The sequence below is a fragment of the Plodia interpunctella genome, chromosome 9 (genome assembly GCF_027563975.2).
Source record: "Plodia interpunctella isolate USDA-ARS_2022_Savannah chromosome 9, ilPloInte3.2, whole genome shotgun sequence".
Lineage (NCBI taxonomy): Eukaryota > Metazoa > Arthropoda > Insecta > Lepidoptera > Pyralidae > Plodia > Plodia interpunctella.
Genome location: NC_071302.1, coordinates 6,873,012 through 6,933,959, shown reverse-complemented (window position 1 = coordinate 6,933,959; position 60,948 = coordinate 6,873,012). Strand labels below are relative to the sequence as shown.

Below are 60,948 nucleotides of genomic sequence, written 5' to 3'. Positions count from 1 at the left end.
GTACCATTTCTGTATTTATAAAAATACTATTTTGTTTTATCAAGCTCTGGGTTTTATACGATCGGTCTTTGGTATCATAGATACTCAGGATCCTTCGTAAATATGTACAAGCACAGATTATATAATGGATATAGTAGGAGAAAAACAGTAAGTAAGAAGAGGAAATATGATACTAACCACTGAATATATATGAATTTTTTCTTCAATCTCATGGCTGATGATGGTCGTGGCCATTATGTGGAATGTAACACTCACAATGACTTCCGAGAGATAATACATGTCCTGCCATTGCCTTTTCCATTTCACACCATCATCATCAGCCTTTTAAACGTCCCCACTGCTGGGTCACATGCCTTCCTTTTAGATGGATAAGGTGTATGGGCCATGACCCATCGTGCGGATTTTTGGGTTTTCACGACTGCATTTCACAGACTAGCTGATAAATCGTCAACTAGATTGCAGGATTTCACACTATTGTTTTTATCACTGTAAGCAAGTACATAGTGATATATAATGAAACTGCTATATAAAGCATACATGATATAGTCTGGTATGCAAACGCATGTGGCATTTATAGTACGTTCTGGCCACGTGGTCCGACTTCCTTTGTCCGAGCGATCGGACAAGATTTTTTTCTGTGTGTTCGTATAGCACTGTAAGGAATTTTTTTCTCTATTATTCGAATATGGGACATTACGATTCACAGGCTCTCAACCACAAAACCACCACCGAAAACTTAGAAATATTTCCTTATTTTAATTCATAGGTAAATAAATGAACACCAAAAAATAATAATACAAAGATGGACATTATTTTATTAACTCTTTATTTCTCTTGAATTTTTGAAATTAATATTACAATATTCAATGCGGGCTTCATACAATCACCCAACTATTTGCTTATATACCACGACACAGTCACGTTGAATCGTACCATAGATCACACTTGACCATAAATGCCAGACGTAACCCGTCGTCCTAGCTGAGCTACAATTGCCAGTAAGCAGCGCGACGCAGCGTGACACGATGTATCATACGAGCATCGCGTCGTACAGTGCTTAGTCGCTGCAGTTAGGACGCTGGATGTGATCCGTATAAAACTGAAGTTATAACTTTTTCTTGATTGCACTTATCAATCATGGACAATTTTCTACAGAATACTTAGAAAGATCCATGAAATTACTGCCCACACAGGGTGTATAAGTAATTGAGTAGCTTTAATACAGCATGTTTATTACAACTTTAATTTTTTATGAACTGTTTTTTTTCTACTATACGCAGGCATTATGGCCAAGTATTTAAACACAAATCTCAATACATAAATACATAACATAAACAAAAAGAAATATAAACAAAAAAATAATGCGCCACATAAACATTCACAACTATGTACACTTAATTTTAAGACGATTTAATAACTATTTTCAAAAATATAGATATAGGTACATACATACATAGCTACATTTATGTTAAGATAAAATTGATCGTTTAACTAATAAGGGAAGTCTTGTTAACATCGAAATGAACGCAACGTTAATAACGCAACATTTAAAACTTAATATAAACGAAACTGAACATGTATAACGTAAGTTCTGAAATTAGAAAAAAGTTTTTTTTAACTCGAAGTTAAAAAAAGACGCTTTGCTATGCAAAGCATCGAGGACAATCGATTTTATAATATCCAAAATAACAAAAAATATAATCATATATAAATAAAATAATATATAAAAAAATACTAAAATCATATTATACCCAATGACCCGCAAATTTGTGTTACGATAGACAACATCGATATAAGTAGTCGATGTTGCATGCACGTACAAGATTCTAGAACGAAATATATTTACCGCAGTACCAAGTCACTTGCATAGCAAAGATACGCCATTCATTTACATATATTCAGTAAGGTTACAGTATAGGTAGCTACAGACTCTACTACAAAAATATTAGCAATATGGCAAGACAGCATTACGGATGGAGGTCGTATATAATCTATTTAACAAATTGCTCATTGTTTCTCTGAATTACAACTTTACGAGTAAGAAACAATAAAGAAAACCTGCAGTAAATCATGGACGAACATGTACGAGTATCATTACTATGTTACAAGCTTTGCCTATAGTTGGAACGAAACTTAACAGCCGATTAGGAGGAAACTACCAATTTAATACTTTAAAACGGTTTCTAATTTGCACAGTCCCATAAAACAAGATGTCAAGTTGAAAAACAACGGATCGTATGAAAAAAAAAAACAATTCAATTCGTATACACAAATTCTGTTAATTTTGAGTTCAAATTCAACATTGTGTAAACACGTCCCTCTTTGTTCAAAAATTCAAATTATTTACCAATTACAAACATACTAAATCTTTAAGCGTTTAATTCAATTCAATACTAATTATCGGATTACGCTTAAAATTTATTACAAGTGTCTACGATTAATAACTATGCATTATAATTTATAAAGCCTACTTATACCAAAGTTACTTAAGTACATTTTGTTCGATAATTCTCGATTTATAGTTAAAGTAAGATGGGGAAATTTAATACTAATGACAACCTTATTCTGTATGTTACTAACAAAGACATGAAAGTTAAGTAGTCAACAAATGCGGCCAATGAGTTTTTAATAAATTAGGTATTTACTTTATGACAATATTTAATAAATTATGTTTTTGTTTCACTTTTTCATCACCGATAATTTTGCATCGAGCTCATTGAATACAGAAATTTTCTTTTCGGTTTTGTGTATAAATTCATTATTCGAATTTTCAGGTATTTTAAAGAAAAATATAAGTCGTGCGATGATTGTGTGGTTTATCTTAATCTATCGACTTAAAATTTCTCTAATGATATCACGACATTGAAACTATTTACGAATAACACAGTGGACAGATATCGAGAGGAGATTTATCAAAATTAAGCGAAGATTCCAATTTTAATACAGATATCTATTTATTTTTTTAATTCTACCCTGACATTAATTTACGTATAATGGTGACTATCAACACTAATTTATTTCTAATTTTTGTTCAGATATTACGTATTTGAGTAAAAAACAAAAACAATTGGACGCGTTAGAAATGTAGTGGTGTATAGAAACTAGTATATTTTGGCACAATGTAGCACTGAAAGCAAGTAGGATAACGGGCTTGTATATGCAAAGTATGAGATTTTTATGTTTCAATAGAGCGCTTATTCCTTTTTTTTTAGGAAAACTCCGTATTATAGCCTATTCGTAAAGCTCTGTATGGGTACTCGCTCATCCGGCAAATTTATATGTGTACATGAAAAACGTAAAAAAAACACAAGCGCCGACTTTAAGGAAAGCAGTTTGTTTTTATACAAACAAGGTTAAGTATAAGCTGTTTTGGAACTGGAAATATGACTCAACGACGAATGTCTCGTCAACCACTGGGGAAAATATCTACCCATTATTCTTAGCAAATACTTCATACAAAGTCGAACCTATTTAATTATATATAATACACTTACACTACTCAACTTTAATATTACGTGTAAAATTTATATTTAGTCACATTATTGTAATTTATTATATGTATCATTGTTACGTATATAATTTTGAACATCAGATGACTCGGAAATCGTGGACACTGCAACGTTTGCATGTTCCCTTCCTTTTATATTCATTTTGTTCTCGATCTATTTCGATTTAATGGACATGGTATTAGTTAGAATTATCAAAAAATACCGTCTAATATCTTAATCATTCTGATAAACAGAAAGTATAAAACACAACGCTCGATGACGAAGACTTATTTGCAATTGTACTTCCATACGTATTTTGTTATAAATATACACTTTAAATTCTTACGGAATTATCTATGCAGGTAATAATTAATATTTGTCATAATCAATGATTAGAATCGGTACAGTAATTTCACCTACACTTGACGATACTTCGTTTTACAGAATTATTTATACGAGACATACTTCTTTTTTTACTGAAACTACTCTACCAATGTCCAATCACTGGTTATAAATATTTCTATCAAATTAAAAGCTCAAATCATACAACAATCTGCGGACTTAAACTACTGAAGTGAATCACAATCTGATCGAAAATAAAAGTAACTCTTTCGAAATCAACTGATAAAATACAACAAATTTCACAATCATAAAAAAATGTGACCGAAAAAACATAACCAGCCCGCTGACAGCGGGCAAATAATAAAATATACATCAAAATGTACATAATATAATATCTATTAATAAAAATATAACATAATGGATTAGAGTAAGTGGTAGCAATAAATACTATGAGATTCACAGATTTTAAATCTTAACTAACAATACCGAAGTTCACTCGGACATCATAACCTTATTCGAATCTAACGCGTTTGTAAATTTTAGTAAAATATTATTGCAATACAAGGTGTGGTTATGGCAACAAAATAAATGCTTAAAGCACATCACCAGCCTGTCCACCCAGCGAACACCTAGGCAAGTCCTTCGCACTAAAGGAACATTATACGAACAGAGTCTGAGGCCTCCACAACGAGGCCTTTCAGCCGCAAAACATAAAACTAGGATACGAGACGAATAACGCTGCACAGTCCGTCTGGACGCAACACTTCTGTTCATGTATTCACACTATATGATACAGGGTCAGTCAAGAGCGGTGTCATAGGCACCTTACGTAGGGACTTTGTTCACTTTGAGTAGGTCGTTGGAACCTTTATCGATGGGCATCTTCATAGGGTCGTGGTGGTGGGTGACGTGGTGCCCGTGGTGCTGCCCATCCAGCTTCGACTGCTTCTCCTGTTGTTGCTGTTTCATTCTCTCTTGTTCTTCTCTGTCTCTGCGAGCCTGCTCGTTTATTTCTTTAACAGCGCGTAACTCTTTCTTTAACTTCATGCGCCGGTTCTGGAACCAAATCTTAATTTGTCGCTCTGTGAGGCAGAGCGCGTGCGCAATCTCTATCCTGCGCCGACGAGTCAGGTAATGGTTGAAATGGAATTCCTTCTCTAGCTCTAGCGTTTGGAACCTCGTGTAAGTTTGCCGTCCCCGCCTTCGTGGACAACCATTTGGACCTGGAAACAAAGAAAACGAACATAAATTTATCGATCTGGATAGTTGATAGTTACAATAGCCCACAAGGCAATTAACTTAGCAATAACAATAAAATAAGTAAAACATAAATAAAGTTAATTGTTTTTAACAGTTATAATATGGATTTAAAACCGATTTATTGCTCCATATATCACCTTGCAGCATCTCGTGCACGGATTCGCAGCGCGAAACCTCCTCAACGTGGACATAAAATTTCACTTTTATACCATCTTAGATTTTAATGGCTCATTAATATTTTATTGCTGCACTAAAGTTAATTTTAGAGTCATCCGCTACTGGATCCGACCTTAATGTAGATTAATCGCCGGATTTACAAGTAAAAAGTACTAGTCGATATCACCAATAACAGTCATGAAGAAATTGTTAGAAAAAAGTAGCCATAGTGAAGGCAATAAAAATAAGTTGAAACAATCTTTTTCTGAGCAAAAAAGTAACGGAAAGGGTAAGGAGGAGCAAACGGTCCGCGAACTAACAATAGTGTTTATTCTATAAAGAAATCTCTACAAAAAGTCAGGGATGCGTAAAAAAGGGTTGCGCAACTTTCTAATGCTTTGTAAGGTGACTCTTTATGCGCAACCCAGTGAAGTCATTCTTGGAATTTGTGAAAGTCAACCCTTTGCTGATAATAAAATATTCTTTGGTGCGTCCTCATGATAAAACTAACAAAGCTAACTGATCAAACAACACGAAGTGTTTAAAATGAGCACATTTCTCACGTACGGTCTACATAAGTTCAGAAGGCCGGTGGAAGTGGTATTTACCTCGGATCGAGTTTCAAACTGGTTTCCGAGTCAGCTAATAAATAAGGCAAGATAAATGGCCGTCCCATCGTGTATTAAATTGATAGCGGACCAACTGAGCCTCGGAATGTCCGACCGTGTAGGCTGGCCTTTAGATATAGAGAGTTTGAATCGTATAGACATGGCTCATGGATTTATTTATTCCGTAATTAGCTGTGACTCGGAGTTTCACTCCCATGAAAAATTTGGGATAAAATGTAGAGTACATTAAGAGTGATGTGTACTCTAGCACATGTTCTACCCATCTGCCAAATTTCACCGAAATCCGCTTACCAGATTTTATGTGATTGAATAAATATTTTTCTTACATACATCCGAACTTGCATTTATAATATTAGTGGGATATTTTAATATACCTACATATGAAATAAACTTGTGACAATAAAACTTGTTCCAGACGTTCTAAGTTTGAGTACATAACAAAATCTCAAAAAGTATTTTTGGTATATATAATTCGACTTTTCCGTCGATAAAATCACACGTAAGTGACCCGTATTTTCATTAATAAAAATTAAACAATTACTAAACGAAGTTTCAAAATACTTATTTCTGAGATTTAAAAAATTCAGAAAAGTGTATGTAATATCTAAAAGTTTCGAGAACTTTTAGATATTATATACATTTTCAATCCGTTATCTTTTTACAAAGAACGTCTTATTTAGTCTAATAAATTACGAAAAAAATAAAATAAGTGAAAAAATGCAGTCATAAACCCAAAAACATTTTAATAAGGAAAAATATGCAAGAACGAATAAATCATTCGACTGCGCCCAGAGTCAGATATCGCATTTACATGAGCAATAAATTAACGTAACTGCGTTTTTACTGCCGTAATAACATTTACGGGCCATGCTTATTTCAACAAAAACTTAAAAACTGTTTAAAATGTCATAAATAGAGAATGGAATAATTATGCGAGTGCGGTTAGAGCAGACGGGATGAGCATTCCCACCGAGAGTGAAAAAGATAGACATAGCTATTCTAATTTTAAAAAGCAAAGATGGAACCCGAAACACAATACACGCATCCCAATAATGCCATTACGGAGAAAGGTCGTAAGCTGTGTTTGATGACGCGTGAAAGAGATCCTTCTGGTTTATGGGGTAGAGTCCAAAATCTGTGGAAGATGGGGTGCGCTTATCCGTTTTTTGTAGGGGTCGGTGATATGTTAGCGAGGCAGGTTGGCCACCCTTCGTCGTCGCCATGACAACGGACGTTAAGGCACCTCCCGTCAGCTGGCTTCCATTATTATCTGCATCATTGTAGTCGCGAGATACTTGTTATATTGTGTACCTGTAGATCTTTTTTTTAATGGGAACCTCGGTCGATTCCCATGGCTTGATAAAGATCAGATTGAAAATAATGCAGGATATCAGCTAATTAACTTTATCAATTCGGAATTACGTTACAAACAAAGAATGTAACTAAAGGTCTGAGTGAGTTATAGGACTATTTGAGATATGTCTTTGTGTGCACCAAATCGAACGTATATGACCTAAATAGTAACTAATGACGAGGTTTCTTTTGAACAACATATATAAAATTTAAATCTTATACATTATTTAAATGTTTAGGAGGAAAAACATATTTTATTTCTCAAATAGCACTTGAAAAACATTGTCACATGCTTTGAAGTAACTGTTAAGTGCTATTTGAATCGGTGCTATTCAAAATGGCGCGCAGAACGGCATATCTAATAATTCGTCGCCAACTTCGAGATGGAGCATTAGAAAAATAAAAGTGAGAGTTGAACGTGAGCGTAATATATCTCGGGAGGCGAAGCATTAATTAGAGCCATACATTGTGAGGCGACACCGACCGCCTATAAACAAACTGCGACAAGACCAAGCTCTTACCTTACCTCCCTTTTTTCCCCGAAATAAATCTCACGGAATGCCGTCTTATATATTTTATTTAACTTTGAATAAACCTGCTCGCCCTGTGTGGAAACCAGTTTGGTGTAGTATTTGATTAATATTCGCCGCCAGGATCGGAATATTAAGGGTCTGGATATGAATTATAACGCTTTTTGTAATGTAAGGAGGTTATTTATGCACGGAGCCGACGGCGACTGGTCAGATTTGTGGATAGGATGCAGCTATTAGCTCTCTCGACATGACTACGTATAAATTTTTTAGAAAGTCTTCTACTGAACGTACTCGATGGATGCAGCTTTTTAAGAAACATTTTATTCACATCATATAGTTATTTTTTTTTCTTAAAATTGATTTATTCATGTGCAAAGTTCTTAATTTAAATTTAATTCGCAAATACACTTCATCAAGTACCTTTGTGATATAAATTTTACTTATTGAGCACAGAGCTATAAAGCATTCAATGGAGTTGTTTAATACCAAGCTTATATCAATTAATTAAATTGACATGAAAATGCTGGCAAGGGTTACTAAGTCGCTCCAATTTATTGGTTCATAACTCTTTGTCGCCTGTGACTCATATAAAAAAAAACTATTCGAAATTCAAAATCTAGTTCTGTCATTTTTGTTCTTAATTTGAATACTTTTGATGTGCCTTGGTTTCCTTTGCATCTTATAAGAAATCTAACAAATTTGAATATATTGACGCTGACTGACGCACGTAATTAATGATAGAAGATAGAAAAGTGGATTAGGAAAAAGTATTTACGGAAGTCGTAAATATTAAATACGCGTTGGTAAGATGATATTTCGTCGCAAAGTATCGAATCAAAGTGGGTTCAATGCGACTAATTAGTATAAAGTGCGACCGTAAATGTCTTGATATACAAATTATGAGCTGGCACGCACTGATATAAACCAAATATCTATTAACTACTTACTGTCTATTAAAATAATGTGTCGTTGCAAATCGACACAATCTTTTTTTAATATTCTAATGTAGTAACGTAGTATTACGTTTAGTAGACAAAGCAAGTGGTTTCCGCCCTAGACTTTAGTACCATATCCATGGATGTCATGCAAAATAGCTTTGCCATCCGATAGATAACATCATGCCCTAAAAGGGTAGAAATCAATCAAAATTAGAGCCAAATCTTCGAAATTGAGATGCTTATTTTCTAAGCGGCCTTCGGTTTCGGGGCGCCACAGCCGAAAATGAGCTTTCTCAAATGAGAGAGAAGTATGTTTAATTGATAAGTGATCAATTATTAATTAGATTATTTGCATTATAATAAAAGATCGCAATATCCGTGCACACTAGACAAGAAACATTTGAAACCGCTTTGCTTGGGCTCCGTCGCTCCACGGCTAAGGCTCGATTCAGCGCGATAGACGGGTAAAGAAGCTTAACAAATCTAATATCAATTTAAAGATCAAAAGTAAATGACGTAACAAAGCTGTACCAGTACTCTTGTAGTCGCACGTAGTCAATATCTCGGCGGATGAGTGTCGGAAAAGACTATTTTTGTTCATTGCGAGTCAGTTAAATCATCACAATGTGGTTCTGTGCTGCGTTTGGTTAAAGGACATTGGCTCAGAATAGGGTTGCGGATGATCGAACTATTTACACGGAATTATTATTTACTACAGGTCCATCTAGGCTTTATTCATTTAAAAGCATAATAAAAAGTCTATGTCAAGCCTATGTTACTCCTGAAGATTTTGTCTGTCTCTGTGCCAAATTTCATCAAAATACGTCCAGTAGTTTTTGAGTTTATTCATTACAAACAAAAGTATAAATATTTTCTCTTTATTTTGTACTACATTCAATTCTTTGATTTTCGTAGCCAATATTGATAAATTGGTAAGTACCTAATTTCAATACGCAAAGTTAATTCAAATTTGAATGCTTTGACTTCATTTTCATAAATGAGACCTTCGCGGGCACTTTTCCATGTCAAATTTCAATTCTAAAAAGCAACAAACTACTAGCCGTGGCGAATCCCATTGTTTTAATTTTGTTTTTATTTTGATTTAAAAACCAATTTCAGTAAGTACTTTCTATATCAATATAGTTTAGAGCTAAAATAGTCCAATCGATAAAAAATAATTAAGCTTATACCTTAATTTATTATAATATAATTACAATTAATACTGGTGATAGATTTACTAAGATGATAAAAAAATATTAAGTACAAAGTATGAGTACTGGCCACCAATATTTTTTTTTCCTTGTAGATTTGTTTACGACATCCCTAACAGTCCCTGCGCCTGAGTCGAAACGATCTTTGATCCGGGACGGCGCGCCTGGCTGACGTCACGATTTATTCATCCGACTGTACATTCACTACACTGTGTATTTACACACGGCACAAGAGCATACGGCGCGGATACACAACTACAAGATACTGTGACATTTTATTTATTAAAGAAATTGTTTAAAGTAATTGAATCTTTTCTTCTGTATTTTGTAAGTTTTGTGCATATGGATTTGATAAAAAATCATTGAACATAAACTTTCTTTAATTTACCTTTTCTCAAACAAGTTCTCTAGAATCCTTATAGTTCCCTAGTTGATTAGATATTCCTATTTTTTTGTTATAATGCGTTAGTCGGACTGATCTGTGAGATACTATAACAAGGACTACAATTAACAAAAGCATACCTACAGTTACATTTGCATAGTATCTATCTATCAATGCAAAAATTCATCCACAAGGTTAGCAACCAGGCAATTGCATGAATGCGTTCGAGGACTATAGCACAAACAGAAACTGTAGTCAACTGCAGCCAACCTGATTTAAAGCAGGTCAACGCCCTGAGCTGCAATGCTTTATTATATTCTCCACACCCTCGGTTGTGGTACAGCATTTAAATCTTGTTTACTCCTTGCACTGACTTTGCTGATTGTAGCTCTGAATGATAATCTTGAAGGGCCGGGTTGAATTGAGTAAAGTTTTCTTAGTCGGATTATGTTATTGTATTCTGATTTTCTTTATTGAAAAGTACAACATGTATTTACCAATATTTTCGTCGATCGATATAGAATAATTCAGGACAAAGAAAGTTGGTGTAAACGTAAGAACTATACTCAGTGGGTTACAGAAGGCTAAAAATGATGATGATAATGAGAATTTTTTTACTAATAAAAAAAATCTAAGATCCCATACATTTTTAAATAACCACTAGAAAGGAAAAAATCCGGTCAAGTGCTGAACAAGACGTCGATTTTAGCTCAACGGGGCCAATTATGCGAAATATTTGATTTGTGAGTTGAAAGAGACTATATATCAGAGCATGTGTCAACAAATTTCAACTTCATAAATGAGCGTTTAATTTGACAGACGGACGGCAAAATGAACAGTGATACTATGGTAATGGTTCCGTTTTCACTTTTTAAGGAACGGAACCATAAAAAGCGATGATGCAATTTGTTACGTTAATGTGCAATAAATTGGGCGTCTCAATATAATTCTGTCATCGACATATCGATAGCTAGATATACAGTCGACCTATAAACATTTTTACGAGACGATATAATATTCATCGTAACAACACAAAGTGTTATAATAAAAATACAATAAACCGTTGTTACATGTCATGAACGATTCAATTATGCCTAACGTCAGATAGCATCTGAGAGACAGTTAAGAAGTCGCAGATTGCACGTTTATTACCATAATAACATTCTATTTATTACTAAAGCATAATTATACATTGTGCACATTATGACAACTATATTGATAGTGATGACTTTATCCAAGATAAATAGGTTATGCGTTATCGCACAAGGCATATAAAGATCGATTTAATTGAGACAGAATGTTTCTATTATTCTATGTTGCTTATTACATTAAAGATATAATGATATAAATAATAAACGATTCATTAAATACCTAATAATGACCATTTTAACGATGCATACCATTAAAAAATATATTATAAAATATATTATAAAATATATTTTTGGCTTTGTAAAACAGTGACATTTATCATTGAAAAATTAATTATAGTACAGTATAATATTCAGTATCTAACAATATTTCCTCAAGTGTAAAATTTTTTATTTCATAAAATGTTTATTTTATAGTTTTTGAACTTTTAGTTTTCACAATAGATGTGTTGTTATATATAGATAGTTGAATATGCGTATGCATTATTAATTTCTTTATTTACTTGTTATAAAGATACTTGATATATACCTACTTAAATAAAGCGAATGAGTAGGCTTTAACATATTATTGGAGTCTAATGACTAATTGATTAATGATAAAATCAATATTAAGACATTTTTCAAATTTAACAAGCGTTTTTGGTTTGAATATAATGAAGGTATGGAATCTATATTATTGTATATTTCAAAATGAATCATTATTCTTGATACGTTATTCCAAACTCTGGCTGGCAAAAAATTGTATAAAAAATAAAGTGTTTTTTTAATGTGTCGGTTATCTCAAAAACTGGCCATAAGGTTGCTCTCAACATTTCTCGGTAGCTGTACGAACGAGTTCGTATGCTGGGCACTGAGAGGACGTTAGTTGAATGCACAATGAACCCTGGGCACGACTAATATCTCGTAATTGAATGGCGCCAATGCACTGGTACATATTTCATGCACTATTCCACGTCAGCTTGCATGTACTTGACTTGGCATAAGATCCGTTCAAGAGATATTCGGAGTGTAGGATTGATTTCTAACAATGATAAGCTAAATATGCGTGAACTCATAACATTTTTAAAAAATCTAGAATTTTAAATTTGCTCAGTTTGATAGAATTTATATGTTTTTTTTTTGTATCGGTACTTAAATAAAACTTGTTTGTAGTTTTGCATGATTTTCTAAAAATGTTAGAACAAAATTAAGTTAAGGCATTCCAAAAACGAACATTGTTACACACGTGTGGGTAAGATATAATATAGTCGCGAGCGCCAAACGTAGCCAGCCAGTGTAATTACCAGTCTGCAGGATGCATTCACCTGCCTGCGTGTAAAACAACGACGTATCACCAAAATATAATTTTCCTAGCTCTTATCACCTAGGAATAAGGCTGCTTTTCCTAGAATTCCGTGACATTTTCAGGATTTCCCCTCTAAAGCTCCGTCTGAAATACAATGGAGGCAAAAATAAATGGCTGCACTCGGTCCGCCAGTGTAGGGATTAATCCACTTCGCCTCTGATGTTTTAATTAAGTTTTTTGCATTCAAAAATTATTTTGATCGCACAAATTAAATGTTTTGTTTTTGTTTCGTTTATATTTTTGAATTAATTAATAATAGTGACGTTATTTCTGCAATATTTTAAGTTTTATTATAGTCAAATGTGTATGTGTATTTGTATGTATAATATGGTAGCGTTCATTTCTTATAAAATATGTCAGTGCTTTATAAACGAATCCTTTGATATTTAATTCCAAAGCAATGTTTACAAATGCCGAATTTTTTTTCTTAGAACTAGTTCCTGTTATTCAAGTCCGGAAACAATTAGCTTACTCTTTACTTTCCAGCTTTATTTACATTACATCGCACGTGTTAATACTATGACAGGATGTTTAAAACTTCAAATCACCCCGCTAAGTACATACTTCATTTCCTATTAGATATTATTTGTATTTTTGTTTGAAGATAAGCCGTACATACGCCTTCAGCACAAAATATATAGAGAACAGAATGACAACTTCGATTCCAATACATGTTGATTTTATAGTTAAACTAACAAACTGTGCTTAGCAAAGAATGGTGCCAAATAATAAGTATATTTTTTTCCTTTTATTTTATATTTTACTTTTTTATATATTTATTGGATTCGACCACAACAATATATTTACGTAGTTAAATGAATTTGTTATACACACATGCTATGGTTTTTAACTTATTATTTTCAAAAATATACGTAATATCTTGAAAATAATAATGATATGATTTTTTTCCATATCTCTCTCTAATCTGGTGGTTTTCGTTTGTAAAGCCCTGAAGCCTAAAATATAAATATCAACGTTGAATCCAGCTTAACGTCGATTCTCCTTGGAAATATTGCCTTAGTAATCAATAATTTTTATATCTTAGTGATCTCGTATGATATTCACAGGAGGACCACATTATGGAGCGCTCATAATCTAGGTCTGAAGAAACATACCTAGCAATGTCTGTCGTTAAAACACCCACGAAGTTCCCTATCCGTTCGTATCTTTAGTTTGAGCATCCACACTCTTACGCCATGTTATTTTGATAATATATTAATGTGAAGTGGTCGTATATTCTCAAAGCAGGAGGAGAGGGTCGTTTTATTTTCGAGAATGACTCCATCAGTCACTGATAACGTTCTTGGGCGTCAGAAAAAAACTGTTATTTGGTATTATGTGTCGCGTACTATTCCTACGTAACTAAATATTGTGGAACTTTGTGGATATTTCATTGAAGTTATGGACTGTTAGTTACCTCGTTAGCCGAAAATAAATAATAATGAGTTGTTAATGATACATGGTTATTTGGATAATGATATAGAAAATACTTCATAGGTTGAAGAATGTACTACTTCTGTAGTTACCCTGAATTTAATAGGATAGTGTGTAAGAACATCGATAATAAATTTAGATTTGTAGAATTCACAACTAGTTAATACCATTATATAAAACGGTGAAAATGTTTCCAGCTGACAAAGCAGCGATTCACAACACAACCGGAGCAAGCGAAAGCGAGATTCATTGAAACGGTTTCCTCATCCTGAAGACTAAAGTCCAAAATCGCGCACCGACAGTTCCACAATGAGGTGTTGTTCCACCAGGCGTTCTACCTACATCAGTCGCACAATAAAAGAGCTTTAACAACATCATGCTATCTTAGCGGCCATTGAGCCTCGAGTTACGCGATGTTTTGAAAGCGCATAGACCTATTACGATTACGTTTCTTACGAACCGACTTCGGGTTACGTTTTATACCGTCATTTGAATCTCGCGCTCGGATGTTTGGTCCGAAACGCTCGTTCATTAGCATTTTATGACTGATACGACCGATAAAAGTGTAATAAGACGCATTCGACGGGTCATATCGTGTGATAGAGCCGCCCAGACCGTGTCGCGCTCCGAGGAAGTCTCCACCATGTTATTGGGCTATACTCGTTCAATCACAGCGGTCTGATTCACTCAATGCGAATTATTGTACGTAACTGATGCTAAAACGTCCGCTTTGTTTGTTTTATGAGCACGCGGTATTTTAGTCTAGTTGAGCGTGTTAAGCTTTATGAATCATAACTCGTTTTAGAATTTGCACGAGTCGTATCGTATCTTATCTTTGCTTTTTAATAAAATTGTTCTAATATGAGATAATATAAAATGAAAACTAAGAATTTGTTTTCTAAAATCAGTCAACGTAGTGGTGTATGCGCCGCTATAACTACTTCATCGTCGGCTTTCGCGAGACCTAATAAAACATTCACAAGTTCAAAATATGAGCTGATAGCAGCTCGAGTATGTTGAATCAGTATGTACATTGTACAGCTTGCAAACCATTTATCAAACCGCTATACGGCGTTTCAGCAACGGAGAAAGGACAAATGGGACGTCATAAAATTACTCGGGATGAAAATATTTTGAGCTACCTTTTTTAATAGATACGTTGGTAATAAAAAAGCCATAAAAATGCTTGAAATTAAAACGAAACGAATGATGGTAGTAAAAGAGCCCACGCTGGTGACAAATTATGAAAGTATTCAGAAAACATGTAAAATACTTTTTGTAAGTCATACAAAAGGACACGATGCTCGAAAAAAATAAGATATGATTTATTACACTAATGAGGCAGATATCACAATAAAACTAAGTTTGATTAGGTACCTATTTTTTCGGAATAAATTAAACATTTAAATTTCGTTTCTATTTTTAAAAATGTCAGGTCAAAAGTGTTAAGCTATATAAATATTCATATTTTTTTAACTGAATGTAATATTTGCGAGTAAGCAGGTGGAGGACTCGTGCAGCAGCTGTCTCCAATCCGATTGTCCATGGTCCACGAAAGTTCACACCCCTGACCATAAACCCATGCAGACCAGGGGAGAGGATCGTAAACTTTTTTTAGTCTGTCTCTTGACAAAACGCGAATCGTAAAAGTAATTGAAGCCCATTCATATTAATAGACGTTTACGAGGCCTCCTCCATAAAACAGAGATTGTAATCGACTTACGCAACGCCCGAGTCAATAGCCCATCGACTAATACTAATTCGCATTTTGTTAGTTGGATTTAACTATTCATAAATCATATTTATGCCGGATGTATCTCCATTCACAGGATTGTCTTTTAGAAATCTCGAATCTGGAATGGCATCAAGGATACTATAGAGTAAATCGAGTTGATTATGACATTAATCTGTTTAGTGTGTCAGCGCATCTGTTCTTATTTCCAGAGTGTACGATTTCATTCCGCCGTCGTATTGGGAATTTCACATCGCACGGGATATATTACAATATATACGCGGCATATTTCCTATCACAGATAAATAGAAAGAGCATTAGGCTTCGCAGCTGTCGCTCACCCACCTCCTTGGGGAATCTCGCAATTTTCCTACCCTCAGTTTAATTCGAATCCCGAAAGGTTTTCCCGGAATATTTATTATTATTTCTTTATTAACGTTCTCGTTTTCGTTCCGTATCGTTTATTGCGAACAAGATTTGTGTCGGTACGTAGTGATAGTTTTTATGTGTTATTTTTATGTTCGTAAGCTAATAAAATATGCACCTGTCTTATAAATATTAGTGCAAACGTGTTGCGATAACAGACCTCTGTGTAATAAATTAAGTTTGTAGGTGGGTATGTTTTAACGATCGTGATGGACCAAATTAGGTTTAAAGTCAAATATTATCTGATGTATTTAATAATAACTTATACTGTAAATGGGTAAGGAATTAACAGTCTAGTCTAGGTGATATTGCATTAAATCTCTGTGAGTCAAGTCGATATTATCCGTTCTGATCAATGCCGAATAAATTAGGATAAAGCTGACATATTTATGAAATTGTATCACTAGATAAATAACAACATTAATATTTAAACTTCACAATATAAACCGTGATAAAATGAGTATTAGGCATTATATAGAATTCTGTTCAATTACGCAAACATATTGTCTCTGTCATCAATTTTTAATTAAGAACAAATATTTCTCGTGCCTATTACATATTTTACAATCGTCAAAGAATTCGTCATAAATCCTGGAACGAGAGTGCGTATCTAATAGATAATCTAATTACGTGAACCTGAGTGCCTCCTAATATTTTATTCCAACCCTCTCTCTGTTTATATCAGCTATATTTCAGCTGCAAACGCAATATCGTAACGTAATTTAAAACGAATTAGTTTCCCCTGCTCTGAATTTGAATACGGTATGCTCACGCCCTATCCGATAGGTATACCTTTTTTTAAAAAAAACAACAGGGGCTATGGGCAATGTTATATTTTATAATTTCGCCTCTCGCTCCACCCTACTCACCCACCCTGGGCGGATGGAAGGATGTTTTTTTAAAATAGACCCCTAATGCACAAAAATGTCTAGGTGGAGAGATCAGCGGAGAAATGGATGCTTTTATCTTGCTTAATGACTGGTTGTTGTACTTGTGTAAAGAAATAAATTGTTTTCATTTGGTATTATATTGAGGTGGATAACTGGAAATTTAAATATCAAGTAAAACGTTGAAGATAATTCTTCACACGTCACGTGATACGATTTCCAAGAATTAAGTTTTCATTTCAATTCGTAACAAAGAACATAGAAACAAATTTTAAAAAAATACATACGAATTACGAATAAGTACGTATTGAATAGGTTAGTACGTACATGGAATTATTGTATACCTACGTAAGCAGCCTCTAAAAAAATGGACTAGCTGGAAGCATTTCAAAAACCTCATTGCCCTTACCATTTGATGAGATTGATAAGTAAATAATGCATACTGACCCGCATACCCGTTTAATATTTAACGCTAACCATGGCACCCCTGATGGTCAAGTCCAAAATGGCGGCCCGGCTGGGGGTATGGGGTTGCCACATGCAAATTTAATTTGTATGCAAGTCTGCATTGTGCGGTTATTAATTCAAGTCCATAATTTATGGCTCAGTGGCGACTCGCTCTTGGCTTAATTGTTTTAATTGAATCTTAATGCGGGCTGTAGTTATATATAATTTGTTGTGTGTGGTATTTGTATAGAAAAAATATGTATATAATAAATTATATAAATTTATTGTACTGTCACAATATATATGTGCTTTTTTAAAGTCAAATATAAATTAAAATACAAGAAATCAGTAAATTTTTTGAAACTATTGTTTTTATAAGCTTGCATTAACTTGCAATGTAACTACATAGTTACATTGTAAGGGATTCCCTTTGTCTATTCGGGTATAATCTTACAACTTAATTTTGAAGCAGATATCTTCAATCAATTGAGCTAAAATTTTGCACACACGTTTAGTTTGGATATGATATACAAGACCAGATGGTGCACCAGGAATGGCTTCAGACGTAGGAAATCCTCGGTTTACTGCTCGGATAAGTCTTTTTTGTCACAAATTGAATCTCTAGCCACATTATAAGTTTGTATTAAAATGTAATTTTTGTAAAAAAGTTAGTTTATTTATTTTCAAATTTATGTGATTTTATTAATAAATAATTTAAATCAAATATATTAAATCAATAAATGTTAAACGTCATAATAAAACAGACGTTAATATACATTTTACAACGTAATGGGTCGTTTACACCACCATTAAGGTAGGTATAAAATGTAGATAAATCTACAAGTTTAAAATGTATAACTAAGGGTTACAAAAAGTTGAAAGAATGACAAGAGTAAGAACTTTGTAAAACACTTCACCGAAAATTCTCATTTTCATATGAATAAATTAAACAGCAACTCTTTATTAATTCTACTCAACGACCGTAAAACGACTAAGCATGTATAAAATAGCTCTTATACAGCTAATTTGTAGCTCTTAACCAGCCATAACACTATCAATAACTCAGACCATACTGGACAGCATCACTTATTCAAACACCTGTACAAGTAGTTGAAAAGTCCTAAACTCCTCACGTCTCGCTTGGTAATTGCTGGTTTAGGGCGCTTAAATTACAAAGGCCCTATTTGGAGGGTGTTATGCGCCCTTAAGCGGCAAACTGCCATACAGTACTGGGTGAAGTATGAGCTGCGTTAGGGCTTGTAAGGCTGAGGGCATATTAGATGAAAAATAAATATAATAGAATTTAGGAATTTGATGATATTTCGCAGTCATCTTGTGGTACAGCCATCAGTACATCAACGTACCTGCTAAAAATATTACAAAATCGGCCGTATTACCACCGCATAAGGTTCCATACATGATATAAGGTATAGCAGTGCTCCGTTTTGATGTAAGGCGCACCGTTCTGCATAGAGTGACTTCTTGTGGCTTGTAATAATACAATTAATAAAAATAAAATGAATATTCCTTCTAAAATATTAAAAGTTCGTACATTAATGAGATAGGATAGAAAACACACGAAAAGAGCAGAAAAAGGCTAGATTATGAAGATCCAAATTAATACACATTTATGGAAGTAAATTAGAAAATATATTTGTTTTTCAAAATTGTAACTAGTCAGTGAATCCGCTACCTAATGACCAAGTTTAATATAGTACGCATTATTGTGTTAATAGTCAGTTTATTATGAGTAAGCGTTTTGGGTAAGTTGTCCATTTACATTAAGTTACATTGGTGGTTTAGACGCCCCTTAGCTCTAAACACGTTAGTGACATAGGTGATAGACAACAATAACAGTCCCAAAGAGCGTTCAAATATGGTGCCGGCCGTAAAACCGCAGCTAAATCTTCAAAATTGTAAGAGTGCTCACACCGGTCTCACAACCACGAATGTAAATATGCTATAGTACCTATTGTATAAAATTATAGTAAGTCATTATATGTATAAAAAAGGATACAAAACGTTTTAAGATTCTTCTAACCGATCGATTTGGAAAACCAATGACTGCATTATCAAAACATTTTAATTGTGAGGTTTCGGCGAAAAATTCTGCAATCGCTGTTCACGATTTACCTGTAGGTATATACTTATACGTACTTATATCTGCGGGAGAGATACAGAAGTTTGGGTGGTCCGCACGAGTTAACAATTAAACTTATTTTATTTTTATTTATCTCATGATTACACTTCAAAGAACTTCTTCGTTTAAATTCCCGTCACGCCACTTATTTTCATCCCTTCATTTTCATACAAATTGTTGGTATTAATATAGAATATCTGGCGTAATTAAGGGGCCCTTATAACTCAAGAATGCGTTTAATATGCCGCCCTCCAACCCTCGTTATATGGCTAGCGATTAAATTGCTTCGCAGAAGCCTAGTGGCTTGCTATGGATTGTTACGACAGTGTAATTATTACTAAAATTAAGTTATTTACTATTTTGTTCATAGTATAACACTACGTAAGAAAATAATTGTATAAAAATGTAATATAAAATATATCGCTAAGGAAAACCTGCAGCAAAATATTATGTGGTATACAAATTCATTTCCATGGGTTAAAAAAACATTCAGAACATATTACAGAGCGCGTACACATGGGGCTGATATTCATAAAGCAGGAGTAGAATCACCAACATACAGTTATGTTAATGCCTCCCTTACCGGGCGAAAAGATAGGATTGCAAATTTGCGGGCAGCAATTTATGATGGCCGCAGGAGCATGGAACTCCCCTCGACGTGGGGTAAAATAGGCCTATTGGCATTTGGGTGAGCTAGCCAGCCTCGTTGTCGGCCGGAATGACCCTAAACATTTTATTTGGTAGCATCGTTGTTCCCGTAACGTGGTGGAATTGCGCCGACTAATCTTAAGCCACCATTTAGAGGGTGTTTCGCACCCGTTTCGTATAAATATAGTCGGAGATTACAAGTTCGTATGTTTCGTACGCGTGAAGCAACGCCATTACAAAGGGCGTTCTATTATGGCCTTTAAACGCACGCAATATTGGTCATAATTGCTTAAATCGTTAATCGCAGTGTTAAACTAAAGCCTGTGACATATTAGTGATTATGGTGGCGGTATCCGCAGGGAGCATTGTATTACTTTGACAATAAGTCGGACTACAATTTATTACCTAACACTTAGTTACTGAAGGCCTTCTGTTTGATTAAATTTCGCTGATGTCTTTGGACCTAGAATAATCAATAGAGTAGTGAACATAAAACGTCTAATAAATGAATGAAAAGGTAAACAACCTTGCGCATTTCGCGTCTTAACCCGAGCGTGCCACTGTGGCCTTTTTATACCCCTAGCCACTTTTTCTATGTAGATTAGATACACCTAGAGTTGTGTAGATAGAACTCAACAAATTCGGACGGAAAAGAATATAAGCATATTGTATCCAACACACTAAAATAAGTACTTATCTGTATTCCCACATCGATATCTTCCCGAATGTAAATATGACACCCCATAAACTGAATGTTTTATCTCCTGCCACTACCATTCCAATTTATTTTGGTCATTTTTGTCTACTTCGAGGGTGACCAATTTTGGGGGAGAATTTATTACTTTTATTATGTCTTTTTTGGTGCTAATACCTTTGATCTACATGGGCCATACGTAACTAGGTGTAATTTAGTATCTTGATCCGTGTTTTGTGTACCCAGATCAAGTAACGAGTCAAGTTAAATGTTCAACTAATAAATTCAATAGTGTACAATTGTACAATTATTATTTTTGAAGTTATGTAATTCACCAGATCAATTGAATGTGAACTTACTGTCTTACTTATACTTCAATAATTTACGTTAAAACAGCAAAGTTATCTTTGTAAGATTATGGGGTAAAATATACCAAGTATATACAAATATCAGAGTTTACTTTACCAAATATATCAAATTTAGTCAAAACCTGAAAGAGATTACATATACAATACAATCCTAAACTTACAGATTAACTTTTAGCAATAACTTTAATAATATTTTTTTGTAATGTGCATAATAGAATTCCCTATATTTCGACTTTCAAAGACGTAGGATGAAGCCAATACGCACGTTGCTCGTAAATTCGTAACAAGTTTACAATTTATCAAGCAGGCGCAGACCGGTATCGTTCCGAAGTCGCGTTCCCGCATTGTAATCCGTTACTTAGGCGGATACAGCAAAATATTCCGATCTCGTAGTACTGTAACGCCCCTACCGCTGCCCCCGCTATTTATACCCCTGTTATTGGCACTTCTTCAATGTCAGTCGCACCCTGCTTCTGTCCCCCTGATCCTCCGAGCCCCAAGGAACCCTCGCATCCAACATACATTACGAAACAACGCTCGAATACTAAGGGCTCGAGTAGCTATATAAAATTATATCAATTGCATGGATTTTATTGTCGAATTACAATTTCAGATTTGGCACCTCATTTGTTATCTGTCCGTAGCGGCGGAAGGGTTATCTTTTTACGTGAAGCATGAATCATCGGAGTTTAAAGGAAATTGTAATGAATTATTAGAAATGTACATGCCAATTTCAATACATGAAGTCATCTAAATCATGATGATATAAGTCAATCTTTAAAAGTGTTTTAGTCATAAAAATGCATTTGGTTTGTGTGTTAACTTCCGTTAAAAGTAGTTCATATATTCTTCTGCTAAGAGCCACATATAGCTATTTCCCTAATTCCCTAATTTAAAGCACCTACATACGTTTCAATTTTATCAAAAGACAAGATTATTTATTGCCCAGTTTTTAATCAATAAAAGCCCAAACCCCGCCCTTCATTAATATTAATAGCGACCACAACACACAAATCTTTCCAACGAAAAACAATCTGCCTCGCTGTCGACAGCACATCGTTCGTAAGCTTAGATACCGATCGTAAATTATGCAAATATGGTCTTTATCACTATCCGGTCGGTAAATACTAAGAAACATGCCATATACTAGAAAAAAAACCGGCCAAGTGCATCAATATATGCAGTGTTCCGTAACGTGATATACTACAAATGCACCGCTGGGAAAATTATTTTGTTTTTCTGATTATTTTTTCACATTTTTCAATGAAAGCTAAATCAATTTAATCAGTTTTCGTCATAAAATATGCAATAAAATTATTTTTTTACCTCTTTTATGGACGATTAAACTCTTGAGAAAATGAAACATAAATTTCACAAACGGTAATTTTATCACCACTTATACATGACTACAATAGTAATTGACTATTGTAATCACGTTCAAGTGGTTTTGTGTACAATTAGAACTTTGTAAAAATGGTATTACGGATCACTAAGATGAAGACACTAATTTGAATGTTATTTTAATTACAAGCATGCAAGGGCTCTGCGCGTAGGCAGGACGGCTTCATTGAAGCGAAACTACCTACCTACATTATTTACTTTATCTTCATTGAAGTAAAACAATTTACATTATCGATAGTTTTTCTAGATTACAGATGTAAGCATCACTATTTATATCGAAGATAGAGCCGTAAAATGCCTCTTATATTGAAGAGAGAAAATAGTTTAATGAAAAATCAAAGAGCGTTGGAACATTTTGAGATATTAATCTCATGACGTATTTCTATCATTTGAATAAGAAATTAAGTGAGGATTGTAAACGACCGTCTATAAATTTATCTTTGCATTAAGATATATGTAGGAGTTTCGACTACATTTTTAGTTATCTCATGTTTAATTTACGGGGACCAAATTCATTAAGGGAATCCCGTAGCACCGTCTAATAAAATACTATGTAACCGTAGGTAGCATCACATCGTCGTCTGTCGATCCAGCCATAGTTATGAAATCCTAGCACTATAAACTTTAGTACATTAAAAAAATTGATAGTATCTTTATTTTTATAAAAAATATTCAAAGATCGTGGGTGGTGGCTAAGTAATTAACAACTGCCGCTCACATTTTCCACGCCCGTTTCCATAAAACCCAGGCTATACGAGTCGAGTCTAGATTATAACTATAACTCTCTTATGCGACATGAAAACGTCGCCTGCTATACAGCGTAGATAGAGCCATTAAGTTACCTTAATTATTAAATCTGACTCAGAAGTTGAACGTTCTATATTAAGCGGTCGAATTCAAAAGGAATTCTGTCAAAAATGCTGCCAGTACAATTACATATCTATATAATAAAGTAGCAATTTAATGTCTTATTAGTGCCAATTAAATCGCTTAAGTGTCACCTTAATTGGCCAAGGTTGGCTTTCTTGTTCTAGAGGTAGGTCAGACAGTTACGCTTAAAAAATTCTTCAATGAGCTTTATGGTTTGTTTGTATGTGTTGCTGTAAATATCTGAGTCATACGAACGTGGTTTAACTATAACATCATTTGTAAATATAATAAGCTAATTTGATGACTATTAAAAGTACTGAAATATTGTGAAAAATGCCATAACTGTAACTTTCTTCTACCAATTTTAAGAGATGACTGTAAGCATTTCAGAAATTATTTTTCACGTCAAATTTTGATTCATACTTATATAGTGTTTCCCAAAACGCTACAAACTGCTGGCATTTCAAAACGACCTCTGCTAAGGAGAAAAGGCGAAAAAACTAGTGTTAATGTGTGTGTAGTGTTGGTCCAGTCCAGTGCCAGAAGGGCTTACAATGTTAAGTATATATGTACCAGACCAGCAAGTAATAGTCGTAGAAACAAGTATATTATCTCACGACCTATGATTTCATGCTCCATTTTGCTCATTGAATGAATGCCCAGTAAATAAAATTCACTTACCTACTGTGAAACTGTGTACTTAAAGATAAATTATGTAACAAATTATATAAATTTATCTTGAAGTACACCAGTGTATAAACAAATCTGATAACATATTTTTCCTATATTTCAGACAGTTTTCAATCTTATGTTAGATATATCTAAAATAAATAGTGTTATTAAATTGATATTATACATCTAACCGATAATGAATTTGGTCAACTGTTTCTAAGAGATTATATAAAAGAATTATTGTATGTAAGTTTATATCTCTCAAGGTAGGTACCTATGTTCCAAACGTGACTTTTGATTTAAACGGCTCTAAATAAACAATTAAAATAATCTTATCTGTGTGACCTTGTTACTGGCAGTCACTTTAATAGGTATACAATTAAAAAAGAAATAAAGCTATTTGAATTACGAACGGCTGTGTACTGATAACACCCGAGGTGTCGTATAATCGTATTCCGCAAGACGAACATTATATGGGCTGTGGTCCAACCTAAAATGTTCTTTTTTCAAACAGTCCTATTAAGCCCTTTGAAATACATGAGACTGAAACTGGACTGGGTTAAAAAGTCCAGTCCTTACTTGCGAAGGCGAGCCGCCCTCTGTATATATCAAGATCTGTATCTGATTTACGCTCAACGTTCTACCTGTGATTGTATCTTTCAGATTAATGCCTGAACGTCGCGTAGAGCGAGCCTAACCTTTGTAATGTAATGGCATGGCCGAGTTATTTATTCGTTTCCGAGGAAATACATTTGCTCGTTGAACTAGTCTTCAAGACTATGAATGGTTAGTAATAGGATTACTGTTTCACTCCAAAGCAAAGCTACATTCAAAATTTCGTCTCAGTATACGTCGTACGTTACGGACGTATACAGAGACAAAATATAGGATCCCAAAAGCAAAAATTGCGTGAAAAAGGGACGTTCCAAAATTATATATGAAGTGTTAGATACGTTCTTCTGGACCTGATTACTAGTCGTTTAACATTCTATTTCGGTAATTTTTGAAGATCCCTTAGACACCTGAGGTTTTTGATGGGAGCGAGAATGAGTATTTCAATGTGGTCGAATAACGGAGGTCTAATAAATGAGTTAGTCCGCTTAGAGATATCAATATTTATTGTGTAGGATATATTCATATGTAATTAGAACAATGTATGTTAATATTAAAAAATAAATAAAAACTCCTGCACGAAGGCGATGCTATTAATCAAACGCTATCTAATATTTTCATCATAACCCATAAAACCATAGTTCAGTAAAAGTCATTTGAATATACACGAAGCTCATGGAAATGTCAGTAAATCACCTTTAAACGTGTCGCCTTCCTCGTACGTGTGCAACGGCGGCTCTGGTCAGCGGCAATTTGTTTTTATTGAGACTACCCCGGGTTATGCAAACTCGGAATGCTGAGCTCGCTGTAAACAAACTCCGACCCGACCACGCGAAAAATGACCCTAAAAATCAACATCCACTTCCTAAACACGGCTCAACATCATGTGGCCGCTTTCATCCACCTTTAATCTCCGTATGTTTTCACAGCGTCTGTTTGGCCCTGGCCAACCATGTAAACAATACTCACGGTAATAGAGATATAAATTGTACTCGTTTCATATAATCCCTTTGAGAGCAATCGACACTTATGATACTGTACGTTATCGCGAAAGGCAGACGTCTTAGCGAAACTAATAGCAGTTTCCACAACATTATTTACTTCCCCCAGAATATATGGTCGATGAATTTCCTGAGGTTTACTTAGGACTCTAAGCTAACATCTTTTGGTGAAAACAGTTTGTGCTCAGTTTCGTTTGTTTTGCTGCGCCGTAACTATTTATTTCAAACTCATTTAAAATTATTATTTGGTTTTGCATATAAATTGAGACTGCATCTAAATGATATACATTATGCATTACTCACTAATCAAAACTAGATCAGTTCTATTGGACCTTTTTCAAAATAATCTAGTATAATTATATGTGATAAACCAATATTTATTACAAATACATTCCAAGAAGTTGCATTAATTTGTTTGGAGTCCTAAACGTTTTCCACTAAACAATAATGCAACATGAACCGCCAATCAATTTCTGTCACCAACACCGCCGAATACAAAACAATACGTTTAATTTGATACAGTACAATAAACTGTCTCGTACATTACATTACCATAGGTTACTCGAATCATAGCAGACAGATAAAATGAATTCAAAGTATTGGCAGACGAGTCTGAACCGACATTAGCATAACGCAAAGAAACTACGAAAAAATAGTAAAAGTACGGATGGATAACTTTATTACTTTTCAACATCTATCTTTCTTAACTGAGTGTTTTTTTTTCCTCAGATATAAAACATACTGACTTTTCTCTTTCTGACTTTTACATCGCACGGTCTTCATACAACATTTTTTTAACTTCGCCTTTACTGAATTCCATTGTCTAGTAGTGAAGGTATTGTTGAAATTTTGAACTGCTAAGTATTTGGGTCTGGAAAATATTTAATAAAATTCAGAAATGTTGCCCTTGAATGCACTGAAACTTTACACAAGACAAGTTAATATAATTTTTTTGTCTACTGAAATTTTGACGAAGATCGAATTTAAATTAAGAAAAGAAGCAACTACTGCAACAACAACTGGTCAAGTGCGTGTCGATCTACGCGTATTTTTGGGGTACGGCAGGTATGTTACGTGATGGCTATTTTTATATGGATTATATAACATTAATATCGCTTTGTATATAGATATATGTAAATTATATGTGAATGATTACTTTTTGTTCTCATAAAAATGAAGCGAACCATCTGTCCTCTCCATTCTTTGAATACAGCAAAGCTTTCTAGAGGTTCGACGACTGAACAATGCCTGTGGCCACGATTGAGTCACGTCTCGCCTAGTCGACATTTCCCACGCAAATCTCATTCTTACTATGAAGATTTAAGGTTTAAATTTAATAATCTACCTCCAGTTATGAGGAAGTAATATGTTGCAGTTCAATATAGTAGTTAATATTTGCAATGGTAATTTGAATAATGTTTCCTGAAAATGCATTTAGTGTTGTTATTTTTCTTCGGAATAATAATTTTTATGTATTCTAAAAAAGGTTTAAATTATGATTTATTTCAATGAAAAACTGAATAGGGAAGCACGTTACTCCTTTTGATGTTCAATTCTCTTGTAGCGTGGTAGGTATACAAAATTATGCATTTATTACTGGAGGACATTAAAAAAGTAATCTGAAACATTCATGCCTTATTTTTAATTTACAAGTATTTATAATTATTTTTAAGTTAGATAGTTTTTAGTTTAAATTAATATAATTTTGTGTATTTATTGTTAATTATATTTTGTGACTAAAATAAAATTTGACAAGAAAAAAAGTAAGTAAACGTACGCTAATATTATTCACATATACACGAACATACTATAAAATCCTTAGGAAAAAAATATACCAAAGATGAGTAACTTTGAAGTAGAAGGTCTTTGCTCAAAACGTTCAACTCTCAAATGACTTTCGTAGATGTAAGGGAAGAGCTTTCGACGGCAGCGGTTAATGACCTGTGTTACATTCTACCAGGCAACTAGCCAACAAAGTTATGACAATCGTGTGTATAATCCCGTTTTTTTTTATATAAAAAATAAGATATATTGAACTATCTTAAAAATGTTTAAATATAAAATAACAGGTTTTTTTAATCTCTTTCGTATACTTATTTATTTCGTATACTAGCGTTCGCGTTGTCTAATATTACAACATGGAGATGTTACACGTTAAGTTTAACTAACGCCGTCGTTAAAATAAAACGTTGTACATTCGAGCTTGAAGTGCTATGATTTTCAAATAATAGGTTTATGTGATTGATTTAGGTGCCGACTCTCTGTCACACCATATTTTTCAGTGTTACCAAAATACTTCCGTTTTTTTTTTTATTAAAGTGTATCGCGTAAAAAACCTGCATGGGAAAATTATACGAACGAAATAAAGATCTATTTTAATACATCTTAAAAGTTTTACTCTCTATTGTAATGTAACTAATGAAATATTAAACCATTGTGCATCCGTTGTGCATTTTATGTGAAAAGTGTAAAACAATACTTCACAAAGATGTATTGGCAATAAAATTTAGCTTTTACATCAACAGGATGTAAATTAAAATTGCAAAGTGACGTACGTTTTTCCCCTTGAGACACGTGAGAACTTTTACTGAGAATATTAATTTGTGCTATTTGTTATAATGTAGGTATTAACAATTATAAAAATTAATACAAAGGGCTGCACTACAAAAGTTGCACTAGTCAACTCTGACGTTGACTTTAACCGGCGCACCGCCGACTTTTAGACAAAATAACGTTTTTTCTGCGCAGGTTAAAGTCAACGTCAGAGTTGACTAGACTAGACTAAGAATTAGTGAGTTTTCTTTCGGTGAAGGCTACATTGTGAGGAAACCTGCACGCTGGTTGGCAGATTAAGTCCAATAGTTTGTATGCGATTGACACTAAACGCGGTAAGTCGTCAAAGTCATGTCAGATGCATATAGGCGACTTGAATAAAATCAGATACCATAGTGTTAGCATTAACACACTCGAAAAGAAAAAAATATTGCTATTCAATTTATTATTGCTATTATTTTAATTTAAATGTATGGGTTCACTATTTCTGCTACAAAAACTTGATTGAATTTAGTTACAATTTATTTTTTATTTAGATCTATACAGACTCAGCACTTTTTATGAAGAAATAATTAAATATCGTATGACTACGTGACCTCTAAATACATTACCTATATACGTACCAAATTTACATGCCTATTATCATGTCTATTTTCTGCAAAGATTATGAATTTCTGATTTACAAATACAACATAGTAATAAATAATGAAAGGCTTCGTGAATATGATTATGAAGTCGATAATTATGGTAACATTGTTGCAAAGTCTATCGTACAGCCAACTGCACTACATGTTAACCAGAACTGAATCCTATGCTGCGGTAATTATGACTTAATTGCAATGGATTTGGACAGGCTGATGTGAGGTTAACCGTACATAACTCATTTTGCGATCTTGCTGCATTGTATAGGCTAATAACTTGGATAATAAGGCTGTTAATTTTCCTCAATAGAACTAAGGTAGGTAGTTAATATTAATGATGGAAAACAATAGTTACATTCTATTTACTAGATATAAGGATTGTGTTCTCCATATTACATTTGATAGTTAAAATGAGCGAAATATACTTTTTATTAGCCTATTAGCGGACGTGGCGACCACTCACTCGTTTCTAATCTTTGTTTGTTACTACTATAACATATTTTTCAAAAAAGGGCATTTCCTGAGATATACTCTATGGGAGTCTATGAGATGGCAATATTCATAGCATACAAAAATATAAATTAAAATAGAATTTGCAATGTTCTAGCAGCACATCAAGCTGTTCATTGATGTGTTGTAGAGTTTACTACTAAAGCTAATGATATTATTTATATATTTGTAATTAAGATAAAAATGGAACGAATGACTTCCTTATAACATGGATTATCAAAGAAAATAAACGTGTTTACAAAAGTCCTTCTATACGAATATCACAAACCTATTGTCTTTGGTACGGAAATTTATAGCTGCGCCAAGAATATTAAAAACTCAATTTCAATACATAGACGACCATCCATCGACATTATAAATCATATGCGTTATATGAATGTAGTATATAGGAATTTTTAATTATTTTATTCGGAGCCATCTACTTCTATATTCAGAATGCGTCTCTGCATAATTTAAGTGACTCCCTATAGCGTTGTTATCGTTGTGCATGGATATTTTTAAATACTGATTCGTGGAATATATATTTTTTATATTATACTAGATACTGAATGACTTAATATGTTCTCTATTTAATGTTTGAACAATAAAAAATATTTCATCGCAAGAAATCTAGATAGTTCATATAAAATACTGGATAGATACTGGATATTAAATCAATATTGGTATGATATTATTTTACTTCTACTTACAAACCGATGCAAACAATTGTTTATTGTGTCTCGATTCCACGCGATCGACTGGTTCAAATTGTTTTAAAATGTGTTTATGGGAAACATTTATGAAGTACAACAAAATAAATATAAGTTTTATATTAACGTTGTTATGTTGTGTACATACATAAAGCCGACTATATACTCCTATAGGTATATACTCCTACTTTCTCATGCCCAGTATAGTCAAAACTTTTCAGAAACTACCTACATGTATAGTTTATACAGGCCATCCAAAACAATTTTTAATGTTAAATATTTCAAAACGACAATATTATAAATTCGTAGTAAATTCCATTAAATAAATTCAATATATTTTGAATATATTATTATAACTGTTTGTCTACGCTCGCCGTCTGCTATAAAATTCATTCATAGTTAAAAATGGATCTGTGCCAAGAGGTATGAGATATTTTAGAATTATTCTTACGTTCGTTTTATATTCAAGAAATATCCAACCACACATCAAATTTATCTTTGTCTTAGTTTATTGGATTATATAATTAATGTAAATCAGAACACCTGTATACTAAAGTAATCTCAAAGACAGTAGTGCTAGTTTTGTAAGATAGAGTGTATACAAGTAACAAAATACCTATATGGTTACATAGGAAGTGACAAGAAGATTGGTCTACTCAAGGTGCTTGGCATAGTATTTATATATATATTTTTTTGTAACACTCTGTATATAATTAAGCAACTCCAGCTGATTACCGCTAGATAGTGTTGAGGCGTTGTTTAGATTTTGTTACCTAACGTTTAGTTTACTAATCAAAACTAGCAGTACGACCTGAAGTTCGTCTCTAGAATTAGTCGAGGTTGACATATCTAAACATTTTTCTATATAAATTAATATAAGGTATATCTATTATGAAACGAGAAAAACAGAATAAGAACAGCCTTGACCGGCAACTATGTGGGCGTATATGTTTGTACATTGTCTTATATCGAGGCTTGCAGTTTGTTGTGATTGTGAAACGTAGGATACTATGCTAGTAGTATGGTCAAGATATTTTTCTGTAAGATAGTCTCTAAATAAAATAACATGTCGCTTCATTTCTTTGTATAGGTGTAAAATGATTTTAAAGGTTAAACATAAAAATAGTGGCAGTTGACATTTGATGAATGAGTAGTTATGTGCCACAGAATAAGAATTAATAAGTACCTCTGTATCCTAAAAATTTAAAAACATTTTTAAATTAAATGTACTACATCAACAATGAAAAGACAAAACGTAAAATTGGTTTCAAACCTGACGCAAACAAAGTGCCGTTAGACTTATATTCATTTGGAGTACAAAAAACGGATCATAAATCAAGCCTCAACTCTTTACTTCTAAGTCCGAGCCATGTCTAACACCACAGATGCGCATGAGCACCAGCTGTTCCCATGACAGTCACGTCTTGCGTTCAAATCCGACTGTACCACATCACTACAGGCTGGCTCGTTAAATTTTTATTGCCGCAAGGTCGTCACTTTATGGTCAATTCTTAACAGTTATTGTTCGCAGACAAACTTTTTTTTACTAGCTCCAATCATTTTATAACATCTGTTATGATTGACAGTGATTAGGCCTTAATTGTTATGAGGTCGTAAAATGTCTTTTATAAACTCCGAAAGTGTTATGATAATCTGTTTTGCTTGGCTCCTGGGCGTAATAACGTTGATTATAACGCTTGTAAATGCTGCGTGCAGTTTACGCGCGGTAAATTCATATAAGACAGTTTTATGTAAACGAAAACAATTCTAATGTGTATGCATTACATTGTCTGTCACACGCTACACGTAAGGCTTCCTTCACATAAAGCATGTTAAACAGTTTAATGACTATGTAATAGTTTGTAGATAACATTGCAAGGAAGCCTAACGAAACAGTTGTATTGTTAGACGCGGCTACTATTTAAGTTTGATGGTACAAGGTCAATTATACATAATTACTTGTGTCATTACTATATTTATGCGATTTAATTTATATTTACAACAGTGTATTAGTGTAGTATCATGTCATCACAACAGAGCCAGTAATTACAAAAATAACCAAAAGATTAGGCCAAGAGCTAGATGATTCATGCAATGCGTAAAGTGTGCTCGGCCTTTTATTCGAACAAAGCTTATGAGCCTTACTCACGTGCTCGGGAATATGATAACAAATAATGTTTTGACTGCGATTTGGGCAATATCGACTTTCGCCGAACACCGCGCAATCATAAAATAATATTATTATGAAGAGTACAGAAGAATAACATGTCTTGTACACGACAAAAAATACTTCCATTATGAGTAACTGCTCTCTCAAGTGGTACATTTTTAATCTTTAACTTTATGACTATATATTATTATTTGCTGCATAGCTGCACTTATACGAATATATAAGTACACTTACGGAATATAGTATAATAAATCCACAATTATTATAATATTCAAAACTGTGCTATAGTTACATTAAAGTAACATTTTGTCATAATTTCTTTTTTAGAGATAACTTTAACCGCGGCAATCCTACACCCTTATTAATTTATACTATAACGCTCCTAATAAAGTAATTTGCGAACGTGCCAACAAAACAAAGGCCTTCTAAACTCCTTTACAAGCTTCGAGTTGTGATTTAAAACCCTTTGACTTAACCTTATTTGTAAACAAGGAGCACAAAGGATCGCTGTTGGGCACAAAAGCAGATTTTGCACAACCTCATTGCCGTGAGCTTTTGTTTGGTTTTTTGAAATGTTTTCTAGTAAATCGAGGGAAAGTAGCGATTTGCGTTGTCGGCTCCTTTTTGGACACCTTTTGTGTCCGTCAATTTGACGATACAAAGTTACTATAAGATCTGTAGGTGTATTGACAAGTATTTAGAGAGCAATTTTATTCGATCGATAATTTCAAAGTTTCTTAATCCTGAAAAATGAACTTTAAAATTTATTTCAATTTAGTTTCTTTCAATTTGTTAAGATAAAGAAACTATATATTTTTTGGTTTTAATAATCATAATAATAAAAATTGTTTTGTGTTAAGTGTTTTAAGTATTAATAATTTTGTTAATACACTGCGTTAATTTTTTTTATCGATCCACAATTGATGGATAAATAGTTGAACACAAAAACAAATATACACTTAAACATATGACCTCCAATTTTTTGAAGTCGGTTAAAAATAGAAAACGTCATGTACAAGGTGCGTGGTAACATTTTTTTTTATCAATTGTTTTTTTTTTATTGCAAAAAAATGTACCACCTTAATTTTCGGTCGCAATGACCCACTCTTGTCTTTTGTTCTATTAGAAAGTTTCCATTCATTGCAAATTTCTTAAACCCTTTTTTACTACTTTTTTCACCCTTTATAAATCTTTGCAAATTACACAATAGGCATTAGATTGTTTGTTGCTTTTGCAAAAATCATGCGGAGTTGTTGATGTATTTTTTGAAAGGCCTGATTCGTTACATTACTTTTTGCAAATTGATCTGTTTTTTCTTCAAGTTTATCTAGGCTTCAATGGAACTACAACCACTTGCGTTTTTGTTATGAAAAAAAAATCAGAACACAAGAATATACTTTTGTTTCTTGAAAATTTAATGTAGGTTTCTTAATGTTAATTTCTGTATACTGTAATGTACTGGACTACTGGCCACTTTTCGAAATTGCAGATAAAGTAAAATTATGTATAGATTAAAAATTGGAATATGGTATAAAATTTAGAAAATACTTTTGATCTGAAATATAGGCACGAGATGCGGCAAGACATGATTGAAAATTACCTACTCAAAAAATTAGAATAATATTACTAGTTATTTTACTGTTCAACCTATTCTTAATAAATCAGCGTCAAGAATATGAAATTTCGCAATAATTCGACGAAGCTATATAAAACGAGTAATTGCAACAGAACTATACGGAAGGCTTTAATTTGTTAATATTTTGGTACATGTCTACTCTTTATTAAGTAACTTAACACACAGATGACTAGTGATAAAATCATAATTCGAAAAAGAAATTATTATGTATTTTAAAATATTAAGTTTCACTAGTCAACTCAGATATTTGATATCACCGTCGTTTAGGCACTATATACCTAGGTATTATATAGATGGCATACTTTGCATTTTTTAAGAAGGAGTTAACATCAAAATGTGCAACCGAACCAAAGTTCATAGAACAAGCAACGGTATGCTTTATTATTAATGACATAAGATTTATGAAATCTCCAATTTTTGTATTCCAACTATCTAATCGTTTGTGTGTCAAGTATTTTATAATCTAAACTAAAATTACTTAAAACTAAAAGAAAATAAATTTGAAACGATAAATACCATTGAACTCACCGCAGACCACGCGGTCGAAGGGGCTCATCCAATCTGGAAATGGAAAATCTATTATCAATCGTATTGCTAGTTCACTCGTTGGCTAGGATTCACGCACAACACTTATTTAAATATAAAAAAAAACATGGCATCTACGCTATTTTTCGACAAAAAAAAACATGCTATATTATGTAATATAGCGTGTTTTTTTTTTGCGATTTTGCTATTACATGACTATTTAGGATTTTGTAATAGAAATTAAATAAAATCATAGAAGAAAAAAATCAAAATAAAAATATATAATGTAATAATATAATTCTTAATATAATAATATCATTATCTACAAACAATTCCAGGAAAATGCAATTTAACATGCTTTTCTAAATGTGATATGAATAAGATAAAAGAAAATGAAAAAATTCACACATATACGGCTAATGGATTGAAGGTAGGTAGGTAAATCATTTAAAAAAGAGTGCCTATGCCTACCCATGTCGAGTGCATTTTACATACAAACAGTTGACAAGAATTTAAATTATTATTAATTAAGTAGTAAAAAAACTAAAAATTTAAATTAAATCTACTACTTAGTGTAAATTTATTTTTGCATTTTTTTTTATGTACACGATATACATGCGATTTATAATAATTTGTAATAACATAAATGGTATATCTATTGATATGAAATAAAGCTGTATTTCCTTTGTTCACAATAAAGAGTATTCTTATTCTACTCTATTCCTTATCAATCATGCGAAAACATAATTCATTGGATAAAAATTGTATAAAGAGAAGACCTTCCAAATTAAAATAATATTTAATAATAAATGAGACAGGAAATGCATTTTTATATAATGTCTTTATTTAACCAGGAAAACATCTGCACAATATTTATTGCGTGCATTTTGATACATGAACAATAAAATTGAAGCCGTTATTAATTAATGAACCGTGTGACAAATTTTTGTTCCATGGTTTTACTAATTATCATTTGCTTTTTATTAACATAAAAACACAACCACAGATAAATACCCATGTACAAAACTCAGTTTTAATTGTATGTGTTTTTAAATTTAATGAGAATTCTACCGATCGGAAACATTTAAACTGTATCGATCGAGTGCACTCGTTAATTACATGCGATGTGAATTAAAATCGAGTTATCGAGTGCAGTACCGTGTATCGATACTCACTCAAATCAACTACGTTCGTTTTTGGGAGATAAGGCAGCGGGTTTCATTGGGAACTTCAAGAAAGTCGTATGTCTCGGAGTGGGTCTTAACCCGAAAATGAAAAAGGTTAAGAGTTCCATATCAGCTTCATATTTCACCAGAGAAAGATAATAATGTTATTCTTTAGTCGGGATTTTTTTATTGTTGCAACTATGTAAAAAGACGTAAGGTATATAGCATATTCTTTAAGTTCTTTGAACCCCATAAACAAGGCGTTAAAAATATTTTTAGTGCTGTAACTATAACAATGCCTCATTATTTATTTATTTTGTTGTAACATTATAAAAAATTCAATTAATTACTACACCGACGATGTACCCTTTAATATATTTTTGGAAATAACTTATAATTTTCAATAGGTTCAGACTATTATTTTAGGTTCGTACTTATTCTATATAATTATTAGTCAGCTAAATGTGACCTGTAACCTGTACCTGTTATGGTATAATGATCCCAAAATATAATTAAACTTTGTTCCGTATATAGGTACTTGATAGAGATTGTACATGTACTACTTGGGCATTCTATATAATATCCATCTCAACTAATTACTTATCTTGTTATTTTTTATTAATGACATTATAAAATACACTGTAATTGATCAGGTCAAGTATCAATACGGCTTTAGAAAATTAATTAGCAAAGTAACGGCATATAAAAGTAACGACAGTGTAAAGCCCGCAATAAATGAGCTAATAGACACAACAAAGATCAAACAATGTGGCATCAGATAGGTAATTAATAAAGTACTAACAAACAGGAATCAATAGAAAGCTGATGCTGACATGTGGGTTCCGCGCACGCCGGCTCGTGATTGGTCGCGCGACCCGCCATCTTTGTTTGGCGCATGCGCTCTGATAGAACACACATGTGCTCGCATTTGTACATGAACTTGAACACACACTAATAGAACGCGTCTGTGGGATTTGAATTAATAGATAGTACGAGGTTTTAATTTTGTATTGAAATGAATGTTATTAATTTAAATTGTAGTAATTTAAAAGTTTTTCTTGTCTATAATGTCTCTTATAAAATTTTATGAGAAAATAAAAGAAAATCTTTTAAAAATCTCTAAAGGTTTGTTTATACTTATTCTCATACAGATTATATTGTTTGAATAAACTTTAGTCAAATTAATCACCTATGTTTTCTAACTAAATTATTATAGGTACCTCCAAAAATTATATCGTGAATCAAACCAGTGTCAATTTAATAAAGTTAGCTGACTTTTAAGTGGCTCGAGCATAATGTGCAGTTATACTGTCAAATTGTTTGTAGATCGGAGCCTGTTACGACAAATAACTGTCCGAGTCATGGTGACATCTCCGCCATTTTAAATTCGGATGCGCGCGCGACACTTTGTCGGCACCTGCCACAGTATTTTCGTCTTCCGAGACGAATCCCTACTCACATCGCTCTGGACATTTTTATAACACAGCATTAGCTACAAATCACGAAAATAGACCATTTCTAAATAAAAACAAGTCGATTATAGACCATTTCGTGTAATTTAACTGAGCTATGAGCCTGTTACGCGTCTCTACATAGCCTTTGATTATGATTTTTTTAATATGTCAACGTTATTAATTGCCGACATGTGCCAGCAAGGTCGGCACTGAAAATCTTTTTGATTCGTGCTTTCCCTCGCCTCGGCTGTTAAAGTTATTTTTATAAACAGGCCATTCGTCTATTTTCTTCATTTCCGAATGTTTATCTTGTAGATAGCTACTACGTCCAAGACTATCGGCCGAAAGACAAACATAGAATATCTTTTTAGTAAATACTAAATATAAGACTTGTATTTCATGGTATATCACATATACATATATACATACATATATAGTATCTACCATTGCGTACGAAAATTTTATCACTTTTTATTTATTATTTATAGACTATGGAATTATGATAGAAAGTTATGTGTATACAATGGGTGAGTTATGTAAGTTTGGAAATTGATCGACGCATTATTTTCAGAGAACACATGTTTCATTACACACCCCTATATTTTTTTATCACCGTGGTCATGTTCATTTCCAACGTCTGAACATTTTGCTATTATTAGACTTATAAGTAAGTATATATGGGCAAGAAAACTTCCAGTAGATCTTCTATTAAACCTACGCGGTAAGTGTACTTGGGCATAGCCAGCAATCGCCTAACAAGTACTCTATAGGTTGTTATTTATTTTGATATCAAAGATTATTTATTGTAACAATATCAGGTCTGCAGAAAGGGCCATGGTTCTCAATGTGACCTTCATTACCTAACTCTTTAAAAAAAAAATTAAAAAATACTCCAAACGTACCACTATCAACTTGTAGTCATAAATAAGTGATCAATTTTATTTTAATGTAAAGGCTACAAATGTCAATATACACTATACAATATTTAGATAAGTAGGTACATTATAATGAAATAATGTGATTAAAATTATATCATTTTCTTTTATTATTATACGAAGATAGTATGGCTGAAAAATTTCATTTCATTTCAAATAGGCATCTTTGATACATATTTTATTTCAATCCTTTATGACAAAAAAATTCAATTGAGTCGACAAAACGACATGGTGTATTTTACCAAATGTCACACCAAATACATTATGCAGCTGCTTGTAAATATTGCAAAAGATAAATCGGTAATAAAAGTGCGAATAAAAAATAATAGTGGTATTGTATGCTAAGCATACTGACCATTTAGTTTCCTAATAGCCAGCTGTTTTTGGATACTAATAGTGGACCTCACATGAAGTTTCGTGAAAATGTTCAAGCTACAATTAAATTTGGTCTAGAGTGTCTGTTGTGAGCTTAATTACATTTCATTAAGTTTAATGTGTATTATCAAATTGATATTTATTTTTATATCATTTTGACAGTCTTTGTGCTTATTTTGACGAAATCGAATCTGTTACTATAGCTCGAAAAGCAATTGTGTATTATATATATTATATGTAAAAGATACTTTCTTTTAATTTTACAATAACTATATTGTTATGAAACGACTAATATATGAATTAATGTTAACCAAGTATGTACAACAACATCTTTTTCACATAAATAAAAAAATGTTATATTATAAAAGTTAAATTGTTATATATATATATATATATATATATATATATATATATATATATATGTTTAAATTGTTATATTATAATATTATGTAATAGGTACATAGAGTCAAGATTCGAAGTATATAAGTAATAGTAGGTATTGGAGGCATTTGTTAAAATTACAATAAAGAAGAATTTAAAATATACAACTTGGTAATCAATTCTGTAAAAACTAAATTTTATTCTTCATAAATTATCTGAACTTATTTACAGAATATTTACTATTACGAAAAGTACCTAATATTTTATACATAAAATGATGGTTTTATAAAAATACATCGCGTGAATTAAAGTTATTATTGTAATAATGATCAATAAAACATAAATTTAATGACTGCGTCGTTTACCTACGCCAATTAAAATTATTTTGATTGCCCATTAATTTGCCAAAACAAGGCTATTGTTATAAGTATGTCTATTTAATTTTAATAGCCCTTTGTTTCAATACCTATCTATTCATTTTAGCGTTATATACTACGTTTTGTCTAAATTTTTAATAACATCAATCATTTACTACCAAAGTTAATTTAGTAACGCTTAAAAATAGTTTTATTACTCGAATAAAGTGAAAACAACACTAATAAAATATTAAAAACAAACAAAAATTTTATCAATAGGATAGTAAAAACTTTTTTACGATAGGTGTAATGTCTAACCCGCCCAAGTGTGAGAGCCGACGGCGGCTTGGGCGGGAAAGCCATGCCGCGGTAGCATTGTTAAGTTTATAGCCCTCTTTATTGTTTTATAGCCCTTTTATATGAGAACTGAGACACTTCGCAAACGATTACTCACCTTTATAAACTTACCAACTTAGTTTTATATGATTTGTAAATAAATCGCCCTTGTTATATTATAAAAGTAAATAATTTAGAAACTGGTGAAAATTTATTTTAAGTAGATACCCAAAAGGCCTAATATCTGTCATTTAGTTTCATTTTAGTTAGGTTCATTATATATTTCATTAATATAGGTACCTAATAATTTGATACCTACTTTGATTGCAATAAAATTCTTTTCATTGGAATAATTTTATTGAATTGTAAAAATAGTAATTTTGATTTGATTGTCACTCATTTGGTTTTATTGATTGTTATTGTTTGCATAATGTCTTTTGCAAATCAATTCGTTTCCAATTTTATTTCCTTTTAGCTCATTAGTAATTTGAATGACTACTATTGCTACAATGCTACTAAAAGGAAGGAAGTGTGAATCAGTGTGTGCGAACTACATTCTTAATAAGTAACACTAATTAGTGAAGAATTGCGTAACTGAATTTAAATTCAGTTGAATATATTTTGATTGTTTAGGTACTTTTATTGGTAGTATTAATTCTAATTAGATTGTAGGTACTTCATTATGAACAATAAGACAATTAATAATTATTCAATTAATTAGAACTACGTCTATGTAACAGATAATTTAGGTTGCTAATTAATTAATAAATAAAGGTAATTAAGTAAATGTGTAACTAACTACTACTTATCTACCTATGATTTAAAAGCTAAGAAATTATATTTCGGAATAAATGATGAGGAGGTCTGTTTTGTATAAATAAAAATAGCAAATTTATTTCAATTTCTACTTTCAGATAGAAAACAACAAGCATGCAGACTTGGAGAAAAACATTTACCAGTGATGGACATCCACGGGTACCGCGGTATGTCTGGCAGAGGCTGGGCCGAGGGTTGAGCGCATGCCGCTCCCATGGCGTCCACGGAGGCTGCTGAAGCTGCTGATGCTGCAGATGCCGCGGCTTGGTGATAGAATTGTGCTGCCGCCGCCATACTAGCCGACGCCGCTGACACCGCCGCCCCGCCATTATGCTGGCCCAATGCGTAATTCACCATCGGATCTCCCCCAACTGCGGTAGGGTATCGGCAGCTCTTGTCATCCGCTGCGGACAAACCTCCGGCGCCCGTGAATGGCACTGATCCCGCGAACTGCTGGTGGTGCGACACGTATGGATACATCCTCGACGGCGCGCCCGGTGATGCCGAAGACGACGATGATGACCGCTGCGGGCTACCAGCCCCTGGAGAGCCAGCTCCCAAAGCCGCTGCCCCCAGCCCGCCAGATAGACTCGAAGACAGCGACGTCGAGAGCGACGACGACAACGAAGATGACAGCGACGCCTCTATCGGCGACGCCCCAGCACCCGCGAACAAATTCTGGTGATGGAACTGCTGGTGATACTTTGGGAGCATGCTATCGATGATGAACTTGGAACTCATCGCTCGGCGGCGACGCGGCGCGCGACGATCGCCTCGCGGGAGATGCGTTTATCGCCGGCGATTCGGATCGATTCTCGCGCGTGCACCTCTACTATGGCCGCGGATCGTTTATGACCCGCGTATGAGGCTCTACGACTCCGAATTCCCCGTCGTGGCGCGTTACCGCTGCCGCGCGCCGCTCGCGAGATGGCAGAAACGCGGCATGTGCGTGTGAACAGGACAGCAACTATGCGAGGGGCGACGCGCCGGAACCCTCTCCGTCTCATTAATTCCTACCTGCGTGGCTTATATTAGAAAGAGATAAAAGCTATTCACTAACGACCATTCTGACGGCCATTGTTCGTAATGGCGCCGGGCCCCGCACTTCCCCGCGACCGCCTCGTCTACGCCAATAGTGATCCGGTGCAGAACATTCACCGCCAATCACAAACCATTCTGGCACTTCTAGCTGACAAAGTGAATGGTTTTAAGCAGAATTGCAACATTTCAGTAACAATAAATTTTCGAATTAAAAGCGATAGAAACGTATCTAGAAATGTATTTACAATTTATAGAGTAAATAAATTTCTCAAAATGAGTACAAATTAATAGAAAATTGGGCTTATACAACTAAAACAATTGTGTGTCACAGCTTAAGTATCGCTAGAGTAATTAATTGATATAACCACAATGAAGGTTTTGTTGTGTGTGATACTAAAGAAAACTTAACCTAAGAAAAAATTGAATATAAGTGTGCTGAAAAATGTAACAAAAATTTAACATAAATTGTTGTTTTCAATATGTAGGTATTAGGTAATTCTTATTGTTGAAACTAATAAACATGAGTAATTATGAAATCGGAAAAAATTGTGTTAAATAGATTATTTATTAATTCTTCTTCTTTGTTGAAATGATAGCCGAAATTATTTATATAGTTGTTGATCAAAAAGTTGCCATAGCAACCCTCTTGTCATTGCTGCTACACGTGAAATCAATAGAACTTTATGGCAATATATTATTTCTACTTAATAGAAAACTAATTGTATAATAATAGCAAATTAATTCATATAATTTCCATTTTGGTGTTCATTTTTTTTAAGTACATTGATTCCGTGTTAGGCCTTTTAACATGAAATATTACCTATCAATCAACAACTAACGCCTTACCTTACAAAAACAGACATATAAAAAAATACTAAATTATTCATTAATCTCATTAGTATTGTATAATTGTTAAATATGGACTTTAAATTGGCGTATTGCAAAGAAATTGAGATATTTCATTTTTAATTTTCCTTTAATTGCATGTTATATAATATACGTTGTTGTGTGTTATATAATATACGAGCTATTAATATAGTTTTAACGAGATGTTTATTTATATTAAGTACTCATTAAGTTAAGCATTAAAAACACCATTATAAAAATAAGAATTGCACCGGTTTGTTTTACGCCGGCCACGTGGACAGACTGGTATCATTCATCTCGCTCCACCGCTATACTTATCTCGCTCCCGCGTTTCATTCATCTTTACAAGTCGTAACCACAACGAGCACATGTGCAATAACAATCTTTACGACCATTAAAATAAAACCGTTTATTGCCTGAGAAGTTTATTTATTTACTACACTTTTGATTGTTACGTGTGTTTAGTGCATGGTTTTTATAGGCTTAAGTTGCCTTTTCAGCTTTATCAGGTCGGTGGTACGACGGTGTGGCAGTAGAACATTGCATAAGTATAGCTTTTATGTTGTTATTGCGATGTTTTTGCTATAAACGTATGGAATTCATGATACGGACAGTTAGGGTCGTTTATTTTACCATCGAACCATTTTTTCGTTGATTTATAACTGTTTTTTAATCATTAACTTAAATGCTAATGGGAGTTTGCCTTATTAATTAGGTGAAAAAAAAATTGCTTTTAGCTCGTTAAAGAGAGTTTTAATTACATCTATTTATATGGCAAATAAGGAATAAATTTCCACGTAACGATAATGCATGTGGTCCATATTTTATTGTTTAATAGGATATAAATATGAAATAATTCTGTGTAAAAACGTATATCAACCTTTTTAGAATAGTTTATAAAATAATATATTTATACAAAATATTTAGTGCATTTAGTATTTATTTCATGCATTAATGTGCATAAGTATTGTAGCAGCACCTCTCCATTTTTCTTTCTAATTTGAAAAAATAATCTAAGATTCTACTTTATTTGCACATCAATTGTTAAATAAATTAAAATACAATTTTCCTCAATTAAGGGAATAAATTAGAAAGGTTAATGTGTAACAGAATAAGGTCTTCCATAATTTGAAAGAAGCATCGCAGACTTACGTAGGAACTTTGATCCAGTGAAGAAATCTGCACTAGTTCCAATAGTTTTATTTAAATTGAACTAGTTATTTGAAAAGTGAAAAAAAAAAGTACATATAATAAAAATTTTGCATCGATATATAAAAAAAATATGAAAATAAATTGTTCAACTAAAGTACCATAGATACATACTATCATGCTATAAAGTATAGATAACAAAGAGCCTACGATAGTGACCAACATCGGGACTAAAAATACATTGTATGTTTAAATAGAGAATTGAGGACAGTGGCGCCACTATCATGAATTGATAATATAGAGCAACTAAATAAAATTTAAAAATTAAGTACTTTATTTTCAACTTACTGAAATATTATCTTTATTTGTATGTATTCGACTAAAATATTTTTAATTTTGATATGTCAACCAAGTTAATTTCAATAAAACGTTTACTTATTTAAGTGACATTGTTCATAAGGAGGAAATTATTATATTTTTTTCACGAGTACTTTGAAGTATATTTTTGTGACTTAATCAAAATTAAAGATGATAATATATTTAAATTATTTATTTGAAAAGATTGGAAATTATTTATAGTAATATATTTACTAAGTATTTGACCTTAATCATAAGAGATGAAGACGTGAAAAAAATGTATTGCAAACAAACTTACACAGTGTTAAAAAATAATACAAAGCAACACATCATAGAGATTATTCTCAAATGGTTGATACTTTCACACAATACTGTTTACTACAAATAAAATTTATAGCTCAAAATTGCAGGGCCCAAGATAGCGAGATTTATTTACTGTTTTAATTAGAAAAAGACGGATGGCGCAATATAATATACAATAACGCCTTTTAGGTAGAAAGGCCGCCAGCCATCACGCCCTGTTTTATGCGGGATCGATGCACAAAAGCCAGTGTAACAGGCTACAAAGTCTCAGGTGGGTGGAGCACACATAAAACTCAAATACTACTCGGGAAAATTTACAACTATCGGCGAGATTTAACGAGCAGTTTATAGATCGCTTTAAATTCGGTGTACGCTCGGCTCGCCTCAATGAAACACATTTTGGTGACAATTATGACCGCTGTTCATTTGGTTGCGTAACATATTTTTTGAGCGATTTGTGGTTTATCGCGATGATAGAAAAAACGGTGGCATTATTTAGTCATTTAAAGTTGGTGATAGTCTTTGCTCAACTTATTGCTATTATATTGCTTTGCTTTCCTAGTCTTTACATAAACTAAACATTTTCATATGTATGCTTTAATAATTTTAAGAGAGAGTTGCACCAGATAACTTTGACGTTGACTTTAACCAGCGCACCACTGACATTTAGACAAAATGGCGTAGTTAGAGTTTTTCTGCGGTTTACGTTTTAATGTAAAAGTTGACTGGTGCAACCCTCTCTAAGTACCAATGGAATATTTAGTAATTGACAATTACAAATAAATCTTTGTATGTAATTCTTATTGTAATTAAGTATGTAAGTTCATTGGAATTTCTTACTTTACCGGATACTTTACTGGAATTAACATGTAGTTTATAAGAATCAGTTCTAATAAGACAGCATGTAAAATTCTAATACATAACTTTTGAATAAGGATTAGTAGTCAATTTTATTATTCGATTTAATTTCTATCTTTTTTCTGACTATTAATTATTACTGCATATTATTCAATATAGTATTGAAATATAAAATAAAAAGTGAAGTATTTCGTTGTCCAAAATACTCTTTAGTGGCTAATTGACAGATTATGCGTAGCCAAGCTCCTGGGCGTAGATAATAAGGTTTTCTACATTTTTTTACAGAAATGAAAAAATTTTAAATTATGCTCATATGAAGTGCTCAAAGTTGTAAGCAAAAAGATTGAACTAATGATCGAGTAACCCGATTGTATACGATCCTTAATAATTGGTTGTCTCATGTAGACTTACGTATAATTCAACAGCACGTATTTATATAAACGTAAATATAATTCTATTAAGTAGTAGGTAGGTATATACGGTCTCCAGATTTATTCTCTAACATTGAATTTTGAATATATATCATTATATTTTATGTTAACGGGAAAATCCATACAGGATTTATTCTCTTAAGAACTCCACAGATTGAGACGTAAAGAACTGATTAGTATAGAAAGCATCATGAAAAATGAAGTGCAATAAAGTATCTTTGAAACTCACCTTACAAGAAAAGCTGAAGCTTATTAACCACTCGAGCTGTGAAAGCGAAACATAGTTAGTTTATGTCTTTATGTCGTGTGCGCAGTTTATCGTTTATTCATTATCGTGAATCATGTATAAATATCGTGCGAGAGTCACCCAAGCCACCGAATACCTGAAAAATATTTTAATAAGAAACTTACCCCAAATTCTCCACAATCACCTGAAATGGAAAATAAAACGATTATTTTTAAATTTATTTTGTTTATAACAAGAGCTCGGTAAATGAATAATTTTAACGTCAGTGTTTGTATTTGTTACTTATACATTACAATTAAACTAATTAACATCCAATCATGAAATTGAAAAAAAAATATTTTGTTATGATGGTAAAAAAAACTCTAAATCTATTTTTAGACAATAATAATGAAATAAATTACAGTACACCAGTTCATAGTACGGAGGTAAATAAACGGATTCCTAAGCAGCGATATTTATTAAGCAATTCAGGGAGTATCGTATACAAAAAGGGGGGTAAGTAGGAAATTTTAATTTCACGTCTAGAGGCGGGCGGTACGGAAATTTGTGTGGCATAATAAGTGAGATTGTTGCGAAATTTGCTACAAGAAAAAGAAAGAGGGCTCGCACCACACTATAGCGTCATACATAACGTGGATAAGACGAGGACTTAGAGTGTACATTTTATTATAACTCTTCTTTGCGTGTCGACGACATTAGACAATGAGAACAGGTGAAATCATATATCTTCCAAATATTCTACCTCCTCTTTCTTACTGCAAAGTGCTAAAGTCTGGAGCTCTCTTGACGCGTCTATATTTCCTCAATTCCTATAATTTAGGGATATGAAGGAGCCCAAAGGCGCAACGATTAGTGCGCTCGGCTTGCAATAGTCACTCTCACAATGGATGGGTAAATAAAATGTATTATCTCGATCTCCGGACCGCGTGATGGGCCATGGCCCATACATAATTCCTGTGCCCCAGCAGTTGGCACGTTTAAATGGCTAATGATTATTAAATAAATGTAGACAATTTGGTATCGTTACAAGTTACGTTTTCACAAAATCGAATAATAAAAATGCTTTATATAATAAAATGCTAATATTGTAAATAAATATTATAAATTTTATAAGTACCAATAACACAAAAATAAAGCAAAATATAAAAAATACGTGGCATATCCACATTATTCTGTCGTAAGACGGCGGGCGCACGTGTAAGTGGCAGCTTCAATATTTACGTGCAATTTTTCCAGCTACCCGCCCGTGATAAAGGATGCAGCGCGCGATCCTCCCTCCCACCAATTGCGTAACAATGAACCTTATTTATGAATTATTATAATTATTAATACGTAAGGGTTGCTGCTTGGTGGAATTTTTACTTTAGGATTAGTCCTATGCTTTTTCTAGTAAGATCTGTGTGAAAATTAACACAGCCTCGTTAGAAAAATTAACACAGCTTCGCTCATGTTGGAATTTGGGTATTAAAAGTAACCGAAATGCTATTCCAGATATCTGTACTAATACAAAGTTGAGTAATTTCGCGAACATTATAGTAAATTAAGTACTATATGGTGATATGAAATACATTCTCTTGTGTATTTCATATATGAACATATAATGTTAAATTGAGCTGTATATACCATTGTGCTAATAGATTTGAATTTGGTTGGTTTGTTGACTTATTATAATATACTATCGTAATTTTAATTTACCAGGGCTTTGTATTGCATTAATTTTCTATGTGTAAGCTGATTAATTACTTATTCTTGGTAAAAAACCCTATTAGGTAGGTACAGTCTACAACACAGCAAACTACCCAAATATCGCAAATTCGTTGCTATTGCCGTTGCTCGTATAGAGCTCCAGGCAGGGCATTACATGCCGTCGTCTGTACTAACTAATATAAGCTCTAACTATGAACGACTGCACAAATAATCTGATCAAATAAATATCTAGGTAAGATAATTATACTCGAATTTTAATTATTAATTTCAAAATAGTCACATATTTTGTGCGCCTGATTGGTACTGGAAAGTTTTATACCTTGACACTTTTGCATCATTACTTAAATAAAATTTATGTTCGAGAGTAGGAAAAACATAAACCACATGAACATGTAAGGTGATTAAACTGTTTATTACATACCTCTTTGTTAAGTATAAGAAAAATTAACTTGAATCACAGAAAGCTTTCACGATGCTTCAAACCTGTCTAAACGGTTTTAAAATAATATGGTATTTTCATTTAAGTTTCTAGATACCTAATAAATTAATCACTTACCAGTTTTAGGAAATAATAAAATAATATTCATAAATATTCGTACGTGCAAAAGAATCGGAATACCTACTCATGGTACCACACATTGTAACAACAAAAAGATGACAAAATTAGAGTTTATTATTTTACAAAAAAGATTTTTCCTTTCAATCCGTGACGAAATTTCAATCAATTAAATAGGGTTTAGTCATGTCAATATCAGTCAGTTGCTTGAAATAAACGCATTTTATTTATAATTATAATTTCAGATTTGTAAAAAAAAAAAATTACCAGAAATTATTCAAAGCGCAATTTTGGAAGGAACAGCGTAAGGTCGCCCTCACTTTAATAATGTAGATTTCGGTTTATGAACCACAAGATGGCGGGTCAAAGAGGTAATATGGGACAAAACACAGAAACTGCACGCAGGATCATAAAACTGGCGTAAATTTCTATACATAGAGAGTTACAGCTACCTTTTCAGTAAACAGGCGAACGCTATAGCTCATATTTCTTGAAGCTTTAAACTTAAGTGAAGGTATACAGTTATAAAAAAATCACAACCGAATCTGCAAATAAAGATATTTAGCTCTAATTTTTTGTATACTGATCACAGGTTTCATGGCGTCACTAATACAACAAGGAGTACGCGAGGATGAGAAATACCATAATTCAAACAAGATTAATGACACACAACAACCGATTCGAGAACACTAAGAGCAGTAATAACTATTCAGAATTATTTATTCCGAAATCGAAACAGCAGGAGGCATTATTAGAAATATATAAAAGTATATATAAATAAAAGTGAAATAAGTAAGAAATATTACTGAAATCATGTGAAATCATCATTATGTTCATGCACCTCTAAGTATAGCTTCTTGCAAATAACATGTTTCTCTTAATCATTATCCATGAACAATGTCTTATTGGAATCATCGTAAGTTACTGCTGCCTTTTCAGTAAACAGCCGAACGCTAGCTCATATTTCTTGAAGCTTTAAACTTAAGTGATGGTATATTAGAAATTTACGACAATTCCAATAAGACGTTGTTCACGAAGAAGGGTGAAGAGAAACGTGTAATTTGCAAGAAACTATATTTTAGTGGTTCATAAACGTAAAAAATGCCTTTAGAAAAATTGCTTACTTATTACAAGATCAAGGAGACAGCAGTAGTGTCGTACAGGGATGTTACAACGATGGCAGAAGATAATCAGAGATGGAAATAACTCCACAGGCAAGAATGTTGTTGTTACACTTTGGTTTATTTGCGCTGCATTTACATGTATATATATATATTCGTATAATAATTATCATCATCATCATAATCCATCTACAATTGTCCCTTTTTCTGTGGGTTTGGTAGGCTGTAGATGAGGAAGCTTATAAGTAATTCTTATGAGAAGTTAAAATATGATGTATGAGAGAGACTATATCTACAAATAAGATTAACGACACACCACAACCAATTCAATAACACTAAGAGCAGTCATAACTAGGCCGCAGCTACACAGCAATATTATTCAAATAAAAACAATTTACATTTGTTTCCAAATTGAAACAGAGAGCAGGAGGCAATATTACTTTTGGGCGGAGGTTAGCAGCGGCAGAGCGTGTAAAGTGGCGATAGACGCCCGCTACGGGCCCTCTCATTGCCCATAACACCAGCGTTGGGCTTTCCTCAAAAGCCTCCAAGAACGCCTCAAATTTAGCGACTTTTCGCTCTCCCATACATTTACGGGTTAGAGTAAGGATTGTGTAATAGAACGCTCTTGACGTTTGCAATGTCGATTTAAAAACTTTTTATAAACTTCGTTTTCAATCAATGCGGTAATGATACCACGTTATTTTTCAAAGTACTTAAGCTTTAAATTATTTTTTAAATCTTTCAAGATGGCTATAATATTATATTGTGTGAAATGATCATTACACCTATGTTAAATAATGAAATTAATATTCTAAGCACTGCACTACTGTACCCATTACACCCACCGAATTGAGATTTTGTTTGTTTATCGCCAGAAAAAAATATTTGCTGTATTTAATTATTGTCTCACTTTTGGGTTTGATCTCTCCCAGCATCTTTCAATATTCTCTACTATCAACCTCCAACCAGTTTTTTTTAGAAATCAATCAATCATCACGTCATAAAATCTCATCCGTCCGGATTAGACTTTGTGAGTTTTCCGTTTATTTTATTATATAACTTAATACCTGATACCTTAATAGTTTATGCAGGTCTAACATTAACCTTTTTATTTGAACAAAAGAAATATATTTTTCTATGCCCTCTCTGACAAAATAGTTTCTCTAAGTCGAATAAACCGTTAACATTTCGTCATTTTTCGTTTGTAAAGGAAAATGCACATGTTTCACGATTGGCGTCCAGAATTGGGTGATAGTATGTCGGCCAATCATCGGGGCATTTCTTATTTAGAAGAATATGCCGGTCAATGTCTACACGAAGCTTTGCACACTGAGAGGGTATTATATAAAGGGAAGAGTAAAAATGTCGATACAATTTTGAGGTTCATAAATTTTTGTTGATATTTTTTTTTAGCCGAACACATTATATTATTATTTAGTCACATATGTGCAGAATGCACTATGTCTACTAGTTGAATGATACTCTTGATTAATACATGTTAATAGATGATGGTCGATAATTCATATTAGATGTCTGGTGACTTCAAGAAAACCTGACACACAAGCATTTATATATATTGTACATTTAATATTTCTGCACAAACCAGCTGTTGACCTTTCTTGGAATCGCTGCTTATTTTTTTTTTTTTTTATTCCGCTTATACATGAGCGGGATTCGTAGAAATTTGGCGTATTCGCCAAACATTGCTAGTTATTCATTAAGATAAATAAAGACTCTCAAACAAACTACGCAATGTTCTTGTTCATACATTCTACCGAATGAATAATCTGCAATGTATACCGAATCCGCCAAAGTTTGGAGTACTATTCGCGGACAGGGTGGAGCTGTTATTACATTGCTGGTTTTTCATTGCAGTAAACAAACGGTCACATACAAACTACGCAATGTTCATTCATTCGCGTTGGCGTCTGTCTCGGCGATAGAGGTTAGTCACCATAATACAGATAATGCTAACAAATGTTATGGCGGATTTTCACAAACAATTCTAGGTGCAGGATTCCAGTTTGCAACATTGTAACGAAATCAATAACACGGCAGTATCAATGACTGAATTGATTGGTTATGAAGTCTTTATGCAAACAACAGAAAACGGATTAAAGATGCAAACTGTGAAACCGGTTTTAAGTAAATATTGATCTAGTAATTTGTTACATAGATTGGTAAACGTAGAAAGGTGGACCTTGGACTCCGACGCTTAACAGCTGAAAAATAATCAGGAAAACACTCAGATAATAGAGAGAGAGAGGTATTATGTAGAGGTAAAATATTTTAGAGGTCGAACTTGTACGATAATAGAAAAATATACATTCAGTGATTTCAGGAACGAACCTTTTAAATCTTAACAAGGAACTAATAATTTAATGGCAAATGCACATAAATTTATTTTTGAGGGAAAATACATATTATTTTATCTTCCAGTTATCATGGTTCTGATGAAAACGGATTTGGGTATAAAAGGTAAGCCAACGAGAAAAAAATGTATTAGTAAAAAATCCTCTTTCCATTAGAATCTTTTGGCAGGAAAAAGCTATAAACAACACTTTAAACAGTAGGTACTTACATAACCAACTTAATTCGGATACCTATCTCTCAAAAAATAAAATCAATTGAAAGAGAAAGTCGTAAAAAAAGGATTTGGTGCTATAAACGTGGAATAACGGTGGCTCACAAATTATTCAGTCTTATTTTATTGGGCTTAGTTTCCGAGGTGAGTCAGCGTTCAATTTTAAAAGCTCTTGAGACGATTCGCTTCGCAAAACGACAAGCTTTGACCTTTGATATCCGCAGGGTCAGGATATAGGGGACATTTTTCAAATATGAAACGTTTTATATTGTGATAATAGTGTTATTTATGAAGACACTATGTTAAGGCAAAGTATTACACCCTTACACCATTACGACTTTAACAACCAAAAATATAGAAAAAAAAGTTACTGAACTAAGAGCAAACTGTTATATCGGCTACATATTGGTGATTGAGTAAAAATTGATGATTTTTAATTGCGGTAAATAAAAGCTCTCACACAAACCACGCAATGTTCATGTAGTCGCGTGCCCATCTGGCTGAGTACGGCGATATTGTATGACCGGCATAATAAATGCATTTTTTAAAAAAATATATTGGTAGATTTTTATATATTTTGTTGTTGCGCTCTGAAACTACAGAAAATAACGGAGCCGCAATGTACTGCGTCGTCGAAACGGAAATATATCAATGGTAATCTAGATGCAAAATGACACGTAATGACATCTGTGATCATTTCCGCGTACTATAGAAACACAAGTCTGATTAGAGAGAGATGATACATAAGTATATCACATTTAAATTTTAGACTGAAATTAAAGGCAATAAATATATTACATAAAAATTAACATAATATGAGTAGTTAGAAAATTTAATTACATATGAAGAGAAATAAAAGGAATAGAACGCTTGCACAGTTGATAAGGTAACGCCATCTGTGGAGGGGTGAATGAACTAAAAATAATAATTTTTGCAATGCATTTGGTACACCTTGGGTCGCAACGCTTAAATGCAATGTGCAGATTGCATCTACAATGCTTTTTGAGGGTTCTACAAATTTGTAACTCAACTTTTTCTCCTCATGAAAGACACAAACAAACACAACCAAACATATTACTTAGGATAGGTACATAGTAAATTCGATACATATTTTTAATTATTAATGACTTAATAAAAAAAAATGGACTCATGTTAGTTCGTCACTGGCAATTCGCCATGTATTTTAACATCCATAATTTAATGTGAATTATCCGTATTAAAATCTAATTTTTGATGACGAATTGATCTATATGGCAAATCGACTCATCATCTGTAGATGACGTTTTCAACTGAAAAGAGCTATAGTATTCGGTAAACAATACGCCACGCATATAGGTACACATTATCCAACGCAACTTATCCTGAAAATTCAAATTTTCCGGAATTCCGCTGAAAACGCAATTCCATACGTGTATCCGACACGTAAACGGCAAGCCACGGTTCGTATATTGTCAAGATAATGAATCCATTCTCACGTTCTCAACTGATTTACGACCCCGCACAAAACCGCTATAAGACTTCATAATGATACCTACCGCAGCCACTTCATTTTTGGACCTCATACAGTTTTTTTTCACACGCAACGATTTGGAATTTTTATCACGTAAATTTTCCGCTTGAAAGGGAAATCCTTATTGTCATTCGGTACGTATCGCGCGTTTCCTCACAAACACGTGTTCTTATATTTATATACGTGTGTATATGAAGAAAGTATTTATTTGAGTCACGCAATTCGGTTTATGGAGTTTTTTTTTTGAATTTTCTTAGTTACGCCGTTTGAGCACTGCGTCGTGTTTCGTATACGATAGTGACTCTATTATGAACAATTTATTAGGGATTGACACGAATCCTTAATGTTTAAGAAATGAACAAGTAATTTTCCAGAAACGAGCCAAGTTACAAAGGTACCGATTTTAGAAATTTGGAATATATTCGTATTTGCTTTCTGGATTTTTCTTAACACAGAAATTTTATATTGTAGGGTATATTTATATGATTTGAATGATGTACAAATACTATTTTAAGGAGTTGGTATAAACGCAACAAGCATAGCTTAGGAAAACATTGTAACTAGGAAAGCATTATATAAAGGGTTTTTTATTTATTTACGTAAGTGTCATATTCACAAATATGACATTTATTTAAATAAATATAACTCTTAACATTATGCTTTCCTAGTCACAACGTTTCACTAAGTTATTAAAGTGGTATTTGATAAAATTTTCCAAAAGTCACTACATATCACATGACATAGTAAAAATAATAATTTATGCAAAATTCTATATAGACTTAAATATCGCTAGACTGTACCAATCTACTGAAAATTATTGGCTACCAAATGGTAGGGGTTTAAATAAGTATACAAACTTACATCAACTCATTCCGATGATACGGGTTTTTAGGTTATTATAATTTCATAGCATCTTCCCATCATACATTATGAACGTAGTTTTTCGTGATCTACTCGTATCTGTAATTCGTATTACACACAAACATCTAAAAACTGAACCGAGTTTTTATGAATGAGACACTTTTATAAATAATATTGGTGGTATTTCTAATGCATTTTAACTTACGTTTAAACGCGCATTGCTAATAGAAATAATCAAGAAATAAAATCCTTTAAATCAATAATTACATCTTTATTTTTCACAACAGCGAATTAATTGCTTGTTACGAGTACTACAAATTACTGAATACGTCGCGGGAAATTATACTTTTATAGCAGTAATAATAATAAAATTTATTTTGTGTTTCGTGTCACTATTATACAAAGTGTTAAAATGTTTGCATGAGCAGAAATATCATGTATATGAAAATATTTCAAAAATCTTCCTAATCATCTAAAATCTAGTGCAAGGTAAAGATAAATCTATGAGTAATCCGAAATTTTGGAAAAAATGTACATGCTTCTAATCTTCATGCTTGAGTTGTATAAATAATAGTCATAGAAACCGCGACATGTATTAGGGACTTCCACCCTTTGCAGACGTCTGTATAGTCAGGGGTGGAATTGTATTGCAAACAGGCTAGCCTAGGGATGCTACTGAATCTGCACAGGACAAAATAGTTCAAGTTTTGACGAATAGATGGAGCTTTCAGCTATTTTATGCTTTATCTATGATCTCAATTTTGTTGAAAATAAAAATATATGTTCTGGTTATCATTTTTATGATGACACAAAATATTTAATTACGATAATAATAATAATAATATCAAATCATCATCAATGTTATTATTGTACCATATTACTGCAAATAAATATTAACGCTCCTATAGGAAAAAAAGCTGCAATACATTCTCGACATTTTTTTTTACATTCCAACTAGATAAATTCTAACAGAAATTAAAAATAAGTTTCATTTAATATACCTACGTAGGCAATTTAGCTATTTTAATTGCTTGTGCGACGTCTTTTTGTATGTGTCACTTAATTTAGTATTAGCTGGTTCGCTGCTAAGTGTAGACATCTACTCTCTTATACTTAATTGCCTTCACGATGATAATCTATTGAACAGACCCATAAACTTTCTGATTTATCTCCAAGTTAGAAATTGCCAGCACAAAATAGTCGTTGCGATTTTTATCAATTCACTTAGATTCTCAGTAATGTTCAGCATTAATTGCCATTTTGTAGAAAGTACTCTTCTTCTTTATACGAGTAAGTGTGTTATTGCTAACACTAGTGTCAGATTTATTTCAAGTCACCTAAAGGTATCTGACATGACTTTTACGACTATATACCGACATATTTTGGCACGAGTAAACTTAAACTGGGATCATGACACTGATACACAATGGTTCGTCGAAAAAGCAAAATTTTTTTTTAAGCAGTTTTTTAATTCTTTAAGGCCAGCAATAAAATAAACAGGTACCCCACCATTACTTGAATAGAAATTGCATTTTTTTGTTTTATCTTTTTTAGCGGAAGGGTTGACTTTAGACAATTGCATTGTATTACATTCGATTCGTTTCTTATTGACGTTTGAGTGGCTAATTTCAAACTAAAACAAACCGCGTTCAATCAATTTTGATACTTACTTTCATTATTATCACCTTTCAACCTAGGTGGAAAGAGAAAATATCTTTCCATATTCTATAGTTATTAAAATATTTTAATAATTTAATTTGTATATACAAATAAGATTAAATTGAAAATGAACTTTCATTAGATAGTATAATTATGAAGGGTGATCTTTCAGTCTAAATAATACATTTGATTTATGCAATTATTACTCTAGTTATGCAATTTTCGTAGAAATATATTTGGGTACTTTTGGGTATTTAAAAGTATCAAAATGTATATTCCTTTAAATATTAATTCTACGTGGGCAAAGCCATGGCACACCTTTACAACACAATGCAAGAAAATTGCACAACGAAAAACCATAAAACCATTACCCGTTACCCAACCCTTTGAGGTGCAATAAATTCATCTGTCACTGCCCACAACTTCGATATTCTGAGTAGAAAATATAAACTCTATTCCATTAAAATAGAATTCAAATTCAAATAACCAATAATGTAATAACTTTAAAAGTAATTACATGACAATAGGCGTAATTACAGGTAATAATTACGAAAAGGGATAAGATAGAATGTTCGCAGAGAGAGTTTACCTGTCGGCATGAGTGGTGATAAAAATAATGTTTAAGTTTACGTTCATGTAATTTATAAATATTAAATTATAAATATGGAAATATTTGTGCAAGTTTACAGTTAGTTAGAGTGGAATGCGGTTTATTAACATATCGCATGAAATTCGAAGCGGGAACAAGCCTGTTCCGGTTTTCTTATCTTGTGCATAGTGTTTCCTTGTGCCCGTAGTTGTATTGCTAAAGTTATATCTGGAATAAAATTTACACGAAGATGCCAGCGACTGATGAAAGAAACAAGATGAGGCTAACAAAAGGCAAAAAGTTTAGCTTCAATTCAGCACAAATGAAGCTATTTTGTTTTGTTTTTAAATGGGTATGTGTATTACATTTTTAAATTGTATTCCAAAGTTGATTGATGAAAATTCATTACTTTTTCATCAGCTTTTTATATCATAACAAAGTATATGCTTAGATTCAAAGATTAGTAAATCTTATATGTGAAGGCCCCACATATATTAAATTCTACTTGCGAACCTCTGAAACCCAAGCATATCTAAAACAATAACTTGGTAGACTACATTTAAAATCAATATAACCGAAGCCTCATGCACAAGTATGCAATAACCGAAGAGATACGAGCCACCGTTTGCACCGATGCACCTGAAATGCATTTTGTGTATGCGACCCTGTAGATTTTATTTCGTATTCTAAGTATCTTGCAACACGAAGGATCCACAGTTTATGACTCAGTGTGATGATAGTATCTTATTGTGTCAGTGGTACATGTATTTGTAAAAAGGTTTTCCCTGTGAAATGTTGTGGTGTAGGAACATGTTTTAGGAAAATATATAGGCATAAAATAGTACCAACTTATCAGAAGTAGGTACAATAGTGCTAAAGTTATGATGATTGAGATACAGACAGATTAAATTAGATTTTACATAATCGTGAAAACTTAAAACTGTGTCAACATTTCAATGATGCTTAGTGGCGTACATTTTGTCGAGTTTTTTTTAATTCTTATTCAGAAATTTGCAGCCATTTTACTTAAGAATAAACCACGTTCGAGAGCTGTTTATTGACTGTGACAGTCGGAAATATTTTACCTAACACAACCTACATCTTCTAAATCACCCAAAGCAATCCGACTCATTTCATTCACTCAAATGTTAGTACTACTAGCACATGTTCCGAAATTAGGACAACCGTTGCATCACGCGACCATCTCGTATCGCGGTAGCGGAAGATTCGATCTTCGCTGCTGACGTACAAGGTCATGTCCATCCCACTATACACGTACTACAAATTTTATAAATGTAAAAGCGTGAAAGTAGTGGCTTCAGCATGACAGTAGGACACAAATAGTTTTTTAAAAGTTTGTGATAATAATTATAGGTGTTTATATGGGAAAATTTATGTTCAAATTTTTTTTTTTTGACTTTGGACTCAAACTATGCTCTTGTATTGTATCTTGTAGTATTCTCTATGACGCTCTATCTAATCTTTTAATATATAGCCTGCAAGTATCTATCTCTAAAAAAAATAATAATGTTTTCCTATGGAATAAGGATATCTCTGAAAAGACAATTCTTCATAAGATAGTGAATATATTGGAAAATTATTTCAGAAAACATCAATAAATGTTCTTGGAAGTGAAGCATGACTGGGAATGACGACATAGACATAACGAGCAAGGTCACGATTGCACGAAGTTGTTTCGAATTAACATCTTTAGAATATTTATAAGACAAAGATTACTTATTTGCAAAAACAGTTTACATAGAGTTTTCATTTTTTTAGTAATGTAATTATGTAATTAAATATTACATAATTGGTGCATTACATATTTTTTCTACAGATACATTATATACAGATACATATTAACATTATATTAGGACTTAACCTCAGATGTCTTCTACTTAATGCTGGCTCCACACTATCTGCGAACTGCGAAGTTCGCCAAACTTATTCGGATTCGGTATACATGTCTGATTTTTCATTGCAACAGATAAAAGCACTCATACAAACTACGCAATGTTATGTCCGATTTCGGCTTTAGTGTGAAGCCTGCATAATATTTGTTTCTCAAGACCTCACGATTACATGTAAACAAATTTTCAGAATTTTCAAATATCATGGCAATAAAATTATCTATAAACTAAGGCTTTTGAAATACTTTGGTAGGTAGGTTAGGTACAGCTTTGGTCTTGGAGAAAAAAGTTTCCTATATTTTCGTTTGAATTACAGAATTAATCCCACAATCAATGAGTGTTTACATTTTGGCTACGTTATATATAAAAGACATTTGGCTTAGCGCCAACCATTTTATTTGTAACCTGAATGTCCAAATACCAGGTTAATAACCTAAAGAATCGATATGCCAGAATAACGTGTGAAAAAAATTATTAAAACCAATTACTCGTATATCTAGTAATATTATATTAATACATGGTAATAGATGCGTTATTGGCAATATCTCTTGATTTTCGTGCATAAACATCGTCAACAGTTATCGTAAATAAATACACTAACACTTCATAGTTTTTTAACCAAATGGGATACCTCTCGCCTCAATAATATCAGTTTTGAATGGCGCTTAGATACCAATAAAAGCATTTCCGAGGTTGGCCAGCAGTAAAATGTCCCATAAAACGGTTTATGGTCCATACGTACACACATTAAACTGATATGTACAATAATAAATCATTATATTCGTTATAAACAAAACGCGATGGTACTCTTTAGTAAATAATTTTATGACATTTACGGCTTTGGATTGTTTCACGCGAATTTTATTGCGTAATGAATCACTTTCAGTAAAGGGGGTGATTTAGGTTTCCTTTTTATATCACTAGTAGACATTGTTGTTATCAGGCGTCGGTGTTAATGAATGGGTCTAGATTCTAAATGTCTTCTATCGAAGCTAAGGAGTAGTGCGCATCAACATTTAATGGCGATTGAATTGCCTTCGAATAGTGATTTAAATGTAGATTTTTTTCATTTTTGACTTACCAACGGTATTAAAATAAAAACTAAAGTAGTAATTAAATTTATACTAAAAAATACACTCTCACATCAATATGTATTTATTCTACTTCCATGTATTTATTCATTTAATTCTGTTTTGTGAGGTTTTGTGTACCATAAAAAAATCCCCACGTATATTTCTTCTACGTATGTATCTGTATCTGTTGACAAGAGTTGGTTGGTCCTGATTTTATAGGTTATAAACATACATAAGGTGAAATGAAGATTGCTCAATGTCGTCAATAAAATACAAGCATTGAAATAGATCTAGAAATGCTAGGTCTGTTTACTTTTGGTGCAGGAATTTAAAAAATGTCGTACATAAAAACAAATATTTTTTATGTACGACATTTTTTAAGTTTTACTTATGTTTAATCTTATTTTACAGTTATTTCCTATGATAAATAAAATCACAAAGGAAAAGTAAGGTGAAAAAAAGAATGACATAAAACGAAAGTGACCTGTGTTCAACACTGAGCATTGCAAAATGGAAATCTACTAATAAACGTTTATAAATTATATTATTGTCAAGGGAAGATTCATTTTCATGTGAACAGAGTCGTCGGCACCAGGTATAGTTAAAATAATCCTTAACATAATGCAGCTGATAATATACTGTGTAAAATGTGCTTTATTATGTAATATTAGAAGGTTGCATTAGGTTATCATTACTCTGGCGTTATATATGACTTTTTGATTTAACGTAAACATGTAGTATGAAGTAAATTATGGCTATATTGATTCAAAGTATGCGTAATATTAACGAGGTTACGATATGATGAACAAAACAGGCGATAAATAGTATTGATAAAGAAGTTAATTAAAAATTCAATTGATTGGTCTCTTTTGAGTCTTCTACAAGACTTATATTCAATGATTTTCATTCAGGATATTTAAATTCTTTATTATTCATATTCATACATCGTTATCCTGAACCCTTGTTTCTTACATAAATATTACTGATAGATAGATAATTCGTTTATTTCATATTATCACGCCTGTAGGCCCTGACAAATCTCGTTTGCTTCCTCTATACTCATCCCGCTCTTAATGTATTGTCTCTTTTGTTTAAATAGTTGATTAGTTTACAAAATGTCTCTGAGCTCGGCATGCATCTTGGCAAACGCCTCTCTCCATTGTTCTTTGTCATTCGTAACTCTTCTCCAATTTGGACCCGTCAGTTTAATTTCGTATCTCCATCTCTTGTGCATTCATTGACTACTACATTGCCTACTAATTTGTTATAATATGGCTTAAGTTGTCCAGGCTGATCAAAGGCAAGTGAGCCGGTTTATAATGAATTTATTCTTATGAAATTGTCTAGAAGCTAAAAATTCAGTGTAGGTTCCAAATTAACAGTTAACCAAGTTTCTTTCTTGCCGTTACATGTCTTCTTATATATAATAAGACATGTAACGGCAAGAAAGTTAAACTCAAGG

General features: G+C 32.8%; 1 protein-coding gene across 4 annotated transcripts; it reads right to left on the bottom strand.

Moving 5' to 3' along the window:
- Window positions 1-805: 805 nt before the first annotated feature.
- abd-A (abdominal A) lies at window positions 806-41,780 on the bottom strand. Of its 4 annotated transcripts, none has more exons than XM_053749394.2 (3): window positions 40,801-41,780; window positions 34,845-34,877; window positions 806-5,053 (listed from the first exon to the last, which is right to left on the bottom strand). In XM_053749394.2, exons 1-3 carry the CDS (start codon window positions 41,399-41,401, stop codon window positions 4,656-4,658), a joined length of 1,032 nt encoding a protein of 343 aa, XP_053605369.1. In that variant the 5' UTR covers window positions 41,402-41,780; the 3' UTR covers window positions 806-4,655. The 4 variants fall into 4 exon arrangements, with proteins under 4 accessions (XP_053605369.1, XP_053605367.1, XP_053605368.1 ...); XM_053749392.2 differs by having other exon boundaries at window positions 34,845-34,892; window positions 40,801-41,779; XM_053749393.2 differs by having other exon boundaries at window positions 34,833-34,877; window positions 40,801-41,771.
- Between the last annotated feature and the right edge of the window lie 19,168 nt (window positions 41,781-60,948).

What these genes read in the sequence shown, in the direction of transcription:
- abd-A (XM_053749391.2), bottom strand. Translation starts at nt 41,401, where the DNA reads ATGAGTTCCAAGTTCATCATCGATAGCATGCTCCCAAAGTATCACCAG. An exon ending in CCCGTGGATGTCCATCACTG is followed by an intron (nt 34,893 to 40,800) that starts GTAAATGTTTTT and finishes GATTGATAATAG; the next exon opens with ATTTTCCATTTCCAGATTGG. An exon ending in GGTCTGCGGTGAGTTCAATG is followed by an intron (nt 5,054 to 34,832) that starts GTATTTATCGTT and finishes CTTTGTTTCCAG; the next exon opens with GTCCAAATGGTTGTCCACGA.